Below are 72,089 nucleotides of genomic sequence, written 5' to 3' on the forward strand. Positions count from 1 at the left end.
AGTCAACCAGCACCTGCTAACAGGACTGACCCTTTAGCTCAGCTGGTTAGTGTAAACTACAGTCAACCAGCACCTGCTAACAGGTCTGACCCTTTAGCTCAGCTGGTTAGTGTAAACTACAGTCAACCAGCACCTGCTAACAGGACTGACCCTTTAGCTCAGCTGGTTAGTGTAAACTACAGTCAACCAGCACCTGCTAACGGGTCTGACCCTTTAGCTCAGCTGGTTAGTGTAAACTACAGTCAACCAGCACCTGCTAACGGGTCTGACCCTTTAACTCAGCTGGTTAGTGTAAACTACAGTCAACCAGCACCTGCTAACAGGTCTGACCCTTTAGCTCAGCTGGTTAGTGTAAACTACAGTCAACCAGCACCTGCTAACAGGTCTGACCCTTTAGCTCAGCTGGTTAGTGTAAACTACAGTCAACCAGCACCTGCTAACCTCTGACCCTTTAGCTCAGCTGGTTAGTGTAAACTACAGTCAATCAGCACCTGCTAACTGACCCCTTAGCTCAGCTGGTTGGTGTAAATTAGTCAACCAGCACCTGCTAACTGATCCTTTAGCTCAGCTGGTTAGTGTAAACTACAGTCAACCAGCACCTGCTAACAGGACTGACCCTTTAGCTCAGCTGGTTAGTGTAAACTACAGTCAACCAGCACCTGCTAACGGGTCTGACCCTTTAGCTCAGCTGGTTAGTGTAAACTACAGTCAACCAGCACCTGCTAACAGGACTGACCCTTTAGCTCAGCTGGTTAGTGTAAACTACAGTCAACCAGCACCTGCTAACAGGTCTGACCCTTTAGCTCAGCTGGTTGGTGTAAACTACAGTCAACCAGCACCTGCTAACAGGACTGACCCTTTAGCTCAGCTGGTTAGTGTAAACTACAGTCAACCAGCACCTGCTAACAGGACTGACCCTTTAGCTCAGCTGGTTAGTGTAAACTACAGTCAACCAGCACCTGCTAACAGGTCTGACCCTTTAACTCAGCTGGTTAGTGTAAACTACAGTCAACCAGCACCTGCTAACAGGTCTGACCCTTTAGCTCAGCTGGTTAGTGTAAACTACAGTCAACCAGCACCTGCTAACAAGACTGACCCTTTAGCTCAGCTGGTTAGTGTAAACTACAGTCAACCAGCACCTGCTAACCTCTGACCCTTTAGCTCAGCTGGTTAGTGTAAACTACAGTCAACCAGCACCTGCTAACAGGTCTGACCCTTTAGCTCAGCTGGTTAGTGTAAACTACAGTCAACCAGCACCTGCTAACAGGTCTGACCCTTTAACTCAGCTGGTTAGTGTAAACTACAGTCAACCAGCACCTGCTAACCTCTGACCCTTTAGCTCAGCTGGTTAGTGTAAACTACAGTCAACCAGCACCTGCTAACGGGTCTGACCCTTTAGCTCAGCTGGTTAGTGTAAACTACAGTCAACCAGCACCTGCTAACAAGACTGACCCTTTAGCTCAGCTGGTTAGTGTAAACTACAGTCAACCAGCACCTGCTAACAGGTCTGACCCTTTAGCTCAGCTGGTTAGTGTAAACTACAGTCAACCAGCACCTGCTAACAGGACTGACCCTTTAGCTCAGCTGGTTAGTGTAAACTACAGTCAACCAGCACCTGCTAACAGGACTGACCCTTTAGCTCAGCTGGTTAGTGTAAACTACAGTCAACCAGCACCTGCTAACGGGTCTGACCCTTTAGCTCAGCTGGTTAGTGTAAACTACAGTCAACCAGCACCTGCTAACGGGTCTGACCCTTTAGCTCAGCCGGTTAGTGTAAACTACAGTCAACCAGCACCTGCTAACGGGTCTGACCCTTTAGCTCAGCCGGTTAGTGTAAACTACAGTCAACCAGCACCTGCTAACGGGTCTGACCCTTTAGCTCAGCTGGTTAGTGTAAACTAGTCAACCAGCACCTGCTAACGGGTCTGACCCTTTAGCTCAGCTGGTTAGTGTAAACTACAGTCAACCAGCACCTGCTAACAGGTCTGACCCTTTAGCTCAGCTGGTTAGTGTAAACTACAGTCAACCAGCACCTGCTAACAAGACTGACCCTTTAGCTCAGCCGGTTAGTGTAAACTAGTGTAAATCATATTTTTTTTTTTTTTTTTTTTCACTAGACTTCACTCAGGTGTATTATTGATACTCTCATTGATGTTTGTTTCTGACTCAAAGTGTGTGTGTGTGTGTGTGTGTGTGTGTGTGTGTGTGTGTGTGTGTGTGTGTGTGTGTGTGTGTGTGTGTGTGTGAGAGAGAGAGGGGGGGGGGGGGGGCGGGGTGTGAGTGAATGTAACAAGTTCCTAACGTTTTCTTTCCCCTATTATTTCATGCACTTTATTCATTGTTTTAAATTATTATTTTCTTAAGTTATTTTGTGCATCACTCTGTTTTGAATTTGATGCAAATTTGCAATGCATGAGGGTCATCGTTTTGTGTTAAATGGCTGCATAAAGCAAGCATTTGTTGACTCATGTTGATAAAAGTATTAAAACTTGAAAAAGATCAGTTAGAATAGAATAGAATAGAATAGAAATACTTTTATTATCCCGTGGGAAATTAGACACTGCAAATCGCTCAACATTTAAACATTTAGACAGAACAGGTCACGAATTAGAATAATAAAACAAATCAAATCAAGTTGCCTAGGATAAGAGTAGAGTAAAATAGAATAAAAATGGAATAAAATATACAGTAAATAAATACAGTAAAAATATACTGAGAGGCATCATAGCAGCATGGGGGAAGGGGGGGGGGGTACAGGTAGTAAAAACAACACAAGCAGTGTAAACAAATAGGTCAATATAATTTACTATCTAACTAACTGAAATATATATTCACAGTATTCACAGTGTCACATAAGGTGCAGTATGCATCAGGTAGTGTTATAATTTACTATCTAACTAACTGAAATATACATTATTCACAGTATCACAGTATCAACCTAAGGTAGTGTTATTGTCCTCCTTGGGTTCCTATTAGTCCCAGGTCAATGTCTGGCAGCAGTCGCTGCCCCCTGTTGTGGAGCCTGGAGGCCGCTAGTAGATACAACTTTTTTTAAACAATGCGATTAATTTGCGATTAATCGCGAGTTAACTATGGACAATCATGCGATTAATCAGATTAAATATTTTAATTGATTGACAGCACTACGTTCATTACACCTTCCGGGCCGTTCCGCTTTAGCTGTCTTCCGTCTGGCATTGTCCCGGCACACCTGAACACCTTCTGTGGTCACAGACCAAAACAATGTGTGGGTTTTCTTAATCTGTATGTCTGTCCCTCCATTTGTCCTATCTGTCCCTGTCCCGTGCTATATCCCTCCATGCCGTCGTCTTCCAAACGCTTTTTCATCCAGAATGTCCCTATAGTCTCTCCACAAACAATGTGGGCACAGTTTGGTCCCGGAAGCAGGGTTTTGCCTACAAGATGACATTGATGAAGGCCAAAAAGAGTCTATAGCCTCTATTTAATTTTGTTTATTCATTGTTTCTAATAAATAGTAGCTTATCTTTATTGTAGCTCATGGAGAAATGACAACTTTCATTTAAAATTATCAATCAAGCTTTATTTATACAGCACATTTCATGGAGTTGCAATGTAATACACTTTATTTAAAATAAGTAAGTAAGATCAGTGATAATAATACATAACATGTAGGATATCCATCACATTAAAACAGGGTCATAAAAAGATCAAATAAAGGGGGAAACAGAGAAAGCGAAAAAGGCTTCTTATATAAAAGCAAGGCTTGTTAAAGGTAGAATCTGTAATGTTGACAAACAGCCACTTCTAGGTAAAAGTATTGCCCTCTGTTTAATTTTTTTTGTTTTTGTTTTGACATGTGTGTTGGAGTTTAGTAACTTATTACAGTGTGAACGTGTCCAGAGTAGACCTCTCTATAGAGTCTGAGGTGAGGGTTGGAGTTTAGTAACTTATTACAGTGTGAACATGTCCAGACCTCTCTATAGAGTCTGAGGTGTGGGTTGGAGTTTAGTAACTTATTACAGTGTGAACGTGTCCAGACCTCTCTATAGAGTCTGAGGTGTGTGTTGGAGTTTAGTAACTTATTACAGTGTGAACGTGTCCAGACCTCTCTATAGACTCTGAGGTGAGGGTTGGAGTTTAGTAACTTATTACAGTGTGAACGTGTCCAGACCTCTCTATAGAGTCTGAGGTGTGTTGGAGTTTAGTAACTTATTACAGTGTGAACGTGTCCAGACCTCTCTATAGAGTCTGAGGTGTGGGTTGGAGTTTAGTAACTTATTACAGTGTGAACGTGTCCAGACCTCTCTATAGAGTCTGAGGTGTGTGTTGGAGTTTAGTAACTTATTACAGTGTGAACGTGTCCAGACCTCTCTATAGACTCTGAGGTGAGGGTTGGAGTTTAGTAACTTATTACAGTGTGAACGTGTCCAGACCTCTCTATAGAGTCTGAGGTGTGGGTTGGAGTTTAGTAACTTATTACAGTGTGAACGTGTCCAGACCTCTCTATAGAGTCTGAGGTGTGGGTTGGAGTTTAGTAACTTATTACAGTGTGAACGTGTCCAGACCTCTCTATAGAGTCTGAGGTGTGGGTTGGAGTTTAGTAACTTATTACAGTGTGAACGTGTCCAGACCTCTCTATAGAGTCTGAGGTGTGGGTTGGAGTTTAGTAACTTATTACAGTGTGAACGTGTCCAGACCTCTCTATAGAGTCTGAGGTGTGTTGGAGTTTAGTAACTTATTACAGTGTGAACGTGTCCAGACCTCTCTATATAGTCTGAGGTGTGTGTTGGAGTTTAGTAACTTATTACAGTGTGAACGTGTCCAGACCTCTCTATAGAGTCTGAGGTGTGTTGGAGTTTAGTAACTTATTACAGTGTGAACGTGTCCAGACCTCTCTATAGAGTCTGAGGTGTGTGTTGGAGTTTAGTAACTTATTACAGTGTGAACGTGTCCAGACCTCTCTATAGAGTCTGAGGTGAGGGTTGGAGTTTAGTAACTTATTACAGTGTGAACGTGTCCAGACCTCTCTATAGAGTCTGAGGTGTGGGTTGGAGTTTAGTAACTTATTACAGTGTGAACGTGTCCAGACCTCTCTATAGAGTCTGAGGTGTGTGTTGGAGTTTAGTAACTTATTACAGTGTGAACGTGTCCAGACCTCTCTATAGAGTCTGAGGTGTGGGTTGGAGTTTAGTAACTTATTACAGTGTGAACGTGTCCAGACCTCTCTATAGAGTCTGAGGTGTGTGTTGGAGTTTAGTAACTTATTACAGTGTGAACGTGTCCAGACCTCTCTATAGAGTCTGAGGTGTGGGTTGGAGTTTAGTAACTTATTACAGTGTGAACGTGTCCAGACCTCTCTCTAGAGTCTGAGGTGTGTGTTGGAGTTTAGTAACTTATTACAGTGTGAACGTGTCCAGACCTCTCTATAGAGTCTGAGGTGAGGGTTGGAGTTTAGTAACTTATTACAGTGTGAACGTGTCCAGACCTCTCTATAGAGTCTGAGGTGTGTTGGAGTTTAGTAACTTATTACAGTGTGAACGTGTCCAGACCTCTCTATAGAGTCTGAGGTGAGGGTTGGAGTTTAGTAACTTATTACAGTGTGAACGTGTCCAGACCTCTCTATAGAGTCTGAGGTGTGTGTTGGAGTTTAGTAACTTATTACAGTGTGAACGTGTCCAGACCTCTCTATAGAGTCTGAGGTGTGTGTTGGAGTTTAGTAACTTATTACAGTGTGAACGTGTCCAGACCTCTCTATAGAGTCTGAGGTGTGTGTTGGAGTTTAGTAACTTATTACAGTGTGAACGTGTCCAGACCTCTCTATAGAGTCTGAGGTGTGTGTTGGAGTTTAGTAACTTATTACAGTGTGAACGTGTCCAGACCTCTCTATAGAGTCTGAGGTGTGGGTTGGAGTTTAGTAACTTATTACAGTGTGAACGTGTCCAGACCTCTCTATAGAGTCTGAGGTGAGGGTTGGAGTTTAGTAACTTATTAAAGTGTGAATGTGTCCAGACCTCTCTATAGAGTCTGAGGTGAGGGTTGGAGTTTAGTAACTTATTACAGTGTGAATGTGTCCAGACCTCTCTATAGAGTCTGAGGTGTGTGTTGGAGTTTAGTAACTTATTACAGTGTGAACGTGTCCAGACCTCTCTATAGAGTCTGAGGTGTGGGTTGGAGTTTAGTAACTTATTACATTTACATTTACATTTACATTTAGTCATTTAGCTGACGCTTTTATCCAAAGCAATGTGTCCAGACCTCTCTATAGAGTCTGAGGTGTGTGTTGGAGTTCAGTAACTTATTACAGTGTGTACGTGTCCAGACCTCTCTCTAGAGTCTGAGGTGTGTGTTGGAGTTTAGTAACTTATTACAGTGTGAACGTGTCCAGACCTCTCTATAGAGTCTGAGGTGTGTGTTGGAGTTTAGTAACTTATTACAGTGTGAACGTGTCCAGACCTCTCTATAGAGTCTGAGGTGTGTGTTGGAGTTCAGTAACTTATTACAGTGTGAACGTGTCCAGACCTCTCTCTAGAGTCTGAGGTGTGTGTTGGAGTTTAGTAACTTATTACAGTGTGAACGTGTCCAGACCTCTCTATAGAGTCTGAGGTGAGGGTTGGAGTTTAGTAACTTATTACAGTGTGAACGTGTCCAGACCTCTCTATAGAGTCTGAGGTGTGTGTTGGAGTTTAGTAACTTATTACAGTGTGAACGTGTCCAGACCTCTCTATAGAGTCTGAGGTGAGGGTTGGAGTTTAGTAACTTATTACAGTGTGAACGTATCCAGACCTCTCTATAGAGTCTGAGGTGAGGGTTGGAGTTCAGTAACTTATTACAGTGTGAACGTGTCCAGACCTCTCTATAGAGTCTGAGGTGTGTGTTGGAGTTTAGTAACTTATTACAGTGTGAACGTGTCCAGACCTCTCTATAGAGTCTGAGGTGTGTTGGAGTTTAGTAACTTATTACAGTGTGAACGTGTCCAGACCTCTCTCTAGAGTCTGAGGTGTGTGTTGGAGTTCAGTAACTTATTACAGTGTGAACGTGTCCAGACCTCTCTATAGAGTCTGAGGTGAGGGTTGGAGTTTAGTAACTTATTACAGTGTGAACGTGTCCAGACCTCTCTATAGAGTCTGAGGTGAGGGTTGGAGTTTAGTAACTTATTACAGTGTGAACGTGTCCAGACCTCTCTATAGAGTCTGAGGTGTGTGTTGGAGTTTAGTAACTTATTACAGTGTGAACGTGTCCAGACCTCTCTATAGAGTCTGAGGTGAGGGTTGGAGTTTAGTAACTTATTACAGTGTGAACATGTCCAGACCTCTCTAGAGAGTCTGAGGTGAGGGTTGGAGTTTAGTATCTTATTACAGTGTGAACGTGTCCAGACCTCTCTATAGAGTCTGAGGTGAGGGTTGGAGTTTAGTATCTTATTACAGTGTGAACGTGTCCAGACCTCTCTATAGAGTCTGAGGTGTGTTGGAGTTTAGTAACTTATTACAGTGTGAACGTGTCCAGACCTCTCTATAGAGTCTGAGGTGAGGGTTGGAGTTTAGTATCTTATTACAGTGTGAACGTGTCCAGACCTCTCTCTAGAGTCTGATTGGCCAGCAGTAGCAGCCCCTCCCCTCTATACCCACTGGAATCCAACCCACACATTTTTCTTTACACAGAAATGTAAACTAAGCACAATACCAAGAAGGGCTCTTTTGCCTAGAGATTCTACCTTTAAGGCGTTTAAGTGCAAATGTATTCCAGCTCATCAGGTAAACATAATATACAGTATAACATTTACACATGACAAACTGTAGCAATAACATTTACATTTGAATGGACTTCGTGTTCTTGTGGCTGTAGCTCATTGTGTTCCTTGTGGCCGATAGATGTGTTTTGTGTTGGTTTGATTGCATGATGTCCCTTAATTGTTATTGTGTGTACAGGCTAGAAAATGCTCTTTTTCAGCTGCTTCACATTCACACAGTTCCATTCACACCTGGGAGCTGCCCAGTACAACCACAGTCTGACACCGTTGGCCACTGAGCAACTCCACTCGAGCAGTTGGGGGTTAAGTGCCTTGCTCAAGGGCACTTCAGCGGTTGGTGTTAAGGGTATGGGAGAGAGTTGTTCATTCACTATCCCAGCCCAGAATTTACCTGCCGGTCCGGGGGATCGAACCGGCGACCTTCCGGTCACAAACCCGCTTCTCTAACCTTTAGGCCACCGCTTTCTCACCTCAGATCAGACTTTCATCTTTATTTTTTATCTTTAATCTTTTTTTATTATCTATTATACTTTTTATTCTTATATGTGTATTTCTATTACCCCAACATTTTCGAATAAATAATAATAATAATATTTGAAAAGTAAAAAAAAAAAATAATAATAATAATAATTACTAGCACTTAAATAATTTAACTCTTTAGAACCCTTTGGATCAGGCCAAAAATAATGTCATGGGGGGCTTTACGGGGGAAATTCGTTTTTTTTCCTTCATTTTGACAGCAGTGTTATCATGCTGTTGAGCTCTCATGAGAAGAGGTACAAGGAAAAGAGCAGAGGTATAAAGGAGAGTAGGAGGGAGATGGAGCGAGACAAGAGGTTAGCGGAACCAGCAACGCCGTCCATCTGTGTTTTGAGCCAGCTCTGGTACCGGGACACGCGGGCGTAGACTCCTGGGAACTCAGCCAGAGCACAACCACGGCCAAAACTCACTACTCCAGCCTGGACCCAAACCTGGTTCTGTTTTACCACCAGTGGGCCTCCCGAATCTCCCTGCATAAGAAGGATGTGTTATGCATGAAAGGATAACTCCAACATTTTGGGAAATTAGCTTATTTAACATCTTCCCTGGAGTTAGACAAGAAGATACATACCTTTTTTGTCTCTGTGCGTGCATTTAGCTTTGGGAACAGACGCTCCGTTAGCATAGCTTAGCTTCATCACTGGAAGTGAGGCAGGACAGTACCCTGACGTTCCCTACAGGTTTGTTGATATTCTCATTCCTTCAAAGGATCTGAACCGATTGAGGTTTATGGATACCATGACTTAAAATCCTCTTACCATGACGATTTAAAGCCTCCCCAATTTAGAAAACAGTAATCCAATGGCTGGTATTGATATACTACTAACTACTGCACGCTAACGGAGCTAACCGGACACTCAAGCAGATAACGAGAGCAATGACTTCCTTTCTGGGGGGTTTCAAAATAAAAGAGCGACGTCTATAGCAGTGGAAAACGTTTATTTTGTACATTATCTAACGTTAACACGAACCTAAACTAACTTTAGGTTAGTTGTAACGTTAGTTTAGGTTCGTGTTAACGTTAGATAATGTACAAAATAAACGTTTTCCGCTGCTATAAACGTCGCACTTTTATTTTGAAAACCCCAGAAAGGAAGTCATTATATTTGCTTTACACATCCTGTTCTGCGTTAGCTCCGGTTAGCTCCGAGCGTCCAGTAGTTAGTAGTATATTATCAATACCAGCCATTGGATTACTGTTTTCTAAATTGGGGAGGCTTTTAATCGTCAAGGTAAGAGGATTTTAAGTCATGGTATCCATAAACTTCAATCGGTTCAGATCCTTTGAAGGAATGAGAATATCAACAAACCTGTAGGGAACGTCAGGGTACTGTCCTGCCTCACTTCCAGTGATGAAGCTAAGCTATGCTAACGGAGCATCTGTTCCCAAAGCTAAATGCACGCACAGAGACAAGAAATGTATGTATCTTCTTGTCTAACTCCAGGGAAGATGTTAAATAAGCTAATTTCCCAAAATGTTGGAGTTATCCTTTAAGGGTTGTGTCGTCTGCAAAATAACTAAATATACTTCAAAACCTGACAGTCTTTCTTCCTGTTTGATACCCACACAGCTTAAAACCTGACAGTCTTTCTTCCTGTTTGATACCCACACAGCTTAAAACCTGACAGTCTTTCTTCCTGTTTGATACCCACACAGTTTAAAACCTGACAGTCTTTCTTCCTGTTTGATACCCACACAGTTTAAAACCTGACAGTCTTTCTTCCTGTTTGATACCCACACAGTTTAAAACCTGACAGTCTTTCTTCCTGTTTGATACCCACACAGTTTAAAACCTGACAGTCTTTCTTCCTGTTTGATACCCACACAGTTTAAAACCTGACAGTCTTTCTTCCTGTTTGATACCCACACAGTTTAAAACCTGACAGTCTTTCTTCCTGTTTGATACCCACACAGTTTAAAACCTGACAGTCTTTCTTCCTGTTTGATACCCACACAGTTTAAAACCTGACAGTCTTTCTTCCTGTTTGATACCCACACAGCTTAAAACCTGACAGTCTTTCTTCCTGTTTGATACCCACACAGTTTAAAACCTGACAGTCTTTCTTCCTGTTTGATACCCACACAGTTTAAAACCTGACAGTCTTTCTTCCTGTTTGATACCCACTGAGTTTAAAACCTCGCAGTCTTTCTTCCTGTTTGATACCCACACAGTTTAAAACCTGACAGTCTTTCCTCCTGTTTGATACCCACACAGTTTAAAACCTGACAGTCTTTCCTCCTGTTTGATACACACACAGTTTAAAACCTGACAGTCTTTCTTCCTGTTTGATACCCACACAGTTTAAAACCTGACAGTCTTTCCTCCTGTTTGATACCCACACAGTATAAAACCTGACAGTCTTTCCTCCTGTTTGATACCCACACAGTTTAAAACCTGACAGTCTTTCTTCCTGTTTGATACCCACACAGCTTAAAACCTGACACTCTTTCTTCCTGTTTGATACCCACACAGTTTAAAACCTGACAGTCTTTCTTCCTGTTTGATACCCACACAGTTTAAAACCTGACAGTCTTTCTTCCTGTTTGATACCCACACAGTTTAAAACCTGACAGTCTTTCTTCCTGTTTGATACCCACACAGTTTAAAACCTGACAGTCTTTCTTCCTGTTTGATACCCACACAGTTTAAAACCTGACAGTCTTTCCTCCTGTTTGATACCCACACAGTTTAAAACCTGACAGTCTTTCCTCCTGTTTGATACCCACACAGTTTAAAACCTGACAGTCTTTCTTCCTGTTTGATACCCACACAGTTTAAAACCTGACAGTCTTTCTTCCTGTTTGATACCCACACAGTTTAAAACCTGACAGTCTTTCTTCCTGTTTGATACCCACAAAGTTTAAAACCTGACAGTCTTTCTTCCCTGTTTGATACCCACACAGTTTAAAACCTGACAGTCTTTCTTCCCTGTTTGATACCCACACAGTTTAAAACCTGACAGTCTTTCTTCCTGTTTGATACCCACACAGTATAAAACCTGACAGTCTTTCCTCCTGTTTGATACCCACACAGTTTAAAACCTGACAGTCTTTCTTCCTGTTTGATACCCACACAGTTTAAAACCTGACAGTCTTTCTTCCTGTTTGATACCCACACAGCTTAAAACCTGACAGTCTTTCTCCCTGTTTGATACCCACACAGTTTAAAACCTGACAGTCTTTCTTCCTGTTTGATACCCACACAGTTTAAAACCTGACAGTCTTTCTTCCTGTTTGATACCCACTGAGTTTAAAACCTGACAGTCTTTCCTCCTGTTTGATACCCACACAGTTTAAAACCTGACAGTCTTTCCTCCTGTTTGATACCCACACAGTTTAAAACCTGACAGTCTTTCTTCCTGTTTGATACCCACTGAGTTTAAAACCTGACAGTCTTTCCTCCTGTTTGATACCCACACAGTTTAAAACCTGACAGTCTTTCCTTCTGTTTGATACCCACACAGTTTAAAACCTGACAGTCTTTCCTCCTGTTTGATACCCAGACAGTTTAAAACCTGACAGTCTTTCTTCCTGTTTGATACACACACAGTTTAAAACCTGACAGCGTTTCCTCCTGTTTGATACCCACACAGTTTAAAACCTGACAGTCTTTCTTCCTGTTTGATACCCACACAGTTTAAAACCTGACAGCGTTTCCTCCTGTTTGATACCCACACAGTTTAACACCTGGCACTCTTTCTTCCTGTTTGATACCCACACAGTTTAAAACCTGACAGTCTTTCTTCCTGTTTGATACACACACAGTTTAAAACCTGACAGCGTTTCCTCCTGTTTGATACCCACACAGTTTAAAACCTGACAGTCTTTCCTCCTGTTTGATACCCACACAGTTTAAAACCTGACAGTCTTTCCTCCTGTTTGATACCCAGACAGTTTAAAACCTGACAGTCTTTCTTCCTGTTTGATACCCACACAGTTTAAAACCTGACAGTCTTTCCTCCTGTTTGATACACACACAGTTTAAAACCTGACAGCGTTTCCTCCTGTTTGATACCCACACAGTTTAAAACCTGACAGTCTTTCTTCCTGTTTGATACCCACACAGTATAAAACCTGACAGTCTTTCTTCCTGTGTGATACCCACACAGTATAAAACCTGACAGTCTTTCCTCCTGTTTGATACCCACACAGTTTAAAACCTGACAGTCTTTCTTCCTGTTTGATACCCACACAGTTTAAAACCTGACAGTCTTTCCTCCTGTTTGATACCCACACAGTTTAACACCTGACAGTCTTTCTTCCTGTTTGATACCCACACAGTTTAACACCTGACAGTCTTTCTTCCTGTTTGATACCCACACAGTTTAAAACCTGACAGTCTTTCCTCCTGTTTGATACACACACAGTTTAAAACCTGACAGTATTTCTTCCTGTTTGATGCCCACACAGTTTAAAACCTGACAGTCTTTCCTCCTGTTTGATACCCACACAGTTTAAAACCTGACAGTCTTTCTTCCTGTTTGATACCCACACAGTATAAAACCTGACAGTCTTTCCTCCTGTTTGATACCCACACAGTTTAAAACCTGACAGTCTTTCTTCCTGTTTGATACCCACACAGTTTAAAACCTGACAGTATTTCCTCCTGTTTGATACCCACACAGTTTAAAACCTGACAGTCTTTCTTCCTGTTTGATACCCACACAGTTTAAAACCTGACAGTATTTCCTCCTGTTTGATACCCACACAGCTTAAAACCTGACAGTCTTTCCTCCTGTTTGATACCCACACAGTATAAAACCTGACAGTCTTTCTTCCTGTTTGATACCCACACAGTTTAAAACCTGACAGTCTTTCCTCCTGTTTGATACCCAGAAAGTTTAAAACCTGACAGTCTTTCTTCCTGTTTGATACCCACACAGTTTAAAACCTGACAGTCTTTCCTCCTGTTTGATACCCACTGAATTTAAAACCTGACAGTCTTTCCTTCTGTTTGATACCCACACAGTTTAAAACCTGACAGTCTTTCCTCCTGTTTGATACCCACACAGTTTAAAACCTGACAGTCTTTCCTCCTGTTTGATACCCACACAGTTTAAAACCTGACAGTCTTTCCTCCTGTTTGATACCCACACAGTTTAAAACCTGACAGTCTTTCTTCCTGTTTGATACCCACACAGTATAAAACCTGACAGTCTTTCTTCCTGTTTGATACCCACACAGTATAAAACCTGACAGTCTTTCCTCCTGTTTGATACCCACACAGTTTAAAACCTGACAGTCTTTCCTCCTGTTTGATACCCAGACAGTTCAAAACCTGACAGTCTTTCTTCCTGTTTGATACCCACACAGTTTAAAACCTGACAGTCTTTCCTCCTGTTTGATACCCACACAGTATAAAACCTGACAGTCTTTCTTCCTGTTTGATACCCACACAGTATAAAACCTGACAGTCTTTCCTCCTGTTTGATACCCACACAGTTTAAAACCTGACAGTCTTTCTTCCTGTTTGATACCCACACAGTTTAAAACCTGACAGTCTTTCTTCCTGTTTGATACCCACACAGTTTAAAACCTGACAGTCTTTCCTCCTGTTTGATACCCACACAGTATAAAACCTGACAGTCTTTCTTCCTGTTTGATACCCACACAGTATAAAACCTGACAGTCTTTCCTCCTGTTTGATACCCACACAGTTTAAAACCTGACAGTCTTTCTTCCTGTTTGATACCCACACAGTTTAAAACCTGACAGTCTTTCTTCCTGTTTGATACCCACACAGTTTAAAACCTGACAGTCTTTCCTCCTGTTTGATACCCACACAGTATAAAACCTGACAGTCTTTCTTCCTGTTTGATACCCACACAGTTTAAAACCTGACAGTCTTTCCTCCTGTTTGATACCCACACAGTTTAAAACCTGACAGTCTTTCTTCCTGTTTGCTACCCACACAGTTTAAAACCTGACAGTCTTTCCTCCTGTTTGATACCCACACAGTCTCTCTTCCTGGCAGGTACGGCAGGTATAATATTATTTAATATGTTTCCCCTCTGGCCGCTGCAGGCTCACCTGACAGGAGTCCTTTCCGCCCTCGGGGACACCTGCACAGAGCATGTTGTCTGTGATTCCTCCATTATAGTTGGAGTTGCACTGGGTGTTGGAGATGATGAGCACATCCACCTCCTGCAGCCTCTGTGGGAAGGGGAGGGACACTGGAGAAGAAGAAGATGAAGAAGAAGAAGAAGATGAAGAAGATGAAGAAGATGAAGAAGATTGACTTTAACGCCTGTCAATTGCATACCCAAAGTTATTTGAAAACTATCCTTGAACCATTTATAGCACAATGAGTCTGGCCTCTTTTGAAAGGAAACATTCTGAATCTTCTTCCACAACAGAAAGAATCACTCCGAATGCTACTGTAATAGAGTTACAGAGGTTTGATCACACTGAAATAATTTTCTTTTTTTTTACTTCAGTCTGAATTATTCTCCGAACAGATGCCTCTTACAGGGGTTAAAAAGTACTTCCTGCCTCCTGAACTCTGTGTTCCGCTCTATATCATGTAGTTGGCGTTCCCGTTACTAGTCGTACCACTTAGTGGGAGTCTCTGGTTTGTAAACCCACTGCAGCCTCAGTGATATATATATAAAATATATATATATATAATATATATATATATATATATTTGACTGTATATACCAATATCTGTCTGTACATACCTGCATGTAATCCTTTTTGCATATCTGTAGATACTATATCTATATCTGTACATATCCCTTACCTACTCTTACTAGTTACGCAGCTGGCCAGTATGACAATTACTACCATAGTGTCTTTATACCTGTATCATTCACTGTACATATTAATACTACAACTCACATGATTAACACTATTATTAGCTCATTTATATATTTTATACCCAGTTTAATCACCCAGTACATTGTATATTACTATTGCACTTTACTGTTACATCTCCACTCTGGATGGATGCCACGCCTCTTTTCGTTGTACTGTACTTGTGCTGTATGACGACAATACATTTGAATCTAATCTAATTGATTCACCTCATCATTCAACGCAGCATTTTGCAACACAGAGTTGGGTAAAAGTACAAGTATACAAACCTAATAATACTCGGGTAAAGTACAAATCCCCCCAAAACAGTACTTAAGTATTGTAACAAAGTACAATTACTCAAGTACTTTCCAGCCCTGGTGATCTCCCTCTGTGAACTGGTCATGTGACTCACCGCCGCTGTTGACGGTTCCCCAGCCGGTCACCCAGCTCGTGGTCCCGGCGCTGAAGTCACTGCCGCTCCCCGCCAGACACACCGGCCTGATGTAGTCGCTGAAGTCGACGGGCTCCGAGAGTTGGAGCAGACACACGTCGTTGTCGTTCTCCGGGGTGTCGTAGTCGGGATGCTTGAGGATCTGCAGCACCGCCCTGGACACCTCGTTCACGTTGAAGCCCTGCTGGGTGTCCCGGCCCAGGTACACCACGAGATCCGACGTGCTGGCGCTGAGAGTAAGAGACGATGAATAATATCATAACAGCTTTTATCCAAAGTGCTTTACAATGTCACGCCTCACGTCCAGCGACCAGGCAAAGTGGCAACCCGCTCATCGGGAGCAGTTAGGGGTTAAGTGTCTTTGCTCAAGGACACTTCGACGCGCTGCCGGCCAGGAGGAGATGGAATTGAACCGGGAACCTTCTAATAGAATAGAATAGAATAGACTTTTAATTGTCATTGCACAGTATACAACGAAATTTCAGGGGAGCTCCCACAGACCGTAGTACATAATACATACATGAACACATAACACATAACACTGTACATAACAGAATATTTTAAATAATAAAGTGCATAATGGGTGGTAATCAGAGATTATCAAGTGCAGTGGTAAGTGCATGGTGCACGTGAGGGGACAGTCAATGAGTGTTTAACAGTCTAACTGCTTGACCAGAAGGCCGCTCTATTTCCTGAGCCACTGTACCCAATACAGTATCTAAGGAAGAAGAAGGCACAATAGAGCAACCTTTCAGGAAAGTAAATTACTTGAATGACTTGGAACCCACGTGTGAAAAAGACTGGTATGGACCTTTAATACGGTTAAAGGTACCCAACAGAGTTTTCCTGAAAACAGCTTCCTTTTGTTTAATGCTAGTGCAGTGTCTGTTTGGAGTGTGGCCGTTTGGAGCGTGGCCGTTCGGAGCGTGGCCGTTTGGAGCGTGGCCGTTCGGAGCGTGGCCGGTTGGAGCGTGGCCGTTTGGAGCGTGGCCGGTTGGAGCGTGGCCGTTCGGAGCGTGGCCGTTTGGAGCGTGGCCGTTCGGAGCGTGGCCGTTTCGGAGCGTGGCCGTTTGGAGCGTGGCCGTTTGGAGCGTGGCCGTTTGGAGCGTGGCCGTTTGGAGCGTGGCCGTTCGGAGCGTGGCCGGTTGGAGCGTGGCCGTTTGGAGCGTGGCCGTTCGGAGCGTGGCCGTTCGGAGCGTGGCCGTTTGGAGCGTGGCCGTTTGGAGCGTGGCCGTTCGGAGCGTGGCCGTTTGGAGCGTGGCCGTTCGGAGCGTGGCCGTTCGGAGCGTGTGCTCTTTCGGAACGCATGCCCGATTGCTTGGCCCCCGGAAATGCAGCCCAAAATGTAGCTTGTTGTCATAGCTGGCATCTGGCCAAATGGCACCAAATTCGACCAAATACACCTGACAAGTGTGAAGTTGATCGAATGACCAGTTCTCGAGATATGCGTAACGTTAGTTGTTATAGCGCCACCATCAGGCCAAATGGCACCAAATTCTAGACTCTACTCCCCTGGGTCCTCCAGAATACAACGGCCGAGTGTGAAGTCGATCGGATGAATGCTTCTCGAGATATGCAAAGGACAGTCAGACAGACACATAGACAGAGATTCCTTCCTTTATACGTAGTTAGATTTACATTTCCATCCAAATAGACAGTTTTCTGTTGTTGCTCTATAGCAGGGGTCAGCAACCTTAGGCGCGAGTGCCACCATTGGCATGCGGTATCTAAACCAATGGCATGCTAGCAAGTGTGTAAGAGAGAACCCTTTTTGGAAATGTTGAAGTGTCCTCTCATCCCCAAGTGTCATCCCCATGCTGAGTTACCTCTTTCACCGCCTTTGGCAGTTGTTGCACAGCCTGTTATTTATGGTAGTTTGACTGATATACCAGGGATATTTCAGGGTCAGAGCCAATCAGAAGGGTCAGTCTGTTGTTGTTTGCCGAACATTAAGGGTTAAAACACCATTTTGAGACCAAACATGAGAAAACGTAACGGATGATGCAGACAAGGCTGAATGTGTTCAGGTATGGCAAGCAAGCATCTCAGAAAGACCACAGCATTCCTGTATAGCACCTTTATATAATTATAAGAGGAAGATGGTTATTAAAACTATTGCTATGCATGTTGCCTATATGGATGGAATGGAATTACAGATCTGTTGCAGATTTACATTTTGATGTGGTGTCATAATTAAACTTAATGTTGATATGGCAACACTGATTAACAAGAACATTTTACAATAGCACTTCATATCTAAAAGGTTGCTCTATAGTCTACAGGCTGAATAAATCCTACCCGATAAAACCTTTGCAAAGTCCATTTTTGCTTTCGTAATGTTTACATCCCATCCGTGTTAAAGGAACACGCCAACATTATGGGAAATGCGCTTATTCTTTTCTCCAGAGTCAGACAAGAAGATAGATACCAATTTCTAGCTTTGCTTAGCCGAAACGAATGGAAGCAGTTACCGGCCGCTAGCCTCGCTTAAAACTTCCGAAGAGGTGTTTTTGGCCAACGGCTGGGCTAGCTGGTCCGTAACTGGCTACCGCCTGGACTGACACGCTGTCCGTTGTATATAACCTGGATGGAGGGAAGCACGCATCCACTCTGTGCTGTCCGTACGGCTCTCTGCAGCGCTCTGCGGTTGAGGGCAGAGCGGGTTCTATACCAGGCGGTGATGCGTCCAGTCAGAATGCTCTCAGTTGTGCCTCTGTAGAAGGCCGTAGGATCTGGTCGCCCCATACCCGTTCACAATCCCAACGTGGAACCACAAAAATACACGGCCGCCAATTTGAATATGAGCTCGTTTTTCTTCACTGGTGAAAGACGGACATACAAGGGGTTTTCTTTTATTTAACCCTTTCACTGCCGCACTACCAAACGGTTAACCGTTTCACTGCGACAATACACAGAAGGTTAACCCTTGCACTGCCACACAACAGCAGGTTAACCCTTTCACTGCCACACTACAGAAGGTTAACCCTTTACTAACCGTCGGTAGTGTGATAGTAAAGGTTTAACCATCTGTAGTGTGGCAGTGAAAGGGTTAAAGGTGGGAGAGGAATGTTCATGTGCACCAGAACTGGATCTCACCTTGGGAAGCAGTGAGCAGCGGTCAGAACCCACTGGCTGTTAATGAGGGACCCTCCGCAGAAGTGGCTGCCGGACCTGTGGAGGCTGGCCTGCCACGGCCAGGTGCCCGCGGGAGCGTCCTCCCCGCCCACGATCTTACTGCTGAGGGGCGCCGTGCCACAGGCTGCAGACAGACAGGGCAGAGCTCGGGTTTCAGGGAGAGCTCTAGTTCCAGATCCAGTTTCAGCTCTAGTTTCAGATCCAGTTTCAGTGAGAGCTCTAGTTTCAGCTCTAGTTTCAGCTCTAGTTTCAGCTCTAGTTTTACTAATAGCTCTAGTTTCAGTGAGAGCTCTAGTTTCAGCTCTAGTTTCAGCTCTAGTTTTACTAATAGCTCTAGTTTCAGCTCTAGTTTCAGTGAGAGCTCTAGTTTCAGCTCTAGTTTCAGCTCTAGTTTTACTAATAGCTCTAGTTTCAGCTCTAGTTTCAGTGAGAGCTCTAGTTTCAGCTCTAGTTTCAGCTCTAGTTTCAGCTCTAGTTTCAGGGAGAGCTCTAGTTTCAGCTCTAGTTTCAGCTCTAGTTTCAGGGAGAGCTCTAGTTTCAGCTCTAGTTTCAGCTCTAGTTTCAGCTCTAGTTTCAGCTCTAGCTCTAGTTTTACTAATAGCTCTAGTTTCAGTGAGAGCTCTAGTTTCAGCTCTAGTTTCAGTGAGAGCTCTAGTTTCAGCTCTAGTTTCAGCTCTAGTTTCAGCTCTAGTTTCAGGGAGAGCTCTAGTTTCAGCTCTAGTTTCAGCTCTAGTTTCAGGGAGAGCTCTAGTTTCAGCTCTAGTTTCAGCTCTAGTTTCAGCTCTAGTTTCAGGGAGAGCTCTAGTTTCAGCTCTAGTTTCAGCTCTAGTTTCAGAGTTTCAGCTCTAGTTTCAGCTCTAGTTTCAGCTCTAGTTTCAGCTCTAGCTCTAGTTTTACTAATAGCTCTAGTTCCAGCTCCAGTTTCAGGGAGAGCTCTAGTTTCAGCTCTAGTTTCAGCTCTAGTTTCAGCTCTAGTTTCAGTGAGAGCTCTAGTTTCAGCTCTAGTTTCAGCTCTAGTTTCAGCTCTAGTTTCAGCTCTAGTTTTACTAATAGCTCTAGTTTCAGCTCTAGTTTCAGTGAGAGCTCTAGTTTCAGCTCTAGTTTTACTAATAGCTCTAGTTTCAGCTCTAGTTTCAGCTCTAGTTTCAGCTCTAGTTTCAGCTCTAGCTCTAGTTTTACTAATAGCTCTAGTTTCAGTGAGAGCTCTAGTTTCAGCTCTAGTTTCAGTGAGAGCTCTAGTTTTACTAATAGCTCTAGTTTCAGTGAGAGCTCTAGTTCCAGCTCAAGTTTCAGTGAGAGCTCTAGTTTCAGTGAGAGCTCTAGTTTCAGCTCTAGTTTCAGCTCTAGTTTCAGTGAGAGCTCTAGTTTCAGCTCTAGTTTCAGCTCTAGTTTCAGCTCTAGTTTCAGTGAGAGCTCTAGTTTCAGCTCTAGTTTCAGCTCTAGTTTCAGTGAGAGCTCTAGTTTCAGCTCTAGTTTCAGCTCTAGTTTCAGTGAGAGCTCTAGTTTCAGCTCTAGTTTCAGCTCTAGTTTCAGTGAGAGCTCTAGTTTCAGCTCTAGTTTCAGCTCTAGTTTTACTAATAGCTCTAGTTTCAGTGAGAGCTCTAGTTTCAGCTCTAGTTTCAGCTCTAGTTTCAGCTCTAGTTTTACTAATAGCTCTAGTTTCAGTGAGAGCTCTAGTTCCAGCTCTAGTTTCAGTGAGAGCTCTAGTTTCAGCTCTAGTTTCAGTGAGAGCTCTAGTTTCAGCTCTAGTTTCAGCTCTAGTTTTACTAATAGCTCTAGTTTCAGTGAGAGCTCTAGTTTCAGCTCTAGTTTCAGCTCTAGTTTCAGTGAGAGCTCTAGTTTCAACTCTAGTTTCAGTGAGAGCTCTAGTTTCAGCTCTAGTTTCAGCTCTAGTTTCAGTGAGAGCTCTAGTTTCAGCTCTAGTTTCAGCTCTAGTTTCAGTGAGAGCTCTAGTTTCAGCTCTAGTTTCAGCTCTAGTTTCAGCTCTAGTTTTACTAATAGCTCTAGTTTCAGCTCTAGTTTCAGCTCTAGTTTTACTAATAGCTCTAGTTTCAGTGAGAGCTCTAGTTTCAGCTCTAGTTTCAGTGATAGCTCTAGTTTCAGCTCTAGTTTCAGTGAGAGCTCTAGTTTCAGCTCTAGTTTCAGTGAGAGCTCTAGTTTCAGCTCTAGTTTCAGCTCTAGTTTTACTAATAGCTCTAGTTTCAGTGAGAGCTCTAGTTTCAGCTCTAGTTTCAGGGAGAGCTCTAGTTTCAGCTCTAGTTTCAGCTCTAGTTTTACTAATAGCTCTAGTTTCAGTGAGAGCTCTAGTTTCAGCTCTAGTTTCAGTGAGAGCTCTAGTTTCAGCTCTAGTTTCAGCTCTAGTTTCAGCTCTAGCTCTAGTTTTACTAATAGCTCTAGTTTCAGTGAGAGCTCTAGTTTCAGTGAGAGCTCTAGTTTTACTAATAGCTCTAGTTTCAGCTCTAGCTCTAGTTTTACTAATAGCTCTAGTTTCAGCTCTAGTTTCAGTGAGAGCTCTAGTTTCAGCTCTAGTTTCAGCTCTAGTTTTACTAATAGCTCTAGTTTCAGTGAGAGCTCTAGTTCCAGCTCTAGTTTCAGCTCTAGTTTTACTAATAGCTCTAGTTTCAGCTCTAGTTTCAGCTCTAGTTTTACTAATAGCTCTAGTTTCAGCTCTAGTTTCAGCTCTAGTTTGACTAATAGCTCTAGTTTCAGCTCTAGTTCCAGCTCTAGTTTTACTAATAGCTCTAGTTTCAGCTCTAGTTTCAGCTCTAGTTTCAGTGAGAGCTCTAGTTTCAGCTCTAGGTTCAGCTCTAGTTTCAGCTCTAGCTCTAGTTTTACTAATAGCTCTAGTTTCAGTGAGAGCTCTAGTTTCAGTGAGAGCTCTAGTTTGACTAATAGCTCTAGTTTCAGCTCTAGTTTCAGCTCTAGTTTTACTAATAGCTCTAGTTTCAGCTCTAGTTTCAGTGAGAGCTCTAGTTTCAGCTCTAGTTTCAGCTCTAGTTTTACTAATAGCTCTAGTTTCAGCTCTAGTTTCAGCTCTAGTTTCAGTGAGAGCTCTAGTTTCAGCTCTAGTTTCAGTGAGAACTCTAGTTTCAGCTCTAGTTTCAGTGAGAGCTCTAGTTTCAGCTCTAGTTTCAGCTCTAGTTTTACTAATAGCTCTAGTTTCAGCTCTAGTTTCAGCTCTAGTTTGACTAATAGCTCTAGTTTCAGCTCTAGTTCCAGCTCTAGTTTTACTAATAGCTCTAGTTTCAGCTCTAGTTTTACTAATAGCTCTAGTTTCAGCTCTAGTTTCAGCTCCAGTTTCAGCTCTAGTTTTACTAATAGCTCTAGTTTCAGCTCTAGTTTCAGCTCTAGTTTCAGCTCTAGTTTTACTAATAGCTCTAGTTTCAGCTCTAGTTTCAGCTCTAGTTTGACTAATAGCTCTAGTTTCAGCTCTAGTTTTACTAATATCTCTAGTTTCAGCTCTAGTTTCAGCTCTAGTTTCAGCTCTAGTTTTACTAATAGCTCTAGTTTCAGCTCTAGTTGTACTAATATCTCTAGTTTCAGCTCTAGTTTCAGCTCTAGTTTCAGCTCTAGTTTTACTAATAGCTCTAGTTTCAGCTCTAGTTTTACTAATAGCTCTAGTTTCAGTGATATCTCTAGTTTCAGCTCTAGTTTTACTAATAGCTCTAGTTCCAGCTCTAGTTTCAGTGATTTCTAGTTTAGAAAGCTACACCTTTAGTGTGTTCAATAATGAATGAATGAATGAATACATCATAATGGTTACTTTGAGCAGGGGAAAATGAATGAATGAATGCATGGAGTAGATTTGAAAGAACGAATGAATTGAATCGAAAGAAATAATGAAAGCAGAACTCACCGTCCAGCTGTGCCCTGGCTCCTGGGGAGAAGCAGAGAGGGGTTTTAGTCAAAGATGTTGTTGTTGTTGTTGTTGTTGTTGTTGTTGTAACCAGACCAACCGGATAACCAGACAAAGCAGTGTAGTATTTTCCCAAGCTATATGGTTCTAGAGATGTATCAGAACCTGCTCTAATCTGCTCTGCGTTGTGATTCAAAAACTTTAAAGCCCTGGAAAATACTTTAAACAAAGACTTGAGGGTCTTTGTTATGACGATCAGCGGTGCAGCAGGAGGAATCAGGAGGAGAAGAGGGTAGTTAACAACAGCTGTTTAATCAAAGTTAAGAGTGTATACAAATTACAATAAAGAATGCTATAAAAGATTCAAGGTACCGGAGCACTATGCCGCTCTCGCCCTATCTAAGAAATCAGATTAAAGAATGATAGTTGATAAATTGTTGATGGCTTTGTTCTCTTGGCTAGTGAACAAAGTATAGTTCTGTTTTTCCCTCCAAAAGTGATGTCCTTTGTCCGTTGATCCTCCTCTGCCCGCGTTGGTGTGTAGAGATGGGGTGTGGTTCCTCCTCGGTGAGTTGGGTTTCAGAGTCCCCCTCACCGTCACCCCACCCCAGCTTATATCCCAAACCTAGAGCCTTCTGCATGATGTCATCAAAAATGACATCATCAAATCCTTTCCTCCAATGCCAGGCCTGCTAAGTTTGGATTTGAAAATAGGGGTTTGGCTTATACAGCCAACTCTATACTTTCCTTTGTTCTCTAGTCAGAGACCCAAATCATCTAACAACCCAATTTGAGGTATTCATTTCATAATACATATATTTGAATTATAATTAATTACATGAACCCAGAGATATCATATTTAAACACATTATACTTGTTGTAAGAGCCGCATTCAAGCTTATTTGTTTTGATTAATTGTGAACCTGTATTAATACATTTCTCTGTTGCAGTGAGTGGGGCGCTTTGCTCAGGTGAATGGGGCGGGGCTAACGCTATAAGCCACAGGTGCGGCGTGTGACGGCTGAGCAGCAGGCAGCAGCAATACTGTCATTGACACGCAACGCAGACGCAACCTTTTTGTTACTAAGATTATTAGGATCTCTTGCTTTATTTTTATGTACAATATTGTTTTCATATTTTGTTCTTGCTGGACCATTAAAAGAGCAAAAGGAACAACAAAAACGTGCAGTGGTTTCTGTTCTGCGACTGCGAGTCTGACACTGCTTCCCAACCTACAAGTGGAAGATTCAAATAGGTTATAGGACAAACCTGTTTGGATTTTGGCCACTACATCAAGTCAATGACAAGCTGCGATTGAAGAGCACGGATTATTGGAGGATCACAGGGATCCGAAGGAACGAAAAAGGATTGGAGGATCAAACGGGTCCAAACTGGAACGAAAAGCGCCGGCCCGACGCGCGGCTACAAACAGAGGAAACGCCGGCCTGACGGCTGTAAACAAGCAAGCAAACAAATAATTGAGGTATGTGTTTGCAAAAAACCAACGCCACATGAATAATTATTCGTTTGGAATAAATGCCAGGATTATTACTAAACGGACGTTTGCCTCTGATAACGATGTTTATGGACAGTGAATATTTTATTTTGTGCTGGTGACATATCATGGATAAAGAGAGCAGCCAAGGAAACGCCGCCCTGGCGTGCGGCTGTAACCAAACAAACAATTGAGAGAGACAAGGATAATGAAATAACCAGCCACTGTTGAAGACCTTTTGGATTCATTTGTTTGTTTATTCTGAATTAATATGGCGAGTTCAGACGCCCGTTAATGACATGGATGAGGCGCAGCTGTGCGCATCGAGACAAGGAAACGCCGGCCTGGCGTGCGGCTGTAACCAAACAAACAATTGAGAAAGACAATGATAATGAAATAACCAGCCACTGTTTCTAAACACGTTGAAGACCTTGTGGATTTATTTATTTGTTTATTCTGAATTAAAATGGCGAGTTCAGATAAGGCAGACCTGCCCGTTAATGACATATGAGGCGCAGCTGCGCGCATCCAAATAGGATGGCAGACACACGCTCAACGAGGTCTCACTCTTCCTCCCACCACTCCTCCTCTTCCTCAACATTACGCATCAACGCGGAGGCAGAGAGACTATCTTTATTGGCTAAATTTTCTATGTTACAAGAAAAACATGCCATTGAAGAACAGGAACAAATGTTAAAAAAACAGGAACAAATGTTAAAAAAAAAAGAGAGAAACATTAGAATTACAAGGTGAAATAGCAGCCAGCACAGCCAAAATTGACTATCTTAAAGACATTGAATTACAAAGGTGCCGCCCTGCACGGGCTGAAGCAGCAGCTACCGCGCTGGTATATTCAAAGCCAGATGTTTCAATTAATCCATATGACATAGGCGCTCCAGCTGTTAGGAGCAAGGCAGGAGCACATCACTTGCCCCTTTTCAATGTTAATGATGGTAATGCTCACAGTTGGCCCGATGCTCAGCCAGAAGATGACATTTACGAACAGCACCAGCCCCGACTAGTGCACAATATTCGACCTGTCATGCCCATGTCACCGACGCCTCAGTCTTCGTTTAGGAAGTTCCGGTTCCCGAGGGACCCCCCTGCCCAGTTCCCGTCCTCCACCTCGATGGTCATCAAGCGGCCCCGTACTTTCACCGACAGCCCTCAGCCACAGGCCTCGCCCCTCACTTCTCCCGCAAAAGCCGGGCCGCAAGAGAAGGACGGAGCCCACCCCTCTGCTCAACGGGAGGCGCCGCAGGTGCATTTCAGACGGGGACTTCCTGTGTCTTGGCCACATGGTTCTGAGGCCATCACAGCAGCCAATAGGGAAGCGCCTGTTCTCACCACACCGGTCCAGAGTCCCTGTGAGGAAAAATCCAGAAGCCTGGCATCGGAGGTGAAGACCCCAGTAGATATGAAGAGGGCAGAGGGTAAGACCCCAGCAGATATGAAGAGGGCAGAGGAGAAGACTCCAGCAGATATGAAGAGGGCAGAGGAGAAGACCCCAGCAGATATGAAGAGGGCAGAGGAGAAGACCCCAGCAGATATGAAGAGGGTAGAGGAGAAGACCCCAGCAGATATGAAGAGGGCAGAGGAGAAGACCCCAGCAGATATGAAGAGGGCAGAGGACAAGACCTCAGCAGGCATGAAGAGGGCAGAGGACAATACCTCAGAAGACATGAAGAGGGCAGAGGACAAGACCCCAGCAGACATGAAGAGGGCAGAGGAGAAGACCCCAGCAGATATGAAGAGGGCAGGGGACAAGACCTCAGCAGGCATGAAGAGGGCAGAGGACAATACCTCAGCAGACATGAAGAGGGCAGAGGACAAGACCCCAGCAGACATGAAGAGGGCAGAGGACAAGACCCCAGCAGATATGAAGAGAGCAGAGTTATGTGGTCACATAGGGGCCGGGGATAGCCAAACAGTACTCAAGTACATTGATAACGAGCACACTAGGAAGAATGCTCTGATGTTGACCGTCAAAAAGCGCAAAGAGCTTTCCCCAGGTCACAGCCACACCCACTCGAGCAGCCAAAAGGTGAGCACTGAGCTAGGCGCTTTCAGGACCACACTTGGTGGACAGCTCCTCACAGTGGAAGACCTCTCACAGGCAGAGAGGTCAGTCATCACCTATGTTCAAAAGCAATCCTTCCCAGTGGAAATGGCAGTGCTGGAAACCGCTCCATTCAGAGTGCAGAAGAACAGTAAGATCGATCCTATACTGGATGAAGGCCTACAAACCATCTTCTGCGAGAGATCTGACCTCTACGCCAGGACACAAGAATACCTTCTGCTACTCCAAGGAAGACCGAAATGGAGCACAGTGAGAAAAAAAAAGAAGAAAAAAAACTTTAACATTGGAGATGTCGTCCTGGTAGTTGACCCAACTGCTCCACGGGGGTCGTGGCCACTAGGCAGAGTACAGGAGACCAAGCCTGATGCAGGAGGTCTGACCCGTGCAGTGAAGCTCCAGACGAAAACATCCATTATTGATAGGCCCATAGCTAAGCTATGCCGCATTCCTGGAGATTGAAGAATAACAGGTCTTCTTTCAACAGCCAAAAAGGGATGTAATGTATATACTATATTTTTCTAAATTAATTTGTTGATAGTTACGAACAGCATAGACTGATACATAGACATACACCCATAGACTGATACATAGACGTACACCCATAGACTGATACATAGACGTACACCCATAGACTAATACATAGATATACACCCATAGACTGATACATGGAGATATACACTCTTTGCCACTTTGGATTACAGTTTTTAGTTTTTTCTGATTTGACTGACCTAGCGATCATAAAGATCCCTCCTTAAAGTGGAAATGAAGCAGTGCGATAAATACATATTCATAGCATCACATTAGTATTTAGATAAGCCACAGAAGAAATTACGTTATAAAAATAAGCAGTTTCTAAGAAAAAATGATTTGTTGTGTGCATTTCTGAAGCATTTAGCATTATGGGCGCGGCCATTTTGTTGCTGACGTCATGCCGCTGGTTTGGTGTATACACTGCTGATTAGCTGCCTATAGTGAATGGGTCAGTAAGTAAATAAAATGTTGCCTACAAAACAACGGGACCGCGGTGGTTCTGTTTGTATTGCTCCTGGCTGTTCAAACTAATTTTACCATGTGAAAGAGAGAGGAAAGTTGGTTAATTTCCACAAACTACCAGTGAAAAAAACAGTGTTGTTGGCATGTTGGCTCAGGCTGGCTGCACTCAGGCGGCGCGACCAGCCTGTTGGACAGGGAATGAGGATCTGCAGAGAACACTTCATTGCCTCGGATTATGTTGTTGGGGGTGGAAGGTTTGTCCAGAAGACCACTAATCAGCTGAAGCCTGATGCGGTTCCCTCGGTCTTCGACAGACAGACCGGCGTTAGCTCTCGGGGCTCGGGAGCGATCGCTAGCTAGTTAGCACCAGCCGGGGCCGGCGTTAGCAACCGGGAGCGTCGCGGAGCATTCAGCCTGCTGGCTACCTAGATCCACTTCAACCAGCGTCGCGGAGCATTCAGCCTGCTGGCTACACAGCTTGTCGGTGTGCTAATAGCCTCTGCAAGCTAACGGTAGCTGGCTAAACAGCTTGTCGGTGTGCTGGAGCCTCTGCAAGCTAACGGTAGCTGGCTACACAGCTTGTCGGTGTGCTGGAGCCTCTGCAAGCTAACGGTAGCTGGCTACACAGCTTGTCGGTGTGCTGGAGCCTCTGCAAGCTAACGGTAGCTGGCTACACAGCTTGTCGGTGTGCTGGAGCCTCTGCAAGCTAACGGTAGCTGGCTACACAGCTTGTCGGTGTGCTGGAGCCTCGGCAAGCTAACGGTAGCTGGCTACACAGCTTGTCGGTGTGCTGGAGCCTCTGCAAGCTAACGGTAGCTGGCTCCAGGCTATTAGCACATCGACAAGCTGCTGGAGCTCCCGACGCTCGGCTGGTTGAAGTGGATCTAGGTAGCCAGCAGGCTGAATGCTCCGCGACGCTCCCGGTTGCTAACGCCGGCCCCGGCTGGTGCTAACTAGCTAGCGATCGCTCCCGAGTCCCGAGAGCTAACGCCGGTCTGTCTGTCGAAGACCGAGGGAACCGCATCAGGCTTCAGCTGATTAGTGGTCTTCTGGACAAACCTTCCACCCCCAACAACATAATCCGAGGCAATGAAGTGTTCTCTGCAGATCCTCATTCCCTGTCCAACAGGCTGGTCGCGCCGCCTGAGTGCAGCCAGCCTGAGCCAACATGCCAACAACACTGTTTTTTTCACTGGTAGTTTGTGGAAATTAACCAACTTTCCTCTCTCTCACATGGTAAAATTAGTTTGAACAGCCAGGAGCAATACAAACAGAACCACCGCGGTCCCGTTGTTTTGTAGGCAACATTTTATTTACTTACTGACCCATTCACTATAGGCAGCTAATCAGCAGTGTATACACCAAACCAGCGGCATGACGTCAGCCATGACGTCAGCAACAAAATGGCGGCGCCCATGTTGAAAACAGGGATATTATATTTGATTTTTCAGACAAATAAGATAGATTTCACATTTGATTATAGAACCCTGTCTTACACAAGGTACACAACAAACAAACTAGGATCACATTGCTCACTGCTTCATTTCCACTTTAAGGCTATGTGCTAGTAACCTCTGGCCCTAGGATACGGTTAAGAATGAAGAATAACAGTTCTTCTTTCAACATCAACAAGGGATGTAATGTATATACTATATTTTCTAAATTAATTTGTTGATAGTTTTACGGCTCTTTATTTTGTTTGAGTAATTGATTCCTAGAGAACAATTAGGGGCCGGTGTAAGAGCCGCATTCAAGCTTATTTGTTTTGATTAATTGTGAACCTGTATTAATACATTTCTCTGTTGCAGTGAGTGGGGCGCTTTGCTCAGGTGAATGGGGCGGGGCTAACGCTATAAGCCACAGGTGCGGCGTGTGACGGCTGAGCAGCAGGCAGCAGCAATACTGTCATTGACACGCAACGCAGACGGAACCTTTTTGTTACTAAGATTATTAGGATCTCTTGCTTTATTTTTATGTACGATATTGTTTTCATATTTTGTTCTTGCTGGACCATTAAAAGAGCAAAAGGAACAACAAAAACGTGCAGTGGTTTCTGTTCTGCGACTGCGAGTCTGACACTGCTTCCCAACCTACAAGTGGAAGATTCAAATAGGTTATAGGACAAACCTGTTTGGATTTTGGCCACTACACTTGTACACATTCTGTTATCATTAAGACTAGTTTCACCTTAAGTGAAACTAATCTTCTTTACCACAAAGTCTGCTAACTTTCAATGAATTCAGAATTATTACCACAATGTAAACAGGCCTAATTGTACTTCATATCAAACTAATCTAAGTGTGTTACCAGACATTTAAAGATGTACTTAGTATTAGCAAGCCAGGTGGTCACATGTGTTCCTTACTTATTTCTTTTTTTTTAATTTTTTTTATTATTGCAAAACAAAACTTATTAAAAGTCAGTACTCACACACAATGTATAATGAAACTTTCAGTAAAGGTGGTTAAAATATATGCAAGTACAGAAACAGGATAAAACAAAAATAGTCAATAATAACATTTTAACCGTATACCGTGTATATCCAGCGAAGTTACAATTATATAAATGTTAGTATATAATATACCCCGAATACCTATTTTCTAAAACCCTACACACATATGCTCCAGCTCAAATCCCCCCCTCCCGGACCCCCTCTTGGATATTACCTCCATTATCCCTCACTCCTAACCAGACATCACCATTATAGGCTAGCTTTTATTCTCTCCACCACTTCTAACCACATTAACATTTTGGATTCATTGAGCCCTAGAATTCTTGCTGTTGATATTTCTTGATATATCACATCAAGATATGTAAGAAACCACACTTTCCGGCACATTTTTTCCGGTTGAAACCAACGTGATGCAATCAGTTTTTTAGCTACTGTGATACCCGATAAAACCAATCTTTTTAGTTGTGGGTTCACTGCAAACTCAAAAACATCATTCAATAGCAATACCGCGGGGTGTACAGGTATATTCCAAAATACGAGTATTGATAATTGTTGGGACACATCTTCCCAGAATGTCTTAACTGGTGGGCAGTCCCAATACATGTGCATAAATGTTCCTTCGTCCCCATTTGTACATTGGGAGCATTTGGAGTTTTGTATAAGCCCCATTTTGCACAGCCTTATAGGAGTCAAGTATGTCCTGTGAATATAGTTCAGATTGATTTGTTGATGATCCGGGTTCCTTGATGTAAGTCGGACATTTGCCCAGGCTCCTTGCCAATCAAAGTCATTTTCCAGGTCTGGTATATCCCTCCTCCAGACATTGTCTAGTTGAAGGGTTTCGTACGAGGACGTTAGTAATTGTGAATAAAAACCTGATACAAAACCTCCCAATGTATTTCTGTCATAGAAAAATTTGTGGTATCTGTGGTGTTCAATTGGTATGTGTAATGGAACACCGTGGGATCTCATACAAAGTTTTAACTGTATGTAAAAAAGCCATGTGGACTCGGTGAGGTTAAACTTTATGCATATTTCGACATAACTACAGAGGCCCTTGTTATTAAAAATATCCCCTAATGAGTGTATGCCTCTTTCTTCCCATACAGGGAATCTTATAGGTCGTTTTCCCATTAAGAGAGCATTGTTATTGAATATGGGAGTGTGATTATGCCATACTTGATTGTTAGGAAATTTCCTTTGAGTTTCCCGCCATGTCCTGATTGCATGGGTTATTATTGGGCCAAATTCTCGCTCACAATGCTTGATTGAAAGTTTAGTGTATGCTATGTCTTTCAATCTCTGTGGGGCTACTATGTTTTCTTCTAAATTTCTCCAAGATACCAAAGCCTCGGGGTCAAACCATATCTTCTTCAATGGTCTTAATGTGAAGGCATTAAAATATTGTAAAAAATCTGGGACTGCCATGCCACCGTCTGCTTTACTTCTCTGTGCGGTGGATCTTTTTATGCGAGGTGGTTTGTTATTCCAAATAAATTTGTATGTGGAGGTTTGTAATCTTTTCCAGTAGCCCTCTGGAGGAGGTAACGGAAGCATTGAGCTGAAGAAATTGATTCTTGGTAATACATCCATCTTAACTATTGATACCCTTGCCTGTACTGAGTTTTTAAGTTTTGCCCACCTGTCCAGGTCGTCCTTGATTTTGTTCTGTATTTTTGTGTAATTGTGCTTCACCGTTTGTCTTATGGTGGGGAATATTTCCACTCCCAAGCATCTGAAATGTTTTACCATCGGTATCGCACCTGGGAGGGTTATATCTTTTTTTGCAGGGGTGTTAAGTGGAAGGAAAGCCGACTTCGGCCAATTTATCTTAAATCCCGATAAATCACCAAAGTTCTCAATCAACTTGAGCAGATGAGGCAATGTGGTGTTGGGGTTTTGCATGAACAATATTACGTCGTCCGCATATAAACTAATTTTTTGTTGTGTGCCCTTGATTACGATTGGTTCTATGGATTGGGATTGTCTTATATATTGTGCTAAAGGCTCTAATGATAAATTGAATAGTCCGGGACTAAGAGGGCAACCCTGTCTGGCAGAGCGTGATACCGGAAAGATTTTGGAGATGATTGTGCCTGTTGTAATCATGGCCGATGGGTCCTTGTATAGTACTTTAATCATATCAATGAAACCTTTTCCTAACCCCATCCTTTCCAATACTGCCCATAGAAACGACCATTCCAACCTGTCAAATGCTTTCATAGCATCCAGGGATAGTATCGCCTTAGGTGTGATGTCCTCTTTGTCTGTATCTAGTACGTGCAGTATTCGCCTTATGTTATCATTGATCAGGCGACCTTTTATGAAGCCTGTTTGGTCCGTATGAACTAAAGACGCCATATGCTTTTGCAATCTGATGGCTAATATCTTAGAGTACAGTTTGACATCGGTTCCGAGGAGGCTTAAAGGACGGTAACTACCGCATTCAGTGGGGTCTTTGTCTTTTTTGTGAAGAACTGAAATGAGTGCGGTATTTTGGTGTTCGATGAAGCTTCCCTCTTTGACTGAGTATAAGATCATATTTAGTAATAAGGGTCCAAATATGTCCCAGCAAGAAATGTACATTTCTGATGGGATACCGTCAATTCCCGGAGCTTTGCCGTTTTTCATTCCGGATATGGCCTTCTTGAGTTCTTCTAATGTGATCGGTACTTCTAACCGTTTAGCGTCTTCATCTGTAAGTTTAGGGAGAGTAATTTGATTAAGATATGTGTCTAATTTGTCTTGATCAAAGGTCGTTTCTGAGTTATATAAATCGGAGTAGAATTCTTTGAATGTATCGTTTATTATTTTGGGTTCTGTTACTAGAGCTTGTTGTTTCCTAATGGCAGTTATATCTGCAAATGTTGCATTAATTCTTAGTCGCATGGCTAATAGGTGACTAGGTTTAGAACCTTGGAAGTACTGCTGTTGTCTAGTGCTGCGTATTTGCAATTCCGATTTTTGTCTGTACATTGCTTTGATCTCGGTCTTTAGAATGTTAACTTGGTTATCTAGTCTAGTAGAGTTGTTGTATTTTAAAGAATTAAAAAGCGTTGAGTAAAGCGTTTCCTTTTCAGACAGTTTTATGTTTTGATTTTTGCGCAATATGGAGGTAAATCTATCCGAGAAATCCTTGATCATACTCTTTACCGACATCCATAATATTCTGGGATCTTGCACCGAGTTAGCATTAACTTGTAGGAATACTGTGAGAGCTTCTTTAATTTGTGTAATGAATTCCTTGTTGTTAAGCAGCATCGAATTAAAACGCCATCTTGGGGCCCGGGTAGATAATGTACCAAATGTTGCTTTCAGGATTAAGTAGCAGTGATCTGATAGCGCATTGGGTGTCATTTCCACTTCGTATTTATCAAATATTCTCGGGGATGCAAAGACGTAATCAATTCTGGATAGTGTGTTGTGTCTCGCCGAACGACAGGAGTACTTGCGGGTCATGGGGTTAAGTGAACGCCATAAATCAGTTACTCCTGTTGATTTCGACCAATCTTTTAATGCTTTAGATGAATTCTTTTGTTCGCTGGAGAAGGAAAGGTAAGTTTTGTCCATCCTTGGGTTCCAAATGGCATTGAAATCCGCACCTATTATGTATGAGTACTCGGGATGGTTTAACATTTCTCCTGTTAGTGAAGTGAAGAAACCCACTTCGTACAAATTCGGGGCATATACCGCTGCCAATGCAATTTTCCTGTTATTGTGTATAATCCTAGCTATAGTTATGCGCCCCTCAGCATCCGACCATACCCCTTTCAATTCGATATTTAATTTGCGTCTGACGACTATGGCTACCCCTCTAGTTCTCGTAGCAAAAGAAGAGTGACCAATATTATGGTATATGTTATCCGCTAACGTATTTATGTCTCCCTCTAAAAATGTGCGTTACTTATGCGTCCTTACTTATTTCTTACTTTGTCTCTGAGCTAGTATAATCACATCATATTATCACACTACTCTATTCAGCCTCATCAGTCCAGCCTAACAGTCATATATGCAGGTATGTCATATTGAGGGTAAACCTCCTATCTCTTTAAACACACATTTAAGTTATTTAACTATAATTCCTATCTGAGACTTTTCATACTAATCAGACCAGTTGGCTACACCTGTGTTGTCCCTAGGCCGCGGGGCAGCCGATACCAACTGCATGTGATCTGATCATCTCATTGTGTTAGCTGTTTACCCCCTTGTAAACAGTTGCTCTATTGTCTTGAAGGAAACCGGTTCTGTCGCACCTTCCAAGCTGTTGATTACTTCCTCCTGCGCTAACTTGGCCCATGGACTGACTGAATAAGACAGCTGTTTTGACTAAATCTTATGTTTGCTTAGAACCTTTTTGATTGGCATGTTTCTACAAGACTATTACACATTAGTTTGATTTGAATTCCCGTTATGATCTATGTTCAAAAACTACCACAGCAGATAACCAGACCAACCAGATAACCAGACCAACCAGATAACCAGACCAAGCAGATAACCAGACCAACCAGATAACCAGACCAAGCAGATAACCAGACCAAGCAGATAACCAGACCAAGCAGATAACCAGACCAACCAGATAACCAGACCAAGCAGATAACCAGACCAACCAGATAACCAGACCAAGCAGATAACCAGACCAAGCAGATAACCAGACCAAGCAGATAACCAGACCAACCAGATAACCAGACCAACCAGATAACCAGACCAACCAGATAACCAGACCAAGCAGATAACCAGACCAAGCAGATAACCAGACCAACCGGATAACCAGACCAAGCGGATAACCAGACCAAGCGGATAACCAGACCAAGCAGATAACCAGACCAAGCAGATAACCAGACCAAGCAGATAACCAGACCAACCAGATAACCAGACCAAGCAGATAACCAGACCAAGCGGATAACCAGACCAACCAGATAACCAGAGGATAGTTTTCTTGTTCTTATGCAACTCGGAAATGTTGTTGACACACCAGGGAATGTGCTCATAATATTCCTTGATAAGAAACACGTTTTCTGTGAAAGAGCCCACTGCCCTTTTAGGCACGTCGTCTCTGCGTAATCAGAGAGTGTCGTTGGAGTGTTTACAAAGAGGAGGGGCCTGCACTTCAGCTGAGCTGACCCAGAGCCGTATAATTAAGAGTTCCGACACTCCCACCCACTTGGTTGTTATTGTGGAATGCGGAAGTAAAGCGCCTCAGGGGGGGTCCGTAGTTCAAGCTTTCAGCTCATCGCCATTCATTTCATTGTTGCCGGGCGGCACTCGCTGGTAAGTTTACTTTACTTTACTTACTTACTGCATTTTTTTTTACATTTTAACGCATTAGCAGACCACTCATGGATGTAGTCAATAGTGGTATTTTATGTAGCAATCTTTAGTTTATGTTTATAAGTTAATAGCTTGTTAGATTCTAAATGCAGTTAGATAACGTTACCATGTATATGTAACGTTAAATGTATATACACTCTTTTTCTGGACACTTTTTGTATCACAAACAGTACTGTATTTGCAAATCTGGTATGTCATAAATGTATAGATGTAGCAGTACTGTATATCTGTATGTCGTGTATGTCATATATGTCCTGATGAATTGAAAATGGGGGACCCTGATGTAAACAAGACGAAAGTCTTTCTCTGGTCTGCATCCCCTTAACAATTGTATGTATTGAGCTGTACTGTACTGTACCCATTCTGCAATCTGTTAATAAAGTGTTCAATCAATCAATTCAAAACCATACTGACGTTGGTAAAGTGAGCAACACTAGTTTCGATCGTATTCGTATTAGTACATCTGATTACAACCAAGAATCAAGAGGTTTATTTAACACATCATTCCAGGTTCAACTAGAAGACTGATAAGGTGAATATGCCTACCATATTACTACTACACCTGCATAACCCATACAACTCTGTATGATATCAATAATGCTGTAAATACCGTATACATATATTTATATTTACCGTATATATATTTATACACATTTGTCGGTATATACCTGCATATAATCCTTTTTTCATACCTGTAGTTACTATATCTATATCTGTATCTGTACATATCCCTTACGTACTCTTACTAGTTACACTGCTGGCCAGTATGACTTACTACCATAGTGTCTTTAAACCTGTATCACTGTAGATAATAATACTATAACACCGTACATACTGTACATCTGGTTATAATTATTACTCAGTAGTACTCTTTATATATTTTGTATCCAGTCTAATCACCTGTACATTGAATATTGCTATTGCACTTTACTGCTATATTTGCACTCCGGTTGGATGCCAAACTTATTTCCGTTGTACTGTACTTGTGCTGTATAATGACAATGCATTTTAATCTAATCTAATAAAATGTTGTGTTGAGCGACATTTTATCTCATGGCACAAGGGCATATTAAACATATTTTCCCTTATTCTGAAATACAGTATATATAAATAAATATATATATATATACTGAAAATATATATGTTTTATATATATGTTTTTTTTTTGATAGATTAGAAGATAACCATTTGCATTCGAGGCACAAATGTCTCTGACTTCTTTCCATGTGCAAGCCTGCCAAGATAACTCAAATCTCTGCAGGCTTTCTGGATTAAAGGGGTTAATTGTGCTAGCCGTGTTGATTAAAAAACAACACATCCGACCAATCCGATTTTAACCCTCGAAAGTGTTGCATGCTAATCTTAAGAGGGCCGGCCAACGATTGCGTGGCCCACAATCTATAGGCGTGGGATTGAACAGGGTCTGGCTACAGTCCCTGGATCAGTGGGATCAGATAGGCATGGGATTGAAGAGGTCTGTCTGTTGGGATGGAGAGGCTGGTGGAGGGATGGAGAGACTGGTGGAGGGATGGAGAGGCTGGTGGAGGGATGGAGAGGCTGGTGGAGGGATGGAGAGGCTGGTGGAGGGATGGAGAGGCTGGTGGAGCGATGAGGAGGCTGGTGGGACGATGGAGAGCCTGTAATATTAAATAAGGTGCAACGTTATTGTCTGAAATAATTTTCACAAATGATTTAATTCATATTAAATTTATATATTGACTTACCATTTGTGTAGAAGCGATGGAGAGGCTGGTGGGGCGATGGACAGCCACACTAGGTGGTGGGACATTTGTAGGAGCAACAGTCAGACCAAACACGTCCATGGCAACGATCAAGGTGTTTGTTGGGGGCCTGCTTGTTGTAGGCCTAGATGTTGCTTGGCTTTGCTGGTCCTTCTTTGCCCTTTTTGTCTGGCTTTTACTCCCAAGATGCCCATCGTCAGACAGCACTGTTTTTCTTTCAGCCCGGATGTGCTTTGCTGCGATTCTCAACCTCAAGCCTGATGTATCTGTTGGTTATTTTCTTTTGTACATCATGGCATGAGGGTAGTCTGCTGTCTAACAGCTTAGCCTCTCTCTCCAGCAAATCCATGGCATTTGGGAGCTTCACTGGTCTTATTTCGGAACAGCTCCTCGATTTGCCGGACTAGAACAAAGGCCTCTTTTTTTTCTTTCTTTTTTTTATCTTTTTCCCCCTCCATTTTCCTCAGATTTTCTCCCATCCCAATGTTAGTCGTATGCCAATTCCCAATCCCCTTCCTGGTCGCTGCGCACTTACCCCCCCACAGTCAGATCATCTGGGAGAGTGGAGGCTACCACGTGCTTCTCTGACCGATTGGTGCACCCAAATGCTGCACATCCGACCATGGTAAGCAGCAAGGCCCGACTATAGCACTACCAACAACAGGAGTGGAAGACTGGACCCTCTACCTGGACATATTATAGGCCTATAATAATAAAAAAATGTGTGGAATGCAATTGCTTGCCTTGTATTTTTTCTACTGTTGACCAAACTTCTTTCTTGGCTTAATTGAGTAGTATCAATGGTTACAGTATGAAATGTAAATGCTAAGAAATGCAGAGTAAACAGCTTGAGATATGATATTCACTGCATTTTCACATGTGCATGTATGAATGTCTTATAGATAGCATTAGGATGTGTAGTCTCTCTGCCACTCCCCTGAAATGCTATTATATATATTGAATATAAATAGCCCACATATAATGTGGGCTGATTAATACAATGATGCTTGATTGTGTAACAACTGGTGATATGGCTAATGTAAAATAAGTCAGCTAGCACAGCTAGCATTTAACGTTCGAAATTGCCGTCATCGCCTAGTGATATAATGTAAATATTAATGTAGCAGATATGTAAATGATATATCGCAACAGTGATCAATGCACATTGTATTAATAAGTACCAAAAATTGCTGTAACAGTAGTAGCAGAGCCGTTGTGGTAGTTTTGTCAACCAATCTGTGTAAAATGTATTGCACCTCAACGGGATCACAGAATGGCGGAAATAAGGAAAGGTAATATACACCACATAAAGGCACAACACAAGATTAGAAAATGCACCTCTCACTTTGTAATGAGAACGCAGCTGGCTATCTCAATCTCCTCGTGGGGGGAATGAGATAAGCAGTAAGCTAATTAAACCAGAAGACAGTGGCTGTTTTATCTCCTAAGAAAATCAGCAGCTGTGTGGTTTTACAGTTTTAAGATCAAACAACATCTAGGAGACAATTTGGTCTGTGAGGTTGAATATACAGGATATACTCAAAACGGCCTTAAGGCGCCAGACATTGGGTCTACAAACAAACAAACAAGCTCCCAGGAAGCCTTTTGTGGTAGGGTAGAGAATAAACACCAGGTGGTGCCTGCTATCCCTTTAAACAAAGGGCAGCAGGAATAGAGTAAGATCAAAGAGGTATATCTGTAGCCCCCTTTTGGCCTTCGGCCCCCTCTTGTGCCCAAGTAGGGGTATCTTGAAACTGCTGGAAAACGCCCATTAATAAATTCAGTCCTGACGTCACTGTAGTGGATTAGCCTATGGAGAGCTAAAGCCAGTGTTTCTCCAATTAGAAAGCTCGGTAAGAGCTTTTTGGATACGCCCGCTTGTCGTAAAATTAGGGGCGGAGTCTAGATTTGAATATGGCGAGCTCCACGGAGAGAGACAGACAGAAATTGGCCGAGGTGGTGTCATTGTCAAGTATGGCAGTGAACTTATATATCGATCAAGTAGACCATTACGTTGAACTGTATCGGAAAAAAGAGCAAAGAGCAAAGGAGAAGGATAGGGAGGAGGTGGGCACTCCGAACCTCTATCCTTCAACAGGCGGCAGTGGAATCGGAAGATTCCCTGGGCACGTTAAATCCCTTTTATAGTGCTGGGGAGTGACTGAAGGCCCTCGTGTCTGGCAAGATGGCCAACATCTTACTGTGTTACCGTCTAGTCGGCCCAGGTAACGTCGCATGTAATGTATATGTGGGCACTGGGTGGTAGGTGGACGACGGTCCAAACCTAGTAGTGGGGCAGTGCACCGGAAGGGGCACGGCACCTGCTGTGAACAGGCCAGGCTGGTGAAAACGGTCAAAGTTTCCATACCCAAAGCAAGTGGGATGGGGAGCAGACCGTAGGTTTCAAAACTGAGTGGCTGGGAGGTACTACGGACATAACAGGACGCATACTTAAGTCCTGTGCAAACCAGCTTGCCCCGGTGTTCACCGCCATATTTAATCAATCCCTGGCGGAGTCAGTAGTCCCTGCCTGCTTCAAGATGTCTACCATCATCCCTGTACCGAAGAAACCCTCCCCAACATGTCCAAATGATTACAGACCGGTGGCACTCACCTCTGTGGTCATGAAATGTTTCGAGAGGCTGGTCAAGGACCACATTTGTGCCTCTCTCCCCAGTGATATGGACCCTATGCAATTTGCATACAGGACAAACAGGTCCACTGATGACGCGGTCTCCCAGGTACTGCACAGCACTCTCTCCCACCTTGACCGTCAGAAGGGGGGCTATGTGAGACTGTTGTTCATTGACTACAGCTCAGCGTTCAACACCATAGTCCCCACCAGACTGGTGGACAAGCTGAACGAGCTAGGCCTGAGCTCCGCCCTGAGCGCCTGGGTACTGGACTTTCTGAGTGAAAGACCCCAGGCGGTCAGGGTGGGGGGTCAGACCTCCAACACCATCACCCTGAGCATCGGGTCCCCCCAGGGCTGTGTTCTAAGCCCCCTGCTGTACTCACTCTACACACACGACTGTGTGGCCAAGTTCAGCTCCAACTCCATTGTGAAGTTCGCCGACGACACGGTGGTGGTGGGGCTGATCTCGGACAACGACGAGAAGGCCTACCGGGAGGAGGTTGAGGTACTGGAACGTTGGTGCCAGGACAACAGCCTGCTCCTGAACATTGGTAAAACCAAGGAGCTGATCGTGGATTATAGGAGAGGACAGCGGGAGACACACACACCACTGAGGATTAACGGGGCTACCGTGGACAGGGTGAGCAGCTTCAAGTACCTGGGGGTCCACATCTCAGAGGACCTGACATGGTCAACACACATAGGCACAGTAGTAAAGAAAGCGAAGCAGCGCCTCTACCACCTGAGACAGTTAAGGAAGTTCAGAGTATCGGGGAAGATACTTCAGTCCTTCTACTCAGGAGCTGTAGAGAGCATCTTGACCGGAAACATCACTGCCTGGTATGGGAACAGCACGGCACAGGACAAGAAGGCCCTACAGAGTGTGGTGCGCTCAGCCGAGCGTACCACGGGTATTGCGCTACCTCCCCTGCAGGCTCTATACAACAAGAGGTGCAAATCCAGAGCCTGCAGGATAATGAAAGACCCCCACCACCCCAATAACAGCCTGTTCGAGCTGCTGAGGTCAGGCAGACGCCTGCGAATTCTAGAGACTAAGACGGAGAGGCTTAGGCTAAGCTTCTTCCCCCAGGCCATCAGAGCCTTGAACAATGAACATTGAGAGACACAGAAACTGAACTATCCACACACAAGTACATACACGACACGCACGCTGAGCACGCTCACACACTAGCAGCCACTTTAACACTCATGCCGCACACACGCACACTTATGGCCAGAGGAAAGGCCACTTAAAATAGTATAACATCAGGAACAGTGTATTGCACTACTAAAGCTAACTAGCATGTCCTATATGCTCTGTAAATACTAATGTACAGATACCGAGATGGCACACCATGTACCTGTTTATTGCACTGTTTTATTGGATTCTATTAATATGTTGTACCACTGTATTTTATTGGATTCTATTATATGTTGTACCACTGTATTGCACATCGTCGCGGGCAAGACCAGCCGCATTTCATTGTATACCTGTATGCCGTGACAATTAAAACTCTTGAATCTTGAATCTTGAATCTTGAGCTGCTTGGGGTCCTGACTTGATGATGGACTATGAGATCTCTATCGACTGCGTCACCGGTCGGTCCGATGAGCATTATGACCCTGCTTATAGTCACAGATACGCGGGACGTGGGGCCGTGAGTGACTGGACAGTATGGGCATAAATGCGTCGGGCTCAATGTACAGTCAGGCCACAATAAGCCGAAACCGAATGCGTTAGTAGGCGAGTTGTGCTTCTGTGATCAGCAGGTTTGAAAAGAACCACTGGGAAGCAGAAGGATGAGGGGTGTCAATTCAGAGGAATCTGGATTGTCTCTCCTAAGATTGGAAAGGGACCCAGCCTTAAACTGCACCTGAAGGTAAAATAAGGGGACTTCTTCTGTTCATGTGAGGAGACCTTAGCCTGGAAGTGGAGGCCTGTATCCTTGGTTGGGTGAGAGGGGTTCCAGTGTAGGCGGCAATGCGGCCCTGAAAAAGCCGGTTTCCCCACACGTGGCATCTCCTGATCCTGGCGGGGAGAGGTGCATCTAAGTAGGGCAAGCAGTGCATCCGAACGGGAGGAGGGTACTCTTAACTGGAAGGAGGTTAAAAGGGTCAAAGCGTATGGAGCAACAACGTAAGATCATGTATCAACAGCCAACCGATGCAGTGAAGGTAGTGGAATACCTTCAAGCCTTAGTCCAGGCCCCACAACCAAGAGGTGGGACAGGCTATGAAGGGGAACCACAGGAACAGAGACGGGCTCAAGTGGGAACACAAGGGGGTCATGCGCCAGAACAACAACAGAGGTCAAGAGGAGCAATCGGGTGGCAACCACGAGGAAGAGGTGGAGGCAGAGGCCGGAATCCGAATGGATACCAGGTGCGGAAGATGGAGTGTTGGGCGTGCGGGGAGACTGGTCATCTTGCACGGGACTGTGGACAGGACTATCAAGCCAGAGGGGGAGACCGGGGAAGAACTTGGCAAGGCCAAGGCCAACCCCGAGTCCAAGACCAGAATGAGAACAATGGCCCGGTAAATCCAGCAAGAGGGCCAGATGAACCACTATGAAGAGGCCCAGAGAGTCCAATGGGGAGGTGTCAGCTGTCAGTGTCGTCTTTAAGGGAGGAGCCTATTGTGTGCGTAACGGTGAATGACAAATCTGTCAAGATGATGGCAGACACCGGTGCGGCCTACACGGTAGTACAACCCAAAGACGCGACGCACCTAACCATGTCCGGTCGATACGTACGGAAAATTGGATTTGAGGGAGTAAACCAGCTGACGGCTGTTACCGAACCTGTGACTCTGAGATATCAAGGCAGGGAAGCGACTCTCCCTGTGCTGGTCTCGGAAAGCACACCTATTAACTTACTTGGCCGAGATGGGCTGGGGTTACTGGGGATGGACATTAAATGTACTGCGGAGGGTTGCGTGATAGCCGAACGAGAAGACCAGTACTATCAGATGGTACAACGAATTGACAGTCAACCACCAGAGATTTATTGTCTAGGGGGACTGGACCAAGAGCTGCTTGGTCCCGCCTTACAATGGGAGAAATTTATCACTGCCAATATGCCTGAAGCAAGGGATCCAAAGACCCCCTATCATTGCACTCTGCAGTATCATAGAGATGCAGACTCGTCACAGACTAAGGAGTGGCTGAGGGTGCAACCTGACAAAGTACAGCTGAATGCTACCAATATCATATTGGGGCCACAGGGAGCAGCGTTACGTATTGCACGGAGCGACTATCTGCTTAAAGAGCACGGCATTATGGACAGTGTTCCCCATGTGACTTTGAAGGTAATCAGCTCATGTGATCAACAGCACATAGGCGAAATGATGAAAAAAGCTGAAGGGATAGAATTTGAACAGATGAAAGAAAACAAACGGATCTGGATAAGCCCTGATAAAAGGTTTATTAAGATCATGGTTCAAGGCACAGGGATGGGTTGTCCCCAAACTGTGCAATTATCCCAAGAGACACTGGGAGAACTCCCTAATCCTAATGCATCAAGCCTCCAAGAGGACATGATGGAGGCGGTGCCTGAGACGCTGTGGGCAAAGAACAGCACTGACATTGGACTAATCAAGTCCGCTCAACCTGTGAAGGTGGAGCTTAGACCTGGGGCCACCCTGCCTTGGAAGAACCAGTATCCATTGAAGGAGAAAGCGGTGGCTGGAATCGAGCCACAAATTAAAGGACTTTTAGCTGCAGGAGTCCTACGGAAAACAACTGATCCCCGGAGCAACACGCCGTTGCTACCCGTGGAGAAGCCTGATACCTCTTACCGGCTGGTGCATGATCTAAGAGCTATCAACGAGGTGTTACTTGACTATCCATCACATGTCCCCGACCCCCATGTGCTATTGACATTTATCCCGTCGAAAGCTAAATACTTTACGGTTATAGATTTGTGTAGTGCATATTTTAGTGTGCCCTTGAGCGAGGAGTGCCAGCATTTTTTTGGTTTTACTTATAAGGATGAATATTATGAGTATACTAGGATCCCGCAGGGACTAAAGCATTCGCCACACATATTCAACAAAATCCTAAGGGAGGATTTAGAGGGGTTGGATAAAGTCGTGACCTCTAGGGTCATTCAGTACATGGATGATCTGATACTGTGCGTGGACAATCAGGAAACATGTCATCGCGATTCCGTGAAACTGTTGCAGCTGTTGGCGGAAAACGGCCATAAAGTGTCATTGAAAAAGTTGCAATATTGTAAACCTAAAGTGATCTATTTAGGACAAACAATTTCACAGGGCCATCGGGCTATTTCAGAAGAACATTTGGTGGCCATAAAGACGGCGCCCAAACCTGTGACGGTACGACAGCTAATGGGATTTCTGGGTATAATGGGGTACAGCTCTCCCTGGGTCGAGAACTATACGGAAATAGTGAAACCATTGAGAGAGATGATGAAAGAAACGGGCGTTGATAAACTGAGCAGTAAAGTGGTATGGACCGAAGATGGCTCACGGGCATTCGAAACAATCAAGTCCCGACTGTTAGAGGCGCCGGCCCTGGCTTTGCCTAACTATACCAAGAAATTCATACTCTACGTCTCTTCTTCTCCAGATCAGAAGCAGGCGTGCGCGGTGTTGGCCCAGAACACAGGGGTGGGGGCGCGACCGCAGCCGATGGCGTACTACTCGATTGCCTACTCGGAAGTAGAGATGGGGATGGCTCCATGCTACCGAGAAATGGCTGGAGTGTATACGATGTACGAAAAAGCCGCAAGTATTATGATGGGATATCCAGTGGATATCATGGTGAGGCATGACTTAAAGAGTCTGTTGGAGTCCGGTAAATATACACTAACGATGCCTCGCATTAAACACTACTACAGACTTTTGGAACAGGAAGACGTGACGCTGGTCAGGTGTTCCATAACGAACCCGGCAGCTGACATCCCTACGCCTGAGGATGGAGAACCCCATGACTGTATAGTCGAAGTCGAGAGGTACTCTAAACTCAGAGCAGACTTGCAGGCGTTTCCATTTAGCAGTCCAGATCTGGAATTATGGACTGACGGCTCTTGCTATCGTGTTGGCGAGGGACTAAAAGCAGGCTACTCTGTGGTAAGGTCACAGGGCGAAGGGTTTGTGGTGGAAAAAGCCGAAGCATTATCACAACCTTGTTCGGCCCAATTAGCAGAGTTGGTCGCACTGACGGAAGCATGTAACATGGCAGAGGGCAGAATTGTAAATATTCATACCGATTCGGCCTATGCGCACGGTACCGCATTCTTGCATGGCACAGTGTGGAAAGGGTGAGGTTTTAAGAAAGCTGATGGAAGCGCCATAAAACATTGTAGTCAGATTAAACGGTTGTTAGAAGCAATTATGAAACCAAAGCAGATTGCGATAATCAAGTGTGCTGCCCACCAGTCTGACGAGTCAAAAATAACTCGAGGAAACAAAAGAGCAGACGAAGCTGCCAAGGAAGTGACAGGTGCCGACAGAGCAGGTAAGGTGTTGGTTATCACACACAGAGTTGAGTTAGAGGACAAGATAACCTACAAAGATGTTTTGACTTTCCAGGAGGAGGCTAGTCAGGTAGAACGGAACCTCTGGATAACCAGGGGAGCTTGTCAGGATGATTCAGGTTTGTGGCGCGACGTCAGTGGATTTGTGGTGGCTCCTGCTGGCCTGGTCGGACTGCTGATCCACACGGCTCACGACTTTTGCCATGCGCATAAAGGAGAGGTAAGGAGAAAAATCAGAGAATATGGCTTTTGGGCGCCAGATTTGAACAGTCAAATTGATCATGTGCTACAGAGATGTGTAATATGTTTGAAAAACAATATACGTAAGGGGATTAGTGTGTCACCAGGACATATCCCCACGCCCAATGGCCCAATGCGAGACCTTGTAATTGATTACATTGACATGATTAAGCCCCTTAATCAGAAGAGATATATTCTTGTCGTTGTCTGTCGTTTTTCAAGGTGGGTGGAGGCGTGCGCCACCCGGCACAAGGATGCAGCATCGGTGGCTAAGTTCTTATGCCAAGAGGTAATTCCCCGTTTTGGTTTAATGGACAGAATCTCGTCGGACAATGGAAAAGAGTTTGTCGACAAAACTGTACGTTTAATACTCCAACATTTAGGCATAAAACAGCGATTGGGGGCCGTTTATCATCCGCAGAGCCAGGGGATGGTGGAACGCATGAACGGGACGCTAAAAAACAAGCTGGTAAAGATCTGTCAACACACAGGATTGAATTGGCTGAACGCTCTCCCTCTAGCACTGATGGCATGCCGGTCAAGCGAGGTTCGCGGACTGCGTCTGACACCGCACAAAATGATGTTAGGTCGCTGCATGGTAGTACCAGGTTTGCGCGCGACAGGCAAAGGTCCGAGTTTGGACATCCTGGACAACGACATGCGGTACGTAAAATACATGTCAAAGATACACAAAAGTATTCTGGATCATGTCTCCAGTAGACAGGAGCATGAAACCGGGGAGGAGGTGAATAGGCAGACTACACCTCAAATCATACCAGGCGACTACGTTTATGTTAAAGTATTTAGACGCAAGTGGTTTGGCGCGAGACGAGAAGGGCCATACAAAGTCGTTCGAGCCACCGAGAGGGCTTTACAAATTCAAGGATCGCCTATGTGGTTTCACGTTACTCATTGTGTAAAAGCAATCGATACGGACCAAGAATGGGAACCTGAACCACGAGACCTTGACGATAAAACCGGGGCGTCGCAACCGTTACATGAAGGCGAAGTGGAAGCGGCGGAAGATGAAATTGGGGTGGCGCTAACCCCAAACGAGGCGAGCCAGACCGAGGGGACCACAATTGGTCACAAGTAGAAGATGAGGGTTTTTTACAGGAACCAGACAGAGGAGAAGATTATGAATTGGAACATAATAATTTCTCCTCTGTGGATTTGGAGAAGGTACCAGAAGAACCGGAGGAACCAGTGCTTAGCACAAGCCCGGAACGAGATACTCGACCAAAACGAGTCATACAGAAGCCTCAACGGTATACATAGGCGAAAGAAGGGATAGTGTAACTGATAGGCCTTGGAGAGGGCGTGTATATATAAATTTTTCATTTTTCATTAGCTGAGCTCTCTCCTTTTTTAGAAATGTTTAGATAGTAAATGCAATGTAAAGTCTTTTCTTTCAGAGTGGATTGCACAAAATAGACACGTTTGGTTAAAAAAACACATAAGTATAGTCTAAACCTGGTAATTGGTACGATCATCTTTTTGCATAAAGGGACGGACCTAGACTGAAGTGAAATTGATATAACTGATACATTGTGTATAACCTGCAAATGAGTGGAAATTGTTAAACGGTGTGAGTGAATAGAGAACTGTGTAAACATGAATGGATTCATAGTCGGTCAGTGGAAAAGGGAGCTAATGTGGGTGTTGAAAGCAATTGATACTAACAAATATGAAAAATTTGTTAGAAGGATTCTGGAAATATTTGGTTCTTAGGTGATTTGGCTAAACAGTAAGGTTAAGGTAATTGTAAACAGTTTGATTGAGAAAATACTAACAAGTATATTTGGGATCATTAATCCCCAAACCGGGGAAACTGTGGTAGTTTTGTCAACCAATCTGTGTAAAATGTATTGCACCTCAACGGGATCACAGAATGGCGGAAATAAGGAAAGGTAATATACACCACATAAAGGCACAACACAAGATTAGAAAATGCACCTCTCACTTTGTAATGAGAACGCAGCTGGCTATCTCAATCTCCTCGTGGGGGGAATGAGATAAGCAGTAAGCTAATTAAACCAGAAGACAGTGGCTGTTTTATCTCCTAAGAAAATCAGCAGCTGTGTGGTTTTACAGTTTTAAGATCAAACAACATCTAGGAGACAATTTGGTCTGTGAGGTTGAATATACAGGATATACTCAAAACGGCCTTAAGGCGCCAGACATTGGGTCTACAAACAAACAAACAAGCTCCCAGGAAGCCTTTTGTGGTAGGGTAGAGAATAAACACCAGGTGGTGCCTGCTATCCCTTTAAACAAAGGGCAGCAGGAATAGAGTAAGATCAAAGAGGTATATCTGTAGCCCCCTTTTGGCCTTCGGCCCCCTCTTGTGAAACTGCTGGAAAACGCCCATTAATAAATTCAGTCCTGACGTCACTGTAGTGGATTAGCCTATGGAGAGCTAAAGCCAGTGTTTCTCCAATTAGAAAGCTCGGTAAGAGCTTTTTGGATACGCCCGCTTGTCGTAAAATTAGGGGCGGAGTCTAGATTTGAATATGGCGAGCTCCACGGAGAGAGACAGACAGAATCCCCACGAACGAGAGACAGGAAAGAACAGCGAATACACACTCTTTCTCCACCAGACAAAGAAGACCACGAGCAGAGAGACAGCATTCTGAAAACATCATTGAAGAACGAAGAACGAGCAGCTGCTTATAAGCTACAAGCTTTTTAGGTTATATTGAATATTTAGGCTAAAGTCTGATAAATCTCGGCATAGTGAGATCTTCTATCAGATTTTATTGCAAGTGATTCTTTCAAATATTTGATTTGTAATTGAATGAAATCCTTTTTATTAAATCAACGGATTTTTCAAAACTGCTCCGACCTCGCTTTCTTCAAGCCGCCGTGCCGTGTCCTCTGTTGGTAACGAGCAGAAAACCATTTCCTGGTTATCTGCATTTGTAGAATATAGTAGGCTTCAAGAGTTTTTTAAGGTTTAACACAACGCAGAGCAGAATAGAATAGATAGATTAAGCTAGGAAGCTACTACACCGTATAATTAGTTCTGTCGTTCTGTCCCGCTGAAATCAAGTTGACAGGAAGACCAAATTGGAACTAAAGGTAGCTACGTGAGCCACGTGATATCCTGTCGGTGAGATCAAAGTGTGTCGCAACTCTTATTATACGGCTCTGAGCTGACCAAGAGAACCCTCCAATCGTGACGTCACTGGGATGTGAAACCTGCCCCATAGTCCGTGTTTGGGGCTCTGAATTGGGATGTGAAACCTGGGGCTGCCCCATAGAATAGAATAGAATAGAAATACTTTAATCATCCCGAGGGAAATTTGACACTACAAATCGCTCACAGTAAACATTTAGACATTTAGACAGACCAAAGTCACGAATAAGAATAACAAAACAAATTGCCTAAGAATAAGAATAAAATAGGCCTAAGAATAAGATAATAATAATAGAGTACGGAAAGGATTCACATTTCGTATGTTATGTATATACATATATAAAATATACAGTAAAAAATATACAGAGGTCCACAGTAAGTGTAATATTGAACAGTGTTGTTTTAAAAGTAAAAGTCCAGGAAGATGTTTGGGGCTCTGAATTTATGAGGCCATAAAATGTTTACGTGAGCTCTAAGTGTGCATAATAGTAAAGACATATTAAGTATAGTAGGTACTAGGTAGTAATATACTGTAGGCAAGGAAGATTCATTAGTGGAAGAGTGCATGATAGTACACTGTAAAAAAGGAGCATCATCTCTCGTCACTTTTAAACTATCAGCTAATTTTATTAAACTAAAACTGTGTAAAATGCAAATCATAAATGCTTCAAATTCATTGAATTCAGCTCAATTAGATTTCAAACGGCACATCAATTCCTCTATATCTATCCACTTGTTTATAGTTAACGGGTACATTAAATTAGACTAATACGTCATTCGTTTGTGTTGCCACGCTGGTTGATATTTGAAATTCCATAGCAACGATACGTCTTTAGGAACTATTTTTCTACGCCAAGTTCACTGAAATCGATATAAAGACCCTAGAATTGTCTGTATTCATCGTATATTTTTCCTGACGGTGCAACTTGCTGTATAAAAGCAATAATACACTCAAACCAGTGAGATATCATGAATATTGCCGCTCTGTGATGATGCCTACGCTGCCTGTGGGAGCATCACAGCCGTGGTAATATTCATGATATTCCACTGGGTCTCGTGTCTTATTGCTTAATTAGTCTTTTGATCTACTCTACTAATTCCTGCTGTGCTGTACAGTACAGAGGACATCCAGGGCTTTCCATTGACGTATTGCATGATAGAGTGGCATGCTGGGAAGTGCCTCTTTTTTTCATCCAAAATGGCAGGAATAGGAACCAGCACATTTGGAAAGAGGAGAGGTAAGTCAAATACTGTTTATTATCAGTTTTTTGAAAATCATATATATTGTTGTTTATTAACATGTTAGGAATGATGATCGCTACCTGTTGAGTACATGGTGCAGATGCAATGCCGAACCTTTGAAGCTGTTTTGCACACGGCACATTTTGCCACTGTTGTGTTCATATAGATATATACTTCCGGTATTCTGAAATCGTGCATGCAGAGTTGGGGAGTAGGTGCGAAAAAGTGACTATAGCTCGGCAGAGAAAGTGCCGGGATTGGTCTCTCCGTGTTCAGGAGACTCAGGTGTATAAAAGTATATTGGATCATGTCTCCAGCACCTCCACAGCCGTAGCTACAACCACTTAATGTCAAGGCTCTCATCCACATAACATTCATTCATGTTCTCCCCCTGTTCTCTCCATGAGCTCAATGTAACGTGGAAGTGCAGTGGTGTATAGATGTGTTTACCTCCGCCTGAGTAACGGCCCCTGTTGATGACGGAGGGCGGTGGAACGTTGGTTCTGCTTAAATAGGTGTAAACGCGGGCTGGTTCGCCACAGAGCACCAAGGTTCAGAGGCTCCAGAACGGAGCCGGAGCTTGAACCGGAGCCTCTACGGTGTGAAAGCACCCACAGAGAGTGGGGCACAGGGAGAACATCATTTAAATTGGTTGTTTCCCCTTTAACCAAACTTTGCACCTATGGAGAAGAGGACTTATGAAGAATAGGGCTCTCGTGTTATGAAGAATAGGGCTCTCATGTTATGGAGAATAGGGCTCTCGTGTTATGGAGAATAGGGCTCTCGTGTTATGGAGAATAGGGCTCTCGTGTTATGGAGAATAGGGCTCTCATGTTATGAAGAATAGGGCTCTCATGTTATGGAGAATAGGGCTCTCATGTTATGAAGAATAGGGCTCTCATGTTATGGAGAATAGGGCTCTCATGTTATGGAGAATAGGGCTCTCGTGTTATGGAGAATAGGGCTCTCATGTTATGGAGAATAGGGCTCTCGTGTTATGGAGAATAGGGCTCTCATGTTATGGAGAATAGGGCTCTCATGTTATGGAGAATAGGGCTCTCATGTTATGGAGAATAGGGCTCTCATGTTATGGAGAATAGGGCTCTCGTGTTATGGAGAATAGGGCTCTCATGTTATGGAGAATAGGGCTCTCATGTTATGGAGAATAGGGCTCTCATGTTATGGAGAATAGGGCTCTCGTGTTATGGAGAATAGGGCTCTCATGTTATGGAGAATAGGGCTCTCGTGTTATGGAGAATAGGGCTCTCATGTTATGGAGAATAGGGCTCTCATGTTATGGAGAATAGGGCTCTCATGTTATGGAGAATAGGGCTCTCATGTTATGGAGAATAGGGCTCTCGTGTTATGGAGAATAGGGCTCTCATGTTATGGAGAATAGGGCTCTCGTGTTATGGAGAATAGGGCTCTCATGTTATGGAGAATAGGGCTCTCGTGTTATGGAGAATAGGGCTCTCATGTTATGGAGAATAGGGCTCTCATGTTATGGAGAATAGGGCTCTCATGTTATGGAGAATAGGGCTCTCGTGTTATGAAGAATAGGGCTATCATGTTATGGAGAATAGGGCTCTCATGTTATGGAGAATAGGGCTCTCGTGTTATGGAGAATAGGGCTCTCATGTTATACTACATTATATTTTCATGCACCAAAGACCAAGGTGCCTAAGAAATTGTCAAAGTGTCATCTGTCTTGTGCCTTTCTGACGCTGTACAAACCTTCACCCTGTGTTCTCTGTGTTGCGCTAATCAGCCGCCGTAATTCCCAAACAAACACACACACATACCAGAATAATGCAAAGGGTGAAACTAGAACAAACAAAAAATAGTTTGAGTGTACCTACTGTACGTGTAGTGGAATGTTTTGTCATCCTTGACGTCACTGACATGTGTCTAAGACCAGTTTGAACTCTACTTACTCAAACTATCAATATGCTTTTATTGTTTTCTAATTAGTTTCTAAAGGAAGAAACTAGAACAAACTGGCTATTACTGGAATTGCATGTTTAGGGAAGGTGTGAATATTGGTATTAGACACATAGTCACATAGACTGTCTAAGACCAGTTTGAAGTCCCTATCTAAGCTCTACTTACTCAAACGATCAATCTGCTTTTATTGTTTTCTAATGATAAAATGGTCTCCATTTAGGCACAAGGCCCTTTCCATTTGACTGTATTTATGAACTTTATTTTATTTGAAGCTGGTGGATGCTTCGAGGACACCTGAGTTTCCCCACAGGGATTAATGAAGGAACACTTGACTTGCAACTAAAGGCCTGTTCTTTATGACTTGGATAGAAGCATGTTATATTTCATACTGGCTCCGCGTCTTGCTTCGCCTATTGGACTCCGCATGCACCTTACATCTACCTAGCCACGCCTACTTCCGGCTAGTATATAGCCCAGTGCCGTGGCCATGCTCGCCCTTCCTAATTTTTTCAACGAAAGGTTTCGCTCATAGGCATTCCGCAGTTTTGAGAAGTTAGGATTGATTATTAGTTTAGTGATGGCAGAGCCTGGACGCCACCTCGCGTCCTGGAGTCCCCCTTGACCGGCGGTCATGGTCGGCGGACTCCTCACGACGTTCGGTGGTGAGTTTCGGCCACCCGGAGGATTAGGCCGGGCCCTCGCACGTGGGAGAGAACCCCTGCTTCAACGTCGTCATGGAGCCCAGCTTGGGCAGGCCTTGGGCCACCTCGAGCGCGGGTTCCTTGATGACAGACGACCTACGGCGGAAACTTTCCGCTCATTCTCAGCCCTAAAAAAAACCCACAGAGAGCGAGAACAGCGGACAGTCTGCGGAGTTGGTTTAGATGGGGGACCTCCTCTCCGGGTTCCTCGTTTGGTGTGTCGGGACTAACAACCCCGACCCCGCGAGATGTGTCCCTGGAGGAGGAGAGACAGCAGCGGAGACTGCTGTTCATCTTTCCCAGGATAATGGCAGCGGCATCCCGCTACCGGTGCCTCCACCGAAGCCTGTCCCCGACGGCATGGTGGGGCATTTTTTCCAGGAGGACCCACGTGGCAAGCCCGACATGCTGTGCCCGGGCTTCCCACCCATTAACCCCTATGTCGCCACGGGCCAGGTGGTGTCAAACATCAAAGGCCTGACAAGGTCGCACCTGCCATTTACGCAAGTAGAGGGCCGGGTCCAGGGCATGAGGACTGGCGTGCCATGGCTGGATAAGCCATTGGCTTCCGTCCTCTGCCCTGAAATGATGTGGCACCCGAGTCTGAAACCTGCCGAAAGGCAAAACAGCTCGGCAGGTGGCGGAGTGGGCCAACAAGGCCTGTATGGCCGCCACCCAGAACCTGGCCGCCGCGACCAACATCGCCCAGCTGGCGGCATTCATGTCCAAGCTGGTGACGAGTGGGGAGCCATTGGGTCCGGACCATAATGAGGTCCTGGCCCAGGCTGCAGGGGCTATCCTGCACCTTACCCAGCTGCAGGGTATAGCCTCGGGTAAGCTTATGGCATTAACTACTCTAATCCATAGGCACCTCTGGTTGGAGCAGTCGTCTCTGGAGGATCGGAGAAAGCTGCCTCTCCTCCTGGCCCCCCTCTCCGAGGACAGACTTTTTGGCTCATCCATCGAGGAGGTGACGGTGGCCTGTAAGGAGATGGAGGAGCAGCGGCTGATCTTGGGTCGTCACTTCTCCCGGAGGGAGAGCAGAGAGTGACCCAACGCGAAGCGTCGCAAGGCCATGGCCCGCAGTGCTTCACAGAGCACCGCTCCCTGCCCTGTTGTCGCTTGGGGGGATACAGCTCTGCCAGAAGAGGCCACTGCTGTACGACCACCCGACCCCCTAAACGGGATGAAGTGAGGGGTCGGGCCAATACAGTAGGGAGTAGTTGGCCTGTTCTGCCTCCCTACAATCAACATATTGGAAGACGGTGCATTTGGTTCCAGGTGTTACGACACTGCCCTAAGTGACCAGCACGTCCTAGTGTGTCGGACAGCATAACGGCGGAAGGACCGGAAGGAATGCGTCTCCTCCAGGCAGGCAGTCGAGCTATGCTCTTACTAAGGAATTTGCCAGCCTGAAGGCCTCTGCATATCCGGGATGCCCAGAGACTCCAATGAGAAAATAACTAGGCAGACCTGTCGTCACAGTGGGTTTCCCACCCAGAAAAGTGTCCCTCTCTAGTGGTGGCGGGCTGAGGATTTGGACCTACCCGGTTCTGATGGTCGTAAAGGGGACCTCAGGGGGTACATGTGAAGATCTTTTCAGTTGGCGCGAGTGTAGTCCAATAGGCGAAGCAAGGCGCTTTGCCAGTAATAATAATAATAATGCAGGACTTAACTCAGAAGTCTTTATTCTGCATCCAACGACATGCAGCGATGGGCACACACACTGTTTTTAGGGTCACCGATGCGATTGAGCTCTGCGCTTGACCCATCCCGTCATCCTTCCCCCCAAGGGCAGCCGGGAGCAGACATGGGTTGCAGCGTGAAGCCACGCCCGGGGACCAATCCAAGTGCTCCTGCCCGTCTTCGTCAGGGACACGACAGCGTCAGCGATCTGTTGTGCATGTTTTTCCATTGGGTTTATCTTATCGGGGGGGAAACCCTTGCGAGCACGGGGAGAACATGCAAACTCCACACAGAAAGGCCTGGGAGATACCCCACCTGGGTACCTGGCATCGCAGAAACCTGGTCCCCAAGCGGGAATAGAACCCTGGACCTTCTTGCTGTGAGGCGACAGTGTTAACCACTACACCACCGTGCCGCCTAATCATATAACTAGGGTTATAGGATAACCACCGTTCAGTCACAGACTCATACCCCCCCCCGACACTCAACTAACCGCCTCGGCCAGTCCTTCATACCAGCGGCCGTCTGGCTCCACAACAGTGGGCAGGGACTCCTGCCAGACATCCAACTACTAGGAACCTAAAAGGACAATATTAGGGATGTTCGATATTGGCTTTTTTACCGATATCCGATATACCGATATTGTCCAACTCTTAATTTCCGATACCGATATCAACCGATACCGATATATGCGGGGTCCCCCCCCCCCAAAAAACACAACATTATGCATACTTTTCACAATAAATAAAATAGGAATTTGTTCTTACTTGATTGCCTGGGTAAATAAAGGTTAAATAAATGTAAACAAATTTAAATTTTAAATAAATTTATCTTTTTTTGAAAACCGATACCTACCGATAATTTTCGATATTACAATTTAATGCCAATATCGGCCGATAATATCGGTAGGCCGATAATATCGGACATCCCTAAACAATATACTACCTTATGCATACCGCACCTTATGTGAATACTGTATACTTCATCAGATCATATATTTAGCATTTTAGCATTTATCATTTTTAGATTATATATTAGATTAGATTTAGAGTATTGGATTATTAGATTATATATTGTAACTATTTATTGTAGGGCAAATATAACTGAGAAGGCATACATACCTTCATCTCGCATCTTGTTGCCCAGGGTTAATTTATTTATTTATTTTTCACTTTTTCTCCTCCTATTTTTCTGTATTTTTCCTCCCATCCAATTTAGTCGTTATGCCAATTCCCCCCTCCCCTTCCTGGTCGTTGCACACATGTGCCCCCCACTGGTCGGTCTAGGGAGCCCTGAAGTCTATCAGATGCTTCCTCCGATACATAGGAGACAGCCAGCAGCCTCTTTTCACCTGGCAGCGAGGACTCTCATTGGTGAAGTGTAACGCGTGGGAGGTCACACTACCTTCACCATTTCCCTCCCTCGCTGTGCAGGCGCCCTGACCGACCTGTAGGAGTCGCTGTTAACAATGACCAGATTACCACCCACCGGCTTCCCTCCCGCTGACACTGCCAATTGTGTCAGTATGACGACCGGCCAAGCCGGAGGCACCGCTGACAGCCGGATTCGATACCAGTGTCTCCGCGGTGGTAGACAGATGCTTAGTCCGCTGTGCTACCCGGCCGCGCCAGAGTTAATTTTATTGATTCGTTATTATTGTTTACGCTGCTTTTTACCACCTGTACCACCCCTCCCCCATGCTGCTATGATGCCTGAATTTCCCAAGGGGATCAATAAAGGAATATTATATCTTTGGGTGAGGTTAAGGTTTCTGAGTAAATTGTTGAACATTATAAAGCTGTCAAATGAGTTCTCTTCTGCCTTTCTGACGCTGTACAAAACCTCTACCCTGTGTTCAGCCCCCGTAATTCCCAAACACACACACACACATACCAGAATAATGCAAAGGGTGAAACTAGACAAACTGGCATTTCTGGAATTGCATGTTTAGGTAAGGTGTGAATAGTTTGAGTGTAAATACTGTACGTGTAGTGGAATGTTTTGTCATCCTTGACGTCACTGACATGTGTCTAAGACCAGTTTGAACTCTACTTACTCAAACTATCAATATGCTTTTATTGTTTTCTAATGTTAAGGCGAGACAGCACCCCCAAAATCGCCTTTTTGCTTTTTTTTGACGATATTGAGATTTTGTTATATTTTGCTTCCTAAACATGTCTTCTATGAAACTAGTGACAATAAAACGTCAATAACACACATTTAGTTGTTTATTTGACTTCATTTTGCCTGATTGCATCCATAAATGTGCACATATTTAATGGGGAAGTGCCTCATTTGCATATATAAACATAAAATTCAGAAAACTTGCAATATATTTTTTCTTAGTTTATATGTACATAACAAACTGGGAAAGTTTCATAGTGATATCTATTCAAATATTTGTTTTGCCTATTAGAGGGTACTACACTGTTACTACACTTGTTTGTGTGTGTAGTTCTGTTCAGTTCAATAACATCATTATTATTATGTTATTATGTTATTCAGTTATCAGGCATGTGTTTAGGTTGTCTATTACTAATGGTTTGATTGGGTGTTGTGTTTGTAAATAGCTGTTTCAAAAAGATTATTATGGCATTTTACAATACAAAACGTTGAGGTCGTTTTCTGAAAAACTAGTTTTTATGCATTTTACTTACACATAAAGAGTTGGAACTCCATTTCCCTAGTACCTACACACACCAAACTTTCCACATTTCTTCCCATCCATATTATGCTTCTTTCTATAGAAGGGTTTGTTGATATATATCATTCATAGCCAGGTTTATAGTACATTTTATACCAAAACTAGGCGAAAAATCTTTTTTTTTATGACAGAAGACAGTATTTCCTGATGTACGGGCTGATAAGAGGACATAGCCACAAAGTCTCTCTATACAAAGTTTCGTTTTGAATGTATCAACAAAATAAAACCAAGTTTTTGAATCTGGCATTATCCATGTTGGTGATGCGAGTCTTGGCGATACATGCAAATGTGTGCATATTTAATGTAGGAAGTGCCTCATTTGCATATATAAACATAAAATTCAGAAAACTTGCAATATATTTTTTCTTAGTTTATATGTACATAACAAACTGGGAAAGTTTCATAGTGATATCTATTCAAATATTTTTTTCCCTATTAAGGGGTGCTGTCTCGCCTTAACCCTTTCACTACCACACTACCAAATGGTTAACCCTTTCACTGCAACAATACAGAAGGTTAACCCTTTCACTGCCACACGACAGCAGGTTAACCTTTCACTACCACACTACAGACGGTTAACCGTCATGCAGTGAAAGGGTTAACCATTTGGTTAACCGTCTGTAGTGTGGTAGTGAAAGGTTAACCTTTAAATGTGTATGTTTTTTATCCATATGTTCACTGTTGACTATTCCACGACGTATAGCGCAACTTCCATGACCAAGACCCGTGTTAATATCCATGTTACATTTGTGGTTGGATAGCTGCTTTGAAGGTCCCGGGTTGTGTTTTGAAAAAAGATACAACGATCACCATAGCCTTATGTAAATCCTTATGAATGCCTGTGTTGTGTTTGTCATCCTGTCAAAGTAAAGCAGTCAAACCTCACATTACAGACTTCACAGACTGGAGAAAACTAAAAGAAAATATTTTGAACAAATGTCCCATTTCCCTCTATCATCTCCCAGACCATAGGAAAGTCCACTGGACTATCCCCATACTAAAAACACATCATCTATCATCTCCCAGACCATAGGAAAGTCCACTGGACTATCCCCATACTAAAAACAAATCATCTATCATCTCCCAGACCATAGGAAAGTCCACTGGACTATCCCCGTACTAAAAACACATCATCTATCATCTCCCAGACCATAGGAAAGTCCACTGGACTATCCCCATACTAAAAACAAATCATCTATCATCTCCCAGACCATAGGAAAGTCCACTGGACTATCCCCATACTAAAAACAAATCATCTATCATCTCCCAGACCATAGGAAAGTCCACTGGACTATCCCCATACTAAAAACAAATCATCTATCATCTCCCAGACCATAGGAAAGTCCACTGGACTATCCCCATACTAAAAACAAATCATCTATCATCTCCCAGACCATAGGAAAGTCCACTGGACTATCCCCATACTAAAAACACATCATCTATCATCTCCCAGACCATAGGAAGGTCCACTGGACTCTCCCCATACTAAAAACAGATCCGGGCGGCAGAGTGGTGAACCACGTAATGCGCTGTGTCGCAACACGGCCAACCCGGGTTCGATTCCCGGACCCGGCTTCCTTTGCAGAATGTCTTCCCCTGCTCTGTCTCCCATTCCTCCTCTCTCTCTCTCTACCGGACTGCCTGGTAGTAAAAAACCCAATAAAAATCTACAAAAACATAACTTATCCGAAAGGACAAGTAACATTATAAAAGGAAAACATTAAAAACAAATCCAAAGTATTTACATACAAACACTGTAGCCTACTGAATACAAAGGTGGATATCCTTCAAGAAACTCTGAATTTCATTTTAGAAGTGAAATGTGTAATAAGTTCCACTTACCCTTAAGCATTAAGGCCAAACAGAATGCTACAACACAAGCGACCTGCCTTGACTCCATCCTCTGTGGTGTTGATAGTATATTGTGTCTTATCTAATCTGTGGAGCTGCTCTTTTGAGACCAAGAGAGGGTGTGACAACAATACCCACATACCTGTCTACCTCTCAGATGCACCGGTCATCCCTATTGGACGTTTCTTTCTGTCTGTCTCCTTGTTTAACCCGTACATCATGTCTGCATCTCCACCCTCCCTGTACAAACACAAGGCTCTACTCTCATTGTCACGGACACAACCCAAACATTTGTATTTGCTCTTTCCTAACCAAATTCACCGTGCCACGTTCACGCCGACAGGTTTTACTACCCATGGCAGACCGGCGTTGACAGTTGTGACTCTTTCGAGTGTACATTTGCACTTTGAACTGCAACCTCTGTATGAAAAGTGCTATACAAATAAAGTTATTATTCTACATGTGAAGTTTCAACATTCAACTTTATCACCTCCCTGTTTACAGTCGGAGAGAAAATCCAGTTCCTGGGCTCCTCCTCGACCTCCTAGCAGCGACACCAACACAGCAATGCAGACAATAAGAACAGTGTAAAGTTTAAACAGTAAACAACAACAGCAAAGACCAACATGAGCTCCAGTGATGGATAGTGACCCCACCCACCCTGCCCACGGACTGCCATCCCTTCAGGCTACCAATGCACTCAGATTCAGATTCAGATTCAGATTACTTTATTCGCCATTTCATACAGGTACAAAATGGAACATGTTTTGGCATTACAGTGCATACTTTTTTCACAATTAAGAACAATACAACAGTAAATAAATAATTTTAAGTAAAGTGCAAGACACGACAGAACAGTGAGACAACAAGACTGTGAAAGTGCGGTGGTTGGGGACACCCTTTTGTTTTCACATTGTTTGTTTGGAGATAAGACTTCAGTATTTCGAAATAACTAGTAGGGGAGAACGGGGGACGTTGTCACACTTTTTACTTTAGTGTGAATTGCTCATAATCAAAACATCTTTCAATAGTCATTCCTACATTAATATTGAAGCTTAAGATGTTGGCTTGAAATGTGTATCCCTCTCATTTTCCAACGTATTGTAACAAAGAGTTAATCACCTATCAAAGACACTCTGACACATTGTGACAACCAACCCCATCATGGGGATGGTTGTCACACACTATGGGGTTGGTTGTCACCATGTGTTTTAATGGGGAAAATCTTAAAAAGAAAACAAGAAGGCAGAACTAAATTTGAAAGTTTAATTGCATTGACAAGTTGACAAATACATAACTTAATGCATCTTAACATGAACATAAACAGGAAACACATCTTTAGGCCATCCTATATAACAAAATAAGAACACAATAAATCGGCCTAACAATAATAGCCTACACAACATGAATGAATGAATGAATGAATGAATGAATGAATGAATGAATGAATGAATGAATGAATGAATGAATGAATGAATGAATGAATGAATGAATGAATGAATGAATGAATGAATGAATAAATGAATGAAAACTTTATTTAACAGATTGCAGAATGGGTACAATACAGTACGGCTCACTACACACAATTGTTAAGGGGATGCAGATCAGAGAAAGACGTTTGTCTTGTTTACATCAGGGTCCCCCATTTTCAATTCAGTTGTAACATGTGACAACCAACCCCAAATAAAATGTGATGATCAACCCCAACTGGAATGTCTTGATAGCATCAAGGCTAACAGCCATCTAACAACTTGTTATGGTTTGACACCGATCCCAAACGCAAACGGCACAGAGAGAGTTGTTTCAGAGTTAGCCAAAATCAAGGGCGTGTTTATTTACTGAGTAACAAGAATGAATTTGGTGGTGAACAGAACAAACTGGGAAACAGGCATGTGAGGAATGTTTGCTGCTCTGCAGCTTCTCCCAGAAGGTTACGTTGTGGAATTTGTCCGTGACGTCTGAGCCGCTCTGCAGATCCTCCCAGCATATGCTCCGGATGGAGGCGGAGAGGGAGAGAGAGAGTCCGAGTTAGCTCAGCGCACAATTGAAAACTGACAGGTGACTGGTGAGGTGAATTGTCCAAACAAATAATCCAAGTGACAGATCTTCGGTGTGAAACACACAGTGAGCAGTGTCCAGAGTAAAAACAATTAGGTAATCCAAAATCCAACAGACAAAAAGGTGAGAACAGTCTGAACAAAAACAGGATCTCTTCAGCGCTTTACAAACACACAAAAAACGATAGATCCAAAAGACTGTTTACAAAAACTCACCAGAGCGCAGCGCGTAAAGCAGGCAGATCAAACAAGGCGACCGCTTCGTAACGGGGAAGCAGGTTCTCCAAACGGAATATTTCTCGAGAGTCCTGGGAGGCAAAAGAACAGGGAAAGCAGCGACGGGAAGGAACAGGCAAATGCAGGGAATGTTTCAGAACGATCCAACATCAATATTAGGGAGATCAGGGTATTTAAAGCCACGGGGCGCTTAATGACAAGCTGTGACAGCTGCGGGATGAAATTGATCATTGCTCCAGAAGCGTGTGGTTGGGAGAGCACCAATCAAACGGCATCTACAGGAAGAAGCGTGTGGAGAGGAGAATGCAATTAATTAACCGAAATACCTTAAAGGAACAGAGCGAGTGGGTGGGCAGCGGACAAAACCTCACAGTACCCCCCCCTCCACGGGAGCTACCCGGCGACCAGGCCGACCCGGCTCGCCCGGATGGGCACGATGGAAGTCTGTGATCAGGCCGGGATCCACGATGAGCTGGCGGGAGACCCAGCTCCGTTCCTCCGGGCCGTAACCCTCCCAGTCCACCAGGTACTGGAACCCCCGACCCCGCCGTCGAACGCCCATCAACCGGCGGACCTGCCACTGGGGGTGACCGTCCACCATCTCGGGAGGAGGTGGATCCGGAGCAGGAGGCATCAGGGGACTGAGAGAGACAGGCTTAACCCGGGACACATGGAAAACGGGGTGAATGTGCATGGACGCAGGAAGCTTAAGACGCACCGCCGCCGGACTGAGTACCTTCAGAACCTCGAAAGGTCCGACGAACCGGGGGTTAAGCTTCTTGGCCGAGGACCGAAGCGGGAGGTCCCTCGCGGAAAGCCACACCCTCTGCCCAGGGTGGTACGTCGGCGCAGGAACCCGGCGCCGGTCAGCCCCACGACAGGCGCGCTCTGATGACCGGAGCAGCGCGGTCCTGGCGATCTCCCAGACCCGACGGCACCGGTCGAGGTGGTCCTGCACGGAGGGAACTGCCACCTCCGTCTCCTGTGCAGGGAAAAGAGGGGGTTGGTAGCCCAGGGATACCTCAAAGGGTGAGAGGCCGGTGGCGGAACTGACCATGGAGTTGATGGAGTACTCGACCCAGGGAAGGAAACGGCTCCAAGAAGCTGGTCTCTCGGCAGCCACACACCGAAGAGCAGACTCCACGCTCTGGTTCATCCTCTCCGTTTGTCCGTTAGTCTGGGGATGATAACCAGAGGAAAGACTGACCGTCGCCCCCAATCCCTTGCAAAAAGCCCGCCATACCTGGGAAGTGAACTGGGGCCCCCGGTCCGAGACGATGTCCTGGGGAAAACCATGGAGGCGAAACACGTGGTGTGTCAGGAGGTCCGCCGTCTCGGCCGCCGAGGGAAGCTTGGGAAGGGCCACGAGGTGAACCCCCTTGCTGAACCGATCCACCACGGTCAGAAGGCACGTGTTCCCCTGGGAGGAGGGAAGACCTGTGACGAAGTCCAGCGCCACGTGTGACCAAGGACGGCTCGGAATGGGAAGTGGCTGTAACAGCCCGGAGGGTGCCTGGTGGGAGGCCTTGCTGCGGGCGCAGACCGCGCAGGCCAGTACGAACTCCTTGACGTCGTTCCTCATGGTGGGCCACCAGAATCGACGAGCCAGGAAGGAGAACGTGCGATGAACGCCCGGGTGGCAGGCGAACCGGCTGGTATGGCCCCACTGGAGGACCCGGGACCGGACTGAGTCGGGTGAAGAGACGAAGAGACGATGAACCGGTACATTGCCTGGAGCGCGATGGAAGCGTAGGGCACGCCTTACCACCCCCTCGATGCCCAAGGTGACGACTCCTACCACCCTGGCCTCCGGGAGGATGGGAGTCGGGTCCTCAGTGGTTGGAGCCCCCTTGGAGTGTAACCGGGACAGGGAGTCGGCCTTCGTGTTGCGGGAACCAGGGCGAAACGTCAGCGAGAAGTCGAACCGACTGAGGAAGCTGGCCCATCTTGCCTGCCGGCCGTTGAGGCGCTTGGAAGCACGGATGTACGTCAGGTTCTTGTGGTCCGTCCAAATGGTAAACGGCTCCTCGGCCCCCTCTAGCCAATGACGCCACTCCTCCAAGGCAGCCACGACCGCCAGCAGCTCCCGATTGCCGATGTCATAGTTCCTCTCGGCAGGGAGGAACCGACGCGAGTAGAAGGCGCACGGATGTACCTTCTGGTCCGTTGCCGATCGCTGGGATAAGATTGCTCCCAGTCCAGTATCCGAGGCGTCCACCTCAACGATGAACTGTCTCTTGGGGTCCGGATGGAGCAAGATCGGGGCGGAAGTGAACCTCTTCTTGAGGGAGCGGAACACAGCACACGCCGCTGGGGACCAGTCGAACGGCAGGGCGGGAGAGGTCAGTCTGGTAAGCGGTTCCGCCACTTGACTGTAGTTCCGGATGAACCTTCGGTAGAAGTTGGCGAACCCGAGGAAGCTCTGTAACTCCTTCCGAGAGGTGGGTTCAGGCCATTCCTCCACTGCCTGGATCTTGCAAGGATCAGCTCGGGTCAAGCCCTTCTCCACGATGAAGCCCAGGTAATCGACGGAGTCGGAGTGGAATCGGCACTTCTCCGCCTTGACGAAGAGCCGATTGTGGAGGAGGCGCTCCAGCACACGGCGGACATGCTGGATGTGTTCCTCGAGGGTCTTGGAGAAGATGAGGATGTCGTCCAGGTACACTACCACAAACTCCTCCAGCATGTCACGAAGGACGTTGTTCATGAGCGCCTGGAATACCGCCGGAGCGTTGGTGAGGCCGAACGGCATCACCAGGTACTCGTAGTGGCCCCTGGGAGTCTTGAAGGCGGTCTTCCATTCATCGCCCTCACGGATACGGACTAGATGGTAGGCACTCCGGAGGTCCAGCTTGGTAAAGATGGTAGCCTGGGTGAGAGGCTCGAAAGTGGAGTTCATGAGAGGTAGAGGATACTTGTTCTTAATGGTGATCTCGTTGAGCTGGCGATAGTCGATGCACGGTCGAAGGTCCCCGTCCTTCTTCCCAACAAAGAAGAAACCGGCCGCCACAGGGGAGGAGGAAGGCCGAATGAGTCCTGCTTCCAAGGACTCAGAGATGTATTGATCCATCGCCGCCTTCTCCGGAACGGTCAGACTGTAGAGGCGGCTGCCGGGAAGGGGAGCCCCTGAGCGGAGGTCGATGGCACAGTCGTAAGGCCGGTGGGGTGGAAGGGCCTGAGCCCTGGACTTACTGAAAACCTCCATGAGGTCGTGGTACTCGGGGGGTATGGTCGAAAGGTCCGGAGGCGGCTCACCAACGGATCTCCGGGGCGGGGGACAGGACGCCGCCTGAAGACACTGGGCATGACAGGAGGAGCTCCAGCCCTTGATGGTACCGGAGGACCAGGCGATGTGGGGCTCGTGCAGCGCGAGCCAGGGCCGGCCCAGGACTACTGGGACAAGAGGGGATCTGGTGATAAGGAACTGGAGTCTCTCAACGTGGTTACCAGCAATGGTCAGCAGGACAGGGCAGGTGCGTTGAGTGATGTCAGCCAGGCGGTGTTGGTCCAATGCGAATATCTCCAATGGCCTCACTAGGTCCTCAAGTGGAATGTTGGCCCGGGTAGCAAACTCAAAGTCTAGGAAACTCTCGTCTGCCCCCGAGTCAATGAGTGCCTCCACCGTGGCCCGTTGGTCCGCCCAGGCCAGGGTGACGCTCATCAGATGGCCAGGTGGTGCACGGCTCTGGGAATGAGAAAAACGGCTCACCAGAATCTCCCGGGGTCCCGGCGAGCCTGGTCTTTTGGCCGGGTGGGGCAGTTGGCGATTCGGTGTCCCTCCCGACCGCAGTAGAGGCAAAGGCCGGACCTGAACCTCGCCTCCCGTTCAGCTTGGCTCAGATGAGAACGTCCCAGCTGCATGGGTTCCTCCTCGGGTACCGAACGGGAGGGAAAAAAACCACCAGTCGTATTGGGAGCAGGGCGACCAGCAGTACCGTCACGAGTACGGGGGGTCCGGAGTACCTCAGGAGGTCCCTGTCGGGTTCTCTCACGTCTTCTCTCCTGGAGGCGTCCGTCGATGCGAATGGCGAGGCTGAACAGGTCCTCGAGGGACTCAGGTTCCTCACGGGTCGCGAGCTGGTCCCTGACTGCGTCGTTGAGCCCCCTCATGAAGGTAAGACGAAGTGCTTGGTCGTTCCAACCGCTCTCCGTAGCCGCCAGTCTGAACTCCAGCACGTAGTTGGTAACCCCGCCGCTGCCCTGCCGGAAGGTACCCAACCGGGCTCCAGGGTCCAGACCACGGGCTGGATGGTGGAACACCCTGCGGAGCTCAGCCACGAAGTCTGGGTAGGAGAAACAGAAGTCTGCCTCCATTGCCCAGGAGGAAGTGACCCACTGGGCTGCCCGGCCTGAGAGCAAGTTAGTCATATAGGCCACTTGGGCTCCCCTTGAAGTGAAACGACTGGGTTGATGACGAAAAACCAACTCACATTGCATGATGAATGTGGCACAATCCTCGAAGTTGCCGTCGAACAGCCGTGGTTCGGAGAGACGGGGCTCCCGAGGTGCGGGATCGGGAGGCGCGGGGCCTGCCAGGGCTGCGGGTGATGCTCCGGCCAAGGCTCCTGAAGGAAGTGGGGGTACAAGCAAGGTGTTAACGGTGTCACTCAGCGTGTGTAGGTGGAGGAGAATACTTGACTGCTGGCTTGCCAGAGCGCCCAGGGACCCCTGAATAGGCAGGACCTGCTCTCGGAGTTCCTGTACTGCAGCCGCAGCCCTGTCTAGCTGTTGGCTGTGTTCCTTGGTTAACTCAATCTGGCCTGCTAATGCTGTTCTGACTCTCTCTGTGTCGGCTGGGGTCGTCATGTTGGTTGGATCGTAATGTTATGGTTTGACACCGACCCCAAACGCAAACGGCACAGAGAGAGTTGTTTCAGATCAAGGGCATGTTTATTTACTGAGTAACAAGAATGAATTTGGTGGTGAACAGAACAAACTGGGAAACAGGCATGTGAGGAATGTTTGCTGCTCTGCAGCTTCTCCCAGAAGGTTACGTTGTGGAATTTGTCCGTGACGTCTGAGCCGCTCTGCAGATCCTCCCAGCATATGCTCCGGATGGAGGCGGAGAGAGAGAGAGAGAGTCCGAGTTAGCTCAGCGCACAATTGAAAACTGACAGGTGACTGGTGAGGTGAATTGTCCAAACAAATAATCCAAGTGACAGATCTTCGGTGTGAAACACACAGTGAGCAGTGTCCAGAGTAAAAACAATTAGGTAATCCAAATGTGAAAATCCAACAGACAAAAAGGTGAGAACAGTCTGAACAAAAACAGGATCTCTTCAGTGCTTTACAAACACACAAAAAACGATAGATCCAAAAGACTGTTTACAAAAACTCACCAGAGCGCAGCGCGTAAAGCGGGCAGATCAAACAAGGCGACCGCTTCGTAACGGGGAAGCAGGTTCTCCAAACGGAATATTTCTCGAGAGTCCTGGGAGGCAAAAGAACAGGGAAAGCAGCGACGGGAAGGAACAGGCAAATGCAGGGAATGTTTCAGAACGATCCAACATCAATATTAGGGAGATCAGGGTATTTAAAGCCACGGGGCGCTTAATGACAAGCTGTGACAGCTGCGGGATGAAATTGATCATTGCTCCAGAAGCGTGTGGTTGGGAGAGCACCAATCAAACGGCATCTACTGTACAGGAAGAAGCGTGTGGAGAGGAGAATGCAATTAATTAACCGAAATACCTTAAAGGAACAGAGCGAGTGGGTGGGCAGCGGACAAAACCTCACACAACTAGTTAGCTAGCAAACAACAATCTAAACTATAGCTATCCCTTCACACTTTTTAAGGGTAATAATTGTTTCATTATAAACCAATTGTGTAAAAGCCTAGAAGAAAAATACTGAGGAGCGGAATATTTACAAATGGACATGAAAAACACAAAAAGTCCTCTCACCTCAAATTCAGCTGTTTCACTCCAAATATGACAATGTAGGTGAACTCTGACCCCAATTCTGGACATTTAAATACCAAAGTATGGGAGACAGGATCCTCTGGTGGTGAAATATAATGAATGTGACAACCTACCCGTGTAACAACGTCCCCCGTTCTCCCCTAGTATTAGTAAAAAATTATTAAAACTATTACAAATAAAAAAGAATTTAAAGATGTTGTTGCCCAACGTTCGACTAGCGTCACGCAACCAAGACCATCAACAGATTAATCTTAATTATATTCATAGGACTTACCTGACACCTATAAGATTGAACCGAATGGGGCTTAAACAAGACTCTTTATGCTCCTTGTGTCTAAGAGGTGATATAGGTACATTTACAGGGACGCGGGAAGGGGGGGTGCGGGGGGTGCTGCAGCACCCCCTCTCAATTATTGCAAAAAAAATAAAAAATAAAAAAAATTATGGCAGTATTTATATATTTGTATATACTGTAACTGTATAACTGTAACACTGTATATTATAAATTTATCCTGCTCAAAGCACGTCACCATTTTAATATTGTGTGTATTGAGCCGTACTGTATTGTAGCCATTCTCCAATCTGTTAAATAAAGTTTTCATTCATTCATTACACTACTGTATGCATAGACGCCTACGTAATAGAGCAGGCGATGCACGTGCTCCAGGACTATTGAACTTGGGGAGACAACTTGGAAGCTCAGAACTTCTTTTGGGGTTTTTACAATGCCCGGCCCAGACACAACAGCCGAGACGCTGTTTTTGTGTATAAAATACTTTTACGCCTCGACCTGCCCATGGAGAGGCTGATAGGATACTGTTTTGACGGGGCCAGCAACATGTCTGGGGGGTACAGGCTAGACCAGGGGTTCCCAAATTTTTCAGGCCGCGACCCAAAAAAAACAGTGTCAGAGAGCCGCGACCCCCACTATTATAGGAGGTAAAAAAAATTATTTTAAATGGAAATGTATGGTTGAAACATGCAAACGTTCAAACGCACACACACTAATAAGCATTGGAGGCTTTTAACCAGGGCCGGACTGGGGAAATAATTCAGGCCAGGAAATATAGCCCCAGTCAGGCCACTTTTTAAGCAGGGGGTCTGGGGGTCCCCCACCAGGATTTTTTTTGTTACAAAGACTTAATTTCCTGCATTCTGGTGCAGGCATTTTTTTAATTTGTACCCTTTAAATGCCAGTGTTTGTGATGGCATCACAACTTATTGTTAAAAAACAGGCTAGCATATGTATGATTAGCAACAACACAGATTTTTATGGATTTTCAGTTTTTTGTAATTGATAAATACAATATTTTATTCAACTTCAGCCCTGATCATAACACCACATATTCATTTTATAATTCTAACCCTTTAAATGCCAGTGTGTGTGATGGCATATATTTGCAATATATCAAATGCAAAGTACATTTTTCTGGGGGGGATTATTACAGGCTAGCATGTGTCAATGATTAGCAGTTTTTCGTAAGGATCCCGCCTCCACCAATCACATGCGGCTCCCTTTGTGTGTGTGTGAGAGCAAGAGAGAGAGAGAGAGAGATAGTTCTCCAACTTGTGTGAGTTGCAGTGATCTCCTGGTTGTTCCCCACCTAGGTTATCTAACTATTGCGCTGGTGCAAATAGAAACACTGGCCTGGCCTGCTTCTAAGTTCAGTGGCCTGACCGCAAATTTTTTTATTTTTATTTTATTTTTTTGTATCTGGCGACCCCCCAGCACCCCCTGCCGTTTTATAGTTCCCGCGTGCCTGTACATTTATGCATATGTATTGGGAATGCCCCCCTGTTAAGATATTCTGTCACTACGCAATTATCAGAATTTTTATTTCTGAACATACCTGTAATGCCTTCTGTATTGTTGTTGAATGATGTTTCACAGTTAGCAGCCACTATACAGCTAAAGAGACTAGTTTTGTCTGGTCTTACGGCTGCTAAAAAGTTGATAGCATCACGATGGATTCAACCGGACAAAATGTGCCGGAAGGTATGGGTTCTTACCTATCTTGATGTGATTTATTTAGAGATATCTACAGCAAGAATTTTAGGTGTCAATGAAGCCAGCATTGCAATCTGGTTAGAAGTGGTGGAGAGAATAAAGGTTAGCATATGAATTGTAATCTCTGGTTGGAAACGAATAATGGATGGATTATCCAAGGGGGGTCCTGAGGGGGGGGAAGAAGAACGAGCAAGAGCATATGTATGTACTGTATTGTATAATGGGGATAATAGGGATTATGTATATATCTTGTAACCTACATTTATTGATTCAAAACAGGAACGTATATTCCTGTGATTTATTGAGATATTTACTGTTAATGTTTGTATTGTCAAAAGAATTATAAAAAGATTTGTTAAAAAAAGAAGAAAAAAAAAATTGTTGCCCCCTCTGGGTGGTGGCGCCCTTAGCATTTGCCTATACTGCCTATGCCTAGAAATGGCCCTGCGTGGCTCCCCCTTCTCGTTCTTTCATTCGAAGGTTTTTTGCTCAGAAGCCTCCTGCAGTTTGAGAGTTAGAGATAGTTATTAGTGTGAATTTAGTTTAGAGATGACAACGGCACCAGCGCTTCCATCGCTTGGCCTCCACCGCTCACCGCGGGGGTTCCCTGGACCGGCTGTCATGGCAGTCAGGTGAGCCCTCGCGGCGTGCGGTGGGGAGTTTGAGCCGCCCGGAGGCCGTGGTGGGGGGCCCCTCTCGTGTGAGGAGGACCCCCGGCCCTGGTGTCCCCACAGAGTTCAGCCTGGGTAGGCTGCGTCGCTAAGGAACCTGTCAACCTGGGTTAAACCTTTAAGTGGTCACGCAGCATACCAGACGCCCCCCCCCCCCCCCCCCCCCGCCTGGTACACCAGTTATAGAGGTGCGGCTACATCATGGACTCAGGACTCACTGAGCCTCCACCTATTGTTTTTCCCTTTTTCCATGCGCTGATGATATGTCTTGGAACGCACAGGGAACCTCGGGGCTACCAGTCAACGGTTTGTTAGAATGTAAAACACGGTGGCCCTGACGAAGGGGAGGTGGTGTCACAAACAACGCCTGTGGAGGACACGTATGCTGCAGCTTCGTGGTCCTCGCCAGGTCCCTTGGTCTGGATCTATCTCGTGGACCTGACAGAGAGCCCTGTTTCTCATGCGGTCCATGGGGCTGGAACCCCCTCTGCATCCCGTCGCTAGGTAACGGGCGGGATGCACGGTGAGGTAGACTCGTTAGGACGAGTGTGAGGGCCAGGACCCTCCCCATTTTCTGATGGTCGTAAAGGGGACCTCAGGGGGTACATTTATCGGGGCTACGCACCTTGCTCCGCTCGTTGTCCAACAGGGCGAGCAAGACGCGCAGCCAGTAACGAAATATAACGAAGGTTATCATATAACCCTAGTTATATGATTACTGGCAAGCGTCTTGCTTTGCGGCCCTGAGGACCCCTGACTGTTTTTCTAATGAAACTCAGACTCGGAAGGGGGAGCACAGCCACGCCACAGGGTTATATACGTAGCCAGAAGTGGGCGTGGCTGGATAGATGTGAGGTGCATGAGGAATACTTTCAATGTATACAATAGGTATAAACAAGTTAGTCCAACAGGGCGAGCAAGACGCTTTGCCAGTAATCATATAACTAGGGTTATAGGATAACCTTCGGTTTTTGTTTTATTTTTGGTAACAAGTACAATGAGATTTGTAATTTACAGTAAAAATACATTAATTCTGGACATGGCGTGTTTTATAATATAAAAAAAGGTTAGCTAGAGAGTTAGCCGAGGGAGCTAAGCTAACCAATTAGCCCAAGTAAAAGTAGTTAGCCTGCTAAGATAGAGCTAGCGATTCAAGTCGGGAAGGGAAGGGATCATATCGCATTCATTGTACCTCTGGGGTCTGGCGGGACACCGATGACACCGGACAGAACCTCAAACTGAGCCCCCGGTGAAGAGACACCGGCTATGAGGACCTGGGCTCGCTAGCTAGCAGGTTTTCTTTTCATGCCAGAGCGGGACCACCAATCAGCCGCGGTAAGGAACCACTGCTAGCTGCTAGCTTAACCCAGTTAAGCTATTAATTATAAATTCTGTGGGGGAAATTGTGAAAGTGTGGGTGATGCCTGTGCACCGCCGGCCAACGGGAGAGGATCTCTCGTGAGTCTCTATGACAAATGGTTCAAAAGATACAAAAAGGGGGGTTCCAAGATGGCGGCGTAGAGGAAGGACGTAGTGGAACGGGCTCCTACACAAAAACCTGATGTATCGAACATACTCCGCCTAACTTAAGTTTATGTCAACTCACGCTTATTAATCACATATCCAACAAAGAAATGCCACCCAAAAGGACCGAACTGAGCAGGAAGACGGTGACATTGCCCCGGCGTTAGCACTAGTGCTAGCATGAGACCGCAAGGAGCTAATGCACCAGCTAACGTCGAAGCTAACGCACCAGCTAACGTCGAAGCTAACGATGAAACACCGCCGACATGGTTTATTGGGGAACTGGAGAAAGTATTCGACAGAATTCAAGCCATGATGGAACTTAAGATGAACTCTCTAAGCATCTCGGTGGAAAGACTTATCAATGACAACCAGGCACTGAGGCAACGTGTTAAGGAAATGGAGGGAGTGCAAGCTAGCTTCGGTGATAGCCTTGTTAGATTCTGATCAATCTGGCCAGTATCACGTCTTCTTGTGTTATCCTCTCTCCATCCAATTCCTCTGCGTTGTGTCATTTTTTGTGTAATTTTTTTTTAATTAGTCCTGACGTCTCATATACTGGCTGATACAATCCTTATCTCTCCCCGTTAGTGTGATCCGTAACCATAATAATTCTCCACCTCCGTAAGAATTCGACACTTTGACACAGCCTTACAAGGAGAAGCGTTATTTATTGATATAAACAGAAGCCTCAGCTCAGATGTTAACAGATTGTATTGTCCTTGAAAAGTCTATTCTAATGATCTTTCGGTGTGTTCAGTCTATCGTCCTCCTGCTAGTCAGTCCGATAGTGGTCAGGCCTGGTCGTTAGCCAAGACCATCCTCGTGGCAGCCGAAGCTAATAATGATGTGGCATCCTTCCCCCCCCCCCCCCCCCCTCTCCGTGATGAGAGGAGAGAGTGTCTTCTGTGTGATCTCAGTCCTAGTCGCTCTTGGTCTGCCTTACACCCGGAAAACACTGTTCGACTTATAGATCTTCGTCATAGCAACGACGGCCCCCGCCCCTCTCCTGGTTGTCATGTGCCGCGCTGTCATGACAACTGCTAATAACCTTTCACACATTTCAAAACGTTTCATTACTGTTTCATTAAGATGAACCTCTCTCCGCCCTGCTCTCTGGGCCCACACTTGCTCTTATCAATGTGTTCTTACAAGGAATGTCAACATTCGGCCCTGCTCAGTGTGGTGCTCACAATCACCCTGCTCTACTGAACCACCGTCTCCTGCTTCCACCGTCAGCATGCACTTCTCTGGCACCGTTACATGCTACCATCTCCCCCCAATCTATACATCACATACATTGAATAAACCCCGTTTTCTCTCATTCCCCCCTTTGATTCTTAATCAACCTTCAGAATCAACAGACTACTTGGTTTTTCAATTAATTATACCCAAAAATAAACTCATAACAATTAGGGCCCCTCCGTCTGC

General features: G+C 45.0%; 1 protein-coding gene across 3 annotated transcripts; it reads right to left on the minus strand.

The window, feature by feature from the left end:
* Nucleotides 1–5,993: 5,993 nt before the first annotated feature.
* LOC311237757 (serine protease 33-like) lies at nt 5,994–58,348 on the minus strand. 3 transcript variants are annotated; one of them, XR_014620308.1, is made up of 7 exons: nt 58,232–58,348; nt 22,511–22,531; nt 18,616–18,778; nt 15,481–15,749; nt 14,301–14,443; nt 7,554–8,739; nt 5,994–6,961 (listed from the first exon to the last, which is right to left on the minus strand). XR_014620308.1 is itself a non-coding variant. In XM_084325735.1 (6 exons), the coding sequence occupies exons 1-6, from the start codon at nt 58,287–58,289 to the stop codon at nt 8,494–8,496; spliced, it is 900 nt and encodes a 299-aa protein (XP_084181861.1). In that variant the 5' UTR covers nt 58,290–58,348; the 3' UTR covers nt 7,323–8,493. The 3 variants fall into 3 exon arrangements, 1 of the variants encoding a protein (XP_084181861.1); XR_014620309.1 differs by lacking the exon at nt 5,994–6,961 and adding an exon at nt 7,323–7,487; XM_084325735.1 differs by lacking the exon at nt 5,994–6,961 and having other exon boundaries at nt 7,323–8,739.
* Between the last annotated feature and the right edge of the window lie 13,741 nt (nt 58,349–72,089).

Source organism: Notolepis coatsorum (genome assembly GCF_963971535.1).
Source record: "Notolepis coatsorum genome assembly, chromosome: 12".
Lineage (NCBI taxonomy): Eukaryota > Metazoa > Chordata > Actinopteri > Aulopiformes > Paralepididae > Notolepis > Notolepis coatsorum.

Excerpts from the sequence above, each read along its gene's own strand:
- LOC311237757 (XM_084325735.1), bottom strand. The coding sequence starts at position 58,289 with ATGGAGTCAAGGCAGGTCGCTTGTGTTGTAGCATTCTGTTTGGCCTTA. Across the intron at positions 22,532-58,231 it reads TTTGGCCTTAATGCTTAAGG|GAGCCAGGGCACAGCTGGAC; the intron begins GTAAGTGGAACT and ends GCTTCTCCCCAG. Across the intron at positions 14,444-15,480 it reads GGGAACCGTCAACAGCGGCG|TGTCCCTCCCCTTCCCACAG; the intron begins GTGAGTCACATG and ends CTTCTTCTCCAG.